At 32.8% G+C, this 51,245-nt stretch overlaps 1 protein-coding gene across 1 annotated transcript; it reads right to left on the bottom strand.

Annotated features, from left to right (window-relative positions):
* Positions 1 to 21,754: 21,754 nt before the first annotated feature.
* On the bottom strand, positions 21,755 to 28,487 carry LOC149552918 (endoribonuclease Dicer homolog 3b-like). The gene is made up of 13 exons (XM_089790255.1): positions 28,411 to 28,487; positions 27,468 to 27,543; positions 26,627 to 26,756; positions 26,038 to 26,143; positions 25,775 to 25,988; positions 25,364 to 25,524; positions 24,609 to 24,973; positions 23,769 to 23,827; positions 23,461 to 23,650; positions 23,164 to 23,377; positions 22,766 to 23,057; positions 22,460 to 22,543; positions 21,755 to 21,961 (listed from the first exon to the last, which is right to left on the bottom strand). The coding sequence occupies exons 1-13, from the start codon at positions 28,485 to 28,487 to the stop codon at positions 21,755 to 21,757; spliced, it is 2,175 nt and encodes a 724-aa protein (XP_089646381.1).
* Positions 28,488 to 51,245: the final 22,758 nt, after the last annotated feature.

Here is a 51,245-nt window from a genome sequence, read left to right as displayed (position 1 = left end):
TGTAAAACCAGGGAACCCAAAAAAAATTAACCTAAAGTATCACTTATAATCTTTGCAAACATTTTTTTTGAAAGATTAAAACAGCAAGGGATAATATAGTGGAAGAAATAACCCACATGCATACAAAAAAATAAAAAATAGATTACATCTCTTAAGGGTTACATAATGTTGAATCACATACATGAGTTTTCATTAATACAAAATGAGATACATAACCAAAATCCACATCATAATATAATCACAAGTATGAATTCAATTAAATAAGATGTCACTTGGCATAACCAAAATGCATAATCATCCAATGTACAAGTCACAGGGTATGAAAAGCTCAAATAATATACATCATGAATATAATACATTATCTCATAAGTTTTTGATTATTCAAGTACAGTACAACATAATATAGCCATTCAACAAAAACATAAGATCAAAATAAAAGGAACAACTGCACAAGTACATCCAACAATTACATCCAACTGTCTCAATGGTATAAGAAAAACTACCACCTGGCCTCGTGGAACCTAAATGGTCCACTGTCACCATGTTGAGGAGATAATCTCAAGTCCCATATGGATATAAAACCACAAAACTCAAAGCCAATATCTAGGTCAAGGAAAACTTGATAGAAAACTATCTCAAAAGGTATCAAGACACAAGTATCATCTAATCCCAGAGGCAACAAAGACACATAGGAAATCTACTATGTAAGTGGGCAAGTGTCATGGCATGAGTCAACTCTAAGGTTACACTAGTAGCCTCTAGACTCTGGCCCCCTAGTATCTTTATGTGGTAGCCTCTAGACTCTGGCCCCCTAGTATCTTTATGTGGCATCAATATCCTTTCATACAGAAAATGCATACTAGCATGGCAAGGTCACAACCAAGCATCGTCTCTACTCCCATCCTAGCCTATACTAGCACTGAAGGCATGAGCAAGGAAAACACTAACTCTTAGTAATTCATTTGAAACCCATTTAATGAAATGTTCTCACTTATTAAAACAACTTACAATGGGTTACCCAAGCAATTTCTTTAGGGCTCAGGCTTCCATTGTGAACCACTTCCCAACATACACATAGATAACCTACCCTAAGCTAATGAAAAGTACAACTCATAATATCACGATATTCATCTTAGTCCTTATACAAGCAACTAGAAAGCACCAAAAGATAACTGATCAAAAACTCAAAGGTTATAACGAGAAACTGACAATAATCACCTCAGCCATATACAAACAACTAGAAAGCACCAAAGGATAATTGATCGAAACTCAAAGGTTACACCAGAAAAATCACACCATTCACCTTAGTCCTAAACAAACAACTAGAAAGCACTAACAAAAATCTGATCAAAACTCATCATAGAAATACATAAATACATCACAATGCTTGAAAATAAAAGATCGTGATCAAATAATAAACATTGATCCATCTTTGAAAGATCAAAGCATAAACCAAAACATCTCATATAACATCATAAAATAGTAACTCTTAGGCCTTTGGTCAACATACTAAGTCAACCCCAAATCAAACACAAAGTAAAATGTACATCACAACAAGTGTAGTTTCATAATTTGTTTGATTTTGAAAACATAAGGTTTTGATTTATAAACAAGGTTCAAGTTTTCATTTCATTGAGTGTTATATGTGTGTGTGTATGTAAATGACTGAAGGCTTGTATTATAATATAATAAATAAAATAACTTATAGATTTTCTCCATTCAAATGGGCACTGGTAGGAAAGAACAGAGTTGGAAACCTCCAGTCTAGCCTAGGACCAAACTCCTATATTATAGATTTTTAAAGGATCGTACCCTAGTTTACAAAATCTCTTTTTGATATATGTGTTCAAGTCATACTCAAAAAACTTCCTTGAGAGGATGAAAAGTGGAAATCCTTATCCAGAGAACCAAATGTGTACCTAATTTGAGAGATATAGATGAAATTCTACACAAAAAAATGATAGCTAATTTCCCAAAAAGGTTAGTAGTTAGCTTCCAAATCATAGTTAACAAGCTCACAATCTAGGTAAAATAAAGGGATTCCTTATTAATAATCCATCCTCTAAATCACCATATAATGTATTTTCAAACTTGATTTCTTATGAAAATTAGTACCCATGTTTAGTGTTGCCCCTATTAAGTTAATAATAAAAGGCTAAATTAAAGTGTAATTGTATTAGATTTCTGATCTTGCAATTTTCCCATGGAATTCAAGGTAATCAGATAATTAAAAAATGATCAAATAATTAAACATCTTCTTTACAATGATACTTAACCATATTCTTTTATTTTTTCATGAAACCTAATTAGAATACCTTAATTTTTTGAAGGGGATAACATTTTGGGAATTAGCTTCCTATCCATTAGCCTAACTTTACTAGATGACAACATGTATTTACATTATTGACATTAGGTTTCCACAATCCATTGATAATATTTTGGATTTTTTTCTCGAATTTGATTGTGTAGTATTTTTTAGCATCAACGTTTTGGATCACACACAGTGATCCATCATTCTATTCTCCAACTATTCATTCTGATGATGGATCATTGTGTGTGATCCGAAATATTGATGCTAAAAAATGCTACACAATCAAATTCTAGAAAAGCTCCAGAATATGTATTTACATTGTTAGTTTTTGACAAAGAATCCTAATAGTCTAATTGCTAACTTTCTTTGATCATTCTCTTTCTTGTTTATTCAATTTAACCGGTTAATTTTTATACTTAATGCACAAATTTGAACCATGTATTCTTAGAATTTATTTTTAAAATCCTCTTTCAATCTTTTAATGATTTAGGTTAATGAAATAATGATCTAAATTTTTGTACCCTTGTTAATTTTAGTTTGGGATTGATTGTTAACTGATGAGTAATATCCTTACTAATGATACTAAATTATGTTTCCTCGATTGTACCTATTTGAGTTTCATGTTTTATAATGCTTTCTAGCCCTTCTCTATTTTAGTATGTTGTCAATGTAGAAACTTTTAAATTCACCAAAAATATACTACAAAAATTCTTCAGTAGTGAAAATAAAAATGCCAAAAGAGATTCGAGGGTAATTTTCCACACATAAAGAGAAGAATAGTGAAAATACTATGTATTTATATAAATTTACAAATTTGTTCATACAAAGAGCAAGATGCAATTGTATCTATCTAGAAAACTTAAAGATCAAAAGGAAAACCTAACAGAACCCCATATACATCTTTAAATGCCATATATTTACAAGAGAAATAAACAAAAAGGTCTTAGCCCATACTAACAAAGCATTGCCAAAAAAACCCTAAAGTCGAAACCCTGCACACAGGAACTAAACTAGTAAGCTCAATAAGACTGGCCATCTATACATCATCCTTATTAATGCAAACCATGATTATCTCCATAGCTTCCTTGTGGTTTGTCACTGGGCATCCTAGAAGAGAGATGAAAGATTTTTGTTCTTTGCTTATTTTGTACATATTGGGTAGAATGATTTCCATATTCTCCAAGATTTCTAGATCAACCTCAAGCTCTATATTTTTTTATTATATAGGTTCAGATATCTCTATAGCCATTCCATATTTGGCTCAACCACCATTCCTCTCCAACTCAGGAGAAAAGAGATATTTGCCTCCATTTTTTATCAAGCTTGGAAAAACTTGGCATTGTCCCTAATTTTCAAAATAGGGCAACTAAATATCTTATCTTGACCTGTTCTACTAGGTAGGTGGTTCATATATACCTTCTGGAGTAGAATCTTCTAATTCACAATACTCTTAACTATATGTTCTAGCCCTTTTAACCAAGTTAAATTGAAGATATCCCAACAAAGATTAATAATAAGACCATGCTCTATGTTAGCCCTAACTAGATAGGCTATGAAGGACTCAATAAAAGAATTGTTCATCCTCCAAGTATAGTCATAATTGAAGATCTAATCTCCTAAAACCCTACTGATCACTACCTTGAAATATTATCCATAGGATTCAAAATCCTATTCCACCTTTCATGCTTGACATTACCCCTAAAAGCCATCGTCTTAGGTTCTAATGTATGAAAAATGACCATAGTTATTTCCATACTAAGCCCTACACTGAATTAAACAAACAGATCTCATATGTTGCTATAGGACATAGATGCTCCTTTTATAGATGGAAAGATTACCTAGGGCTCTAGAAGCCTAATAAACTTATGATGGTTGATGTTTAATATTTCCATCATTATTCATCATTCCTTAAAAATTAACTTTATTTTCTTATTAATTATAAGGATTTTATATTTATTTTAGTGTTTAATAATGCTTTTAAATTTCTTGATTAACTAATAATATTTCTTCTCCATCTACCCCTCTATTTGCTAAGAAATCATCCTTTCAGTTTCCTTCTCGAAAAATGTGTTGAATTTTAGTCTCCTCAAAGAGATCAAAATACTTTAAAACTTCTTCTAATTTTGAGTTTAATACCCAATTTGAGGTACTCCTTTTCCTCAAAGCATTAAAAAAAATCAGAGAATCCCCTTTGATTATTAGTCTTTTAATCCCTAAATTGTTACATAATCTGAGTCCTTCTTGGAGGGCTACCAGTTCATTTAAATTATTATTCATATTTCCCATATGTTTTACTCTTTTGATAATCCATTTTCTTGAATCCTAATTTATTATACATCATATTTCTCATACACCTAGGTTGGCTCTGGAGGCTCCATCAAAGTTCAGTTTTGTCCAACTAAGGGGGCAGATTCCCATTTGCAATTGTCCCTAACCTCTTGACTCTTTTTTTTTGTAAATTAAAGGGGGGTTAATCAATTTGTTCCAATTTATTTTCATCACTCCATCCCAGTTTGTAAACTTTCCTTCTTCTATAAAAGTTTTCTTTAGGTGAGAATTCGTTACTTCTACTATGCATGCTTATATCTTATTCTTTAGCAAGAAGGTTGTAAATTCCTTTTCATAGTATATTCTTTTTCTTATTCCTTTCCATATTTCCCACATTTGGATAGAAGGGCTTATATTCCAAACTTTGTTGCAGACATTATGAAACTTGTCAATAGGCCAACCTTTTAGATTGCTTCCTAGATTGTTAGGGAATAGTGCAATCTAGGGTAGCTTTTGTCTTAACCAGTCCCAACAATACTGAGAAAAACTACATTGAAATAATAGGTGATCTATACATTAACTTTCTTTCTTACATAAAATGCATCTTGAGGGCCCCTCAAAACCTATTTTACTGAGTCTATCTACTGTGAGAATCCTATTTTAGAGGACAACCCAAAGAAAGATTCCTACTTTTGGGAGGCAGGCAGAATCCCAACAAAGCTTCAGAGGCATTTCTACCTCTTCCCATATTTTTTATTCAATGATGAGGTTGTAAAATTTTGTCACATAGTATTTTACATCTTTTGAAGCTCCCCATATGTGCTTATCTACTCTTTCCATTTGATTTACTTTCCTTTCTTTGATAATCCTTTGAAAAGCCTCCTTTTCTTTGGAGTCCAATTCAATGTTTTCTAGAGTTTTCCATTTCCATGTTGCTCTGCCATATTTCTCTATAAAATGCTTATAATTTCTAACTTTGTCCCCCCATAAATTTACCAATGTATTTTTAACATTCTCTGGGATGCCTAAGTTGTCAAGGGAAGGGTGACCATCCCATGAGTCCTCCCAAAAAAGGGCTTCTTCTCCTCTTCCCGTGTCCCAAGTTATATATTTCCTCATTAGTTCTCTGCAATTGACTATGAAATTCCAACTTATAGATCCTTCAAGTAAATTTTGCATCCTCAATAAGGAAGTAGAGTCAAATGCATTTAAGTATTTTTATATAGAATCTTAGCCCATTTTTGTTCCTTCTCATTATAAAGTCCCCAAACTAGTTTAGCTCCTAAGGCTTCATTTTGCCAGTTTAGATTTTTAATCCCTAAACCCCCTAGTTCCTTGGGTTTTCTTATATTGTCCCATTTTCTTATGTTCCTCCATGTAATTCCAAAATAAGTTTCTCAACTTTGCTTCTATTTTTTTAAATTTTTTTTAGTGGAAGATATGATAGTTGAAAAGTTGGCAGAGTTGAAAGGATAGCTTTAATCTTTGTTACTTTTCCTGTTTTTGTTAACTATTTCCCTTTCCAATGTCCTATTTTTTTATCCATTCTATCTAAGATATTATTCCCGCCTTTATTATTGCCTGAACCTTTTTCAAGTTCTATACCTAAGAATTTACATGGGAATGTTCCTTTCTTATAACCCATGATGTTCCAAATCTAATTTTCTACTTCAAGTTTAGTGTTAATAAAGAAGATGTATGATTTCTTCGCATTTAATTTTTGTCTTGATGCTTCTATGTATAACTGGATAATATTTATAAATTTTTGCGCTTTCTAAATTTTTGTACTTCCTCTAATGTGCTTTTATCAGGCAGGATTGTGTTATCTACAAGTTGTTGATGGGTGATGTTTGGAACATTCTTTGTCAAAGTAACTCCTTTAATATTGTCTTATGTTTGCACTTTTCTGATATACCATCCAAAAGCTTCTACCATGATTATAAATTGAAAAGGCAATAGTGGGTCTCCTTGCCTCATTCCTCTAGATATATCGAAAAACCCTATAGGGGTCCCATTAATTAGGAGTGAAATTTTAGGTTTAGATATACATTTAAAAATGAAGTTAATCCATTGTTGGGAGAAACCAAAGGCTTCCAGTATTTTGCATAGGAATCTCTAGTCTACCATGTCATATGATTTTTGTATATCCAACTTCATAAACATACTCACCTCTTTATTCTTGTTCGTTGAATGTATTGTTTCTTGTACAATTATTAAACCATCTAGAATGGACCTACCTGGGGCAAATCATGTTTGTTCTTATAAGATAAGTTTAGAAAGAATCAATTTAAGCTATCTAGATAAGGCTTTTGATAAAATTTTGTAAATGGTATTGCATAGGGCAATAGGTCTAAAGTCTCAAGGATATTCAGATTTAGATTTTTTTGGTATGAGAGTTAAGAAAGTGTGATTAATCTCTGATAATAAAGATCCCCCATTCCTAGATTCTTCTATAACACCCCATAAATCTATCCCAATAATATCCCAACATTTTTTTATAAAAGAAAGTTTGAAATCCATCTGGGCCTAGGGATTTGTCTAGCTTCATGCTAAACAAGGTTGATTTAACTTCTTTTATGATTATGGATTTGTTTAATCACTTGTTTTCTTCTAAAGTTACTATTTTTGAAATTGATTCTAGCATTTTTAATTTGTGTAGTTCTATTTGAGCTTCCATTATTATTCAAAATGTTTTTAAAAATAATCTATAAATATTTTTGCTATCTCTGTAGGATTTTCAACTTCAGTCCCTATTGGGTCATTAAATTTTATAATCTTATTTCTGGATCTATTAAATATAGTGCTATTATGAAAGAATTTTGTATTGTGGTCCCCTATTGTTAACTATATTTCTCTTGATTTTTGTCTCCAATGTATTTTTTAGCATCTCTTTTTCCTTTATATATTTTTTATTATCCATTCCCCTTTTTATTATTTCTTCATTAAGACTTTTTAGATTTTCTTCATTGTCTAATTTTTCTTTAAAGATATTCTTAAATTGATTTTTATTCCATTTAAGAATATTGTCTTTTAACATTTTGATTTTTTCCACAAAATAGAACATTTTAGATCCTTTAAAGTTGCCTCACTTCCAACATACTCGATCTGATCCATAAAGTTGTCATCAAGGAACCACATTTTTTCACACTTAAAGGAATTTCAATGAGGCTTGTTAGGTTTGAAATAATTTGATTCTTACTAGGTAATGGTCTAATCCTGGTATAGGCAAAATGGTTGATTCTAAATCCCTATCTATGTTTCTTAATTCTCCTTTGGGGAAGAATCTGTCCAATTTTTTTGCTATATAAGTGAAGTTTTCCCTTCTATTGTTCCAAGTGTATGTTCCATTATTAAAGGGGATATCTAATAATTTATTCATTTCTATCCAATTTTTGAAATCTTTGGAGGCTTGCGAGGTATAATACATCCCTCCATATTTTTCATCTAGACTTAAGATTACATTAAAATCTCTCCCTATTAATATATTTCTGTTATTATGGTCTCATAAATAGGCTAACTTCTTCCCATAACTATTTTTTATCTGCACGTTGAGTTGGGCCATATATATTTATTAGTATTATTTGTAGATCATTTTTTATGCTCTTAACTTTATCGATCATCCAATATTGATTAGATTTCATTAAGTCTAAATTAATCTTTCTTGGATTCCAAATTATTCCTAATCCTCCTAATGCTCTCTTGATTCTTGTAAGATTATGTTCCAACTACCTATTTTCTTACCTAGTTTTATACCTTCCTCTTTGTTTTGTTTAGTTTCTTGCATTAATATAATTTTTGATTCAAATTGTGTTAATTTTCTTTTTATTAATCATTTTTTTCTAGGAGCATCGAGACCCCTACCATTCTAAGTTTTCATTCTCATACTGTCCCAAGAAGGCTCTTCCCCTTCCCTACTTTAAGAATCTGACTAATATTTTTTTGTTCCTTTTCCTAACCATCTACTTCTCTCATCTCTTTCAGGGATTTCCTTCCTCTCTTCATCTTTTTCTTGTCACATTTAGGAGTTTTAATACCTTCTTGGTTGATGGATATGCCTAAATATTCTAGATTTTCATTTGCATTGCTGATACTTTTTGTTTGCCTTCCTTCTTATTCCTCTTCCTTTTCTCTTTCCATCTCTTTTATTATCTATTTTTCTAAATTCAGCTGCTCTTCATTTTGTATCCTTTATTTTTCATTTTGTTCATTTTCCTGATCATCTAATTCTTCTATAATTCTTTGTTTTGAATCCATCATTATGTCAAATTCTTCACATTTATGCCTTAAGTTTGTCTTATCCTCTTTATCAGTATTTTGATCATTACTTTGTTCCAGGTTCTCTGTGACTACCATGTAGTCCTCTATACTCCAAACTTTTACTTTTTTTGCTATTGTTTCTTCATTTTCTTCATTTTATTTATTTTGTGTTCTACAAGGATCACCTTAATTATTTGGGGTTTCTCAAAATTTATAGCTTTTTTTTTTGGCTCTTTTTCTGATTGTGATATTACACCATTGGCTTGAAGTTGTTGGAGGAATAGTATCATTCGATTCACCATTTTTTTCACTAGTTACTTCTATTAGTTCTTCCATTGTTGTTTTTTCTTTGGATTATTCTTATCTACTTCTATCTGCATTTTTAGGTGTTAGCCAAGAATTTTTTGCTTTCTCTATTCTCTGATTTTTCCCTTTTTCCTAATCTTCTTCACTATCAAAGTGTTCTCTCTGAGTTTGATCTTGTTCATTCTATTGGATATCCTTTTATTTATTTTGTATTCACCTATTCCCTTGTTCCTCTCTCTTTTTATAAGGAGTTATATCTTTTTATGCGTCTTCTGATGTCCACATGATTTCTATTTGATCTATGACATCATTAATTCTTAGAGTTATATCTTCATTGAGTTTTTAAATTTATCTGATGTTCTCCTCTAGACTCTGAATGCCTAGGTTCTCTTAGATTTTCAACCTTTCTTTCTAGTACATTTAGTAGTTAGATTCCTTCCCTAAATCTCCTTTGAATTGCTTGGTTGGCATCTTCTTCCTCTACTATTTTTCATTTCATTAGTATACTTCTAAGAACACTATGGATGATTTTAGGCTCTGTAATCTCCCCTTCTTCAGTCTCTTTGTTCTTTGCAATAATTATATTTTTCTATTTTATTTTGTGCTCTCTTTTTTTTTTTCTTGTTTCCTCAATTTCTCTTCTACGTTTACTTCTTCTATGGTGTGAATCTCCACATGATCTTCTTTCCTTACTTCCTCAAAATATTTGTAGGTTGATGCTTTTCTAATTTCTTTTTAAAGATAATTAACATATCTAATTTTCCTAGTATAGACCATGTATTTGATTGTATAAATTGAACGATTTGTTATTATTTTGATTTGATCTTGTTCATCACTATCTGGTTTGGGGTTAACTAATAATTTCACATTGGTTGTTTTTGAATGATGTAATTCAAATTCTTTTATTCCTCCTAGTTTCTCTCCAATCTTAATGAATATGTCTATGTCACATAGTTCTACTGGAACTTTTTTAATTATACCCACTTAGTTATATTGAGATTTTTAATTTCTATATCATTGAAATTTAGCTTCTATTTTACAAAGTTTAAACTATAACCATTTTTAATTTTTAATTCTCTTTTAAGAAAATATGTTCTAAATTTTACATCTTTGCAATTTATATAAATTAAAGAATCTAAAAGGGGGATATACTTACCTGATTCACATCCATTGATTTGAGCCATTTCATTAATTTTGGTCTTTCTGTGGGCCTATCCAGATAGCATATAGTCCACTTCTTTCACATTCAAACTATTTTTCTCTTGTATTTTTATCACTTATGATTATCGTGTTATCCATTTTTGTTTCTAATTCATGGTTTTCTTGCTATCGATTGACTATTTTGTTGTACTGAAATTCCCCAAATTGGAATCTAGGGTGAAGTGGTTTTGATGTTTTCTCCTCCCTGAGATTTGTTACTAGATGTTGGGTGCTAATTTTAGGGTTGAGATTTAATGGGACACTATTGGCTTTGGAAATGAAAGAGGGTTTGGCAAAAATAGGGATTAGACCAATTTAGGGTTAGGATTTTAGGGGCTATCCTTCCCAATTTTGCCTTCAATATTTGTATTTCTTTTGCATACCTAGTTTTTTTGAAGATGGTCTGCTTTCTCTAGTTTTCGTCCTTGTTTTCATTCAGGTTTTTGTTTGGCCTCCCTTGATCCTTTTTTGAAAATTTTGCATTGAGCTTTTCCTGCTTTCGGGGTCGAACCAGCCTCCATTCCTCCTTTTCATCCATTTTTTGCCTTTGATTAATCTACTTGTTTGGCTTGAAGATGATTTTCTTAGATATTCTTGAATCGTTTTTCCTATAGTCAACCATTATTTCTTTGATGTGCTCTTCATGCCTTTCTACTAGGATGTAAAATTTATTTTTAAACATGATTTGCTCCATTCTAGGGCATTTCTATGGTTCCATATTTGTTTTTATTTCTATCTTTCTTGTTATCTTATCTATCATGGTTGTTGATGATAGGTATTGATCACTTTTTTGTTAATCAAGATTTTCCTACTCTTCAGCAAATTCGATACTATCATGAGGTTTACCTTTTTTTATTCATTAAGTGTTATATTTACTATGATTTTCAAATTTAATATAAAATCATTTACATATTAACTTTACCCTTTCCAAAATAACATTCTCAAAATTTTAAAAGAAAACTTTATTCAAATTTTAAAAGCATATATTATTTAAGAACGTTTGATAATTAAGCATTATTATTAAAATTTTAGTAATAATTATTAAATTATTAATAATAATAATTACTAAATTATTAACAAAATAATATATATTAATTTATTAATAATAATAATCATTAATATTAAAATAATATAACAATTAATAATAATGGTGATAATAATAATAATAATATTCTAATTATAAAAAAACATAATAATAAAAATTTATGTGATTTCATATAGCAACCCCATGGGTGAAGGCCGCAAGCAGCCTCACTAATTTGGCAGTGCACTGTCTTGGCAACATGCCTACCATCATAGTCGAGGGGGGAGGTGTGAAAAATCAACTATTGGAGTCACTGATTATTAATCTCCTATCATAAATGATTATTAAACTGCTAAAAAAAAATTCCCAACTAATATCGAAAAATAACACAACTGTAATTCCACTTATAAAATACAGAAAGAAATGCGCAACACAATGAACACAATATTTTTGGACAAATTGTCCTTGGAAAAACCCCTAAGGGAAAACCAGTTCTACAGATGAGGAATTAAATTAAACTTCAGCAAATCAAGAGATACAAAATTCCTTGCCTCTCACTGGCAGAACTTCGACAACCTCCTAATTTCTCTTGCTGATATTCCCCACTGTTATTCCTGCGCTAACACTGCGCCCTTGCTAACACTGCAAGACTGTTTGCTAACACTGCAAACGTTTCTCCCAAACTTCTTCATCCAAATGACCCAATGACCCCTTTTTATACTACTCCTGTTAGTAAACCAACGATCGAGATTAAATCAAACCAACGGCTGAGATTAAGACAACTCGATAGCCAATAATAGAATTGTTTGCAAGGTGTCCAAAAGGGAATCTCTAAAATTAGTAAATAATAACCATTTACTAATTCTTGGCAAGTGGACAAACAGCTGTCCAAACCACCCATAAATACAACTGCTATTCATAGATAAGGATGAATAGCTGTCCAAGCTACCCATAAATACTACTGCTATTTTTGGGTTAGAAATAACAGCTGTCCAACTAACAATAATTAACACTTCCTCTTAGCGAGGAAGCTGTTTTGCATGACACCCATCTTATCTCTGAAGAAGATAAATTTGGCCTTTCCCAAAGCCTTCGTCAGAATGTCTGCTACCTACTCATCTGTAGGTATGTATTGTAGTCGAACAACTCCCCTTTGTACACAATCTCTGATGAAGTGATATCTGATATCTATATGTTTAGACCTATCATGAAACACTGGATTCTTAGACAACTTGATGCAACTCTAATTGTCACAATGTATCACAGTAGTCTCAACCGTCTGACCAAAAAAGGCTACTAACAACTTCCGAAGCCATATAGCTTCACATGTCGCCATGCTAGCTGCTATGTATTCTTCTTCTGCTAAACTTAGAGCTACAGACTTTTGCTTCCTGCTGAACCAAGATACAACTCCTGATCCCAAGCTGCAACAACACCCTGAAGTGCTCCTTTTGTATGTTGTACTTCCTACCCAATCTGCGTTAGTATAGCCTATCAACCTGATACCTTCACCTCAAACATATATGATCCCATACTCGACTGTACCACACAAGTAACGTAGCACATGCTTAGCCGCTATCCAATGCATTCTCTTTCGTTCAACCATGAACTGACTAAGAGAGATTACTGCAAATGCTATATCTAGTCTAGTGTTTACCAAATACATAAGCGAACCAATCAACTATCTATATAAAGTGGGATCTACATCCTTCTCCTTATTTGTATCTACCTTCCTCCAATTCATGATCATGGGTGTAGACAAGGCTTTGCAATCCTCCATTCCAAATTTCTTCAAGATTTCAATGCAATATTTCCCTTCACCAAGGAAAATCTCCCCATCTGTTTGTCACACTTCCATGCCTAGAAAGTAGTGCATAAGTCCTAAATCCTTCATCTCAAACTCTTCTGCAAGGTTCCTCTTGCAATCCACTATGAGCCCTAGTGAACCTGTAAGAAATAGGTCATCCACATAAAGAACAAGAATGAGAATCTCACCCCTAACCATCAAGTAGTAGAGGTTAGCATCTGCTTCACTCTTCACAAAGCCCATTTTCTATAAGTGTGTATCAATGCACTCATACCACGCTCTAGGAGCCTGCTTGAGTTCATACAATGCTTTCTTCAATCTGCACACGTGGGTCTCTTTGTTGTGTGCTACAAAGCCTGTTGGTTGTTCTATGTATACCTCCTCCTTCAACTCACCATTGAGGAATGCTGTCTTGACATTGATTTGATGAATTTTCCATCCCATCTGTGCTACAAGTGAGATTACAGCTCGTATAGAAGTATACCTGGCAACTGGAGCAAATGTCTCCTCATAGTCTATTCCCTCCTTTTGAGAGAACCCCTTTTCCACAAACCTAGCCTTGTATTTCTCGATGCTACCATCTGCACTGTGCTTTATCTTATAGATCCAGCGTGATCCAACTATAGCCCTATCTGTTGGTCTAGGTACTACCTCCCACACATCATTCTACTTTATTGAAGAATATTCCTCAACCATAGCATCTCGCCATACCTGATGTTCTGCAGCTTCCTGATAGCTAGAAGGCTCACTATCTACCAATTGACTAACTAATGCCACATAGTCATTGAACTTGGCTGGTTGTCTTTGCTGTCTAGTACTCTTCCTAGGAGCTCCCACAAACTCCTGAGTATCCCTTTGTGTATCTGGAACCACATGGTTCCTGCTGCCAACTGTACAGGATGAAATGTCAACCTCTAAGTCTTCTAGATGCATTTCCTATTGCACCCGTTGCTCCATACTCTGTGAATCTTCACTAACTGAGTCTACACTCATACTGGTAACTATACTTGAGCTTTGCTGCCCTTGACTTGGTCTTGGAGCTTCTATTGGCTGCTCACTCTGATCATCTGTTGGTAAATCTCTGGATCTCCTGAATGCCTTGTCCTCCATGAACTTGACATCCCGTCTGACAATAATTCTTTTAGTCTCGGGAATGAAAATCCTATATGCATTTGAGGTCTCACTATACCCAACAAAGTACCCCCTCTCTGCAGTCTGATCTACCTTTGTACATGTATCTCTAGGAATATGACAATATGCCAAACTCTTGAATATCCTGAAGTGACTAACATCTGGCTTCTTCCCTGTGAAAGCCTCCTTTGGTGTCATCTTCCCTAGCACCTTGTGTGGAACTTTATTCTGAATGTAGACTACTGTATTACATGCCTCTGCCCATAAGTAATGGGGCATGTCCTGGTCATGTAGCATAGCTCTTGCTGCCTCTGATATAGAATGATTCTTCCTCTCAGCAACTCCATTCTGCTGTGAATTGTAAGGAACAATCCATTCTCTCTTGATTCCTTCTCTGGTGCAGAACTCCTGGAAGACATTTCCTTTGTACTCGCCTACATTGTCTAACCGAAGAACCTTTATCTTCTTTCCTGTCGGGTTCTCCACAAGAGCCTTGAACTCTTGGAATTGACTTAAAAGCTCATCCTTAGTCTTCAAGAAGTATATCCAGGTCTTTCTAGAGAAATCATCAATAAAAGTAACATATTACTCATATCCTCTGAGAGATTTCGTCGACATTGGTCCACAAACATCTGAATGTACTAGATCAGAAACACCCTTAGATCTGGTGTCACTCCTTGGAAAAGATTATTTCACAAACTTCCCCAACACACATCCCTTACATACATCGTCATGCTCTGTGCTCACCTCTGGAACACCTGTCATGGTCTCACGAAGCAATCTCAGTGCTCCATGATGAATATGGCCCATCCTCCTATGCCATAGCTCTCTAAGATCTCTAGGATTACTATTGCTCATAAGTGCCTTAGGAGTATCAAACTGCAATCTATAAAGGCGACCACTCCTAACTCCAATAGTTATGGGTGATTTCCAATCCTTGTGCTTAATCAACACATTTGTCCCTCTAAAGAGTACATTATACACCCTATCCTGAAGAACAGATACAAAAATAAAATTCATACCTAAGCTGGGCACATATAACACATCATGAAGTGGAATTATCTTTCCATTCTCCCTCTGAAACTAAATAGTCCCTTTCCCAACAGGGTTGAGTTTGGACAAGTTTCCCATAGAAATCTGGATGTTGGTGTCCCCCTCCTTGTAACTGGAGAAGTACTCTCTAACTCCTATCATATGAAATGATGCCCCACTATCTATATACCAAACACACTATGAGGTTGAGCTAACCATACAAGCTATGAGTGCAAACTCATCTTCCATTCTACTAGAGAGTTCTTCTGCACTTGCTGAAGCTGCCACCTGCTTCTTACCCTTCTTCCTCTCTGGGCAATCACTAACATAGTGGCCAAACTTGTGACATCCAAAGAACTTGACCTCAGAAAGGTCCTTCTTCTTCTTTTCACTTTGTGAATTTCATCCTTTGCTAGATCCCTTCTTTGCTTTCCCTTTACCTGCTAAGGCAACGTTCTCTTGTTCCACCTCATTTTTTTGACTCTTGTTGGCCCCATTGACAAGACTTAGTCTAAACTCCTCCTAAGTGAAATCAGTCCATAGTTGATCCCAACTCGGTAAAGTATCTCGTCCACTGACAACTTGAACAAAGACACTCCATTGTTTAGTAAACCCATTTAGGGCTATTCTCACTAGCTCATCATCACTAGGGCTATCGCCAATAGCTGCTAACTCATACTTGACAAGTATGAGCCTGGTGAGGTAACTTGTGACGTCTTCTCCATGATTCATCTAGGTATTCTTTAGCTTCTCTCTGAGAATCAACTTCTTGTTGGTGGTAGCATTTTGGTACAGATTTAGAATGGCACCACACATCTTCTTTTCTGTATCTAGCTCCGAGATAGGTGGAACAATATGATCCTTGACACCATCAAGGATAATCCTCCTCGCTTTGGTATTGTCCTTCCTATATGTTGCAAGCTGTGTTGCATCCATTGGTACAAGTACACCACTGGTAGCATAATACTTGATACCATTCTCTTCCAACAATAAAGAAATTCTGGCCTTCCAGACACCAAAATGTGAGGCACCATCCAATCTATCCTGATCTCTCAAACCAGCTAAAGCCATCTCAAGGGTTTAAAGCAATAATAAATCTAAAGAGATCAAAATTTCTTTCCTAGGGAAAAACTCTTCTACCCTTAACAATGCTCTGATACCATGTGAAAAATCAACTATTGCAGTCACTATTATTAATCTCCTATCATAAACGATTATTAAACTGCTAAAAAAAAATTCCCAGCTAATATCGAAAAATAACACAATTGCAACTTCACTTATAAAATACGAAAAGAAATGCACAACACAATGAACACAATATTTTTGGACAAATTGTCCTTGGAAAAACCCCTAAGGGAAAACCAGTTCTACAGATGAGGAATTAGATTAAACTTCAGCAAATCAAGAGATACAAAATTCCTTGCCTCTCACTGGCAGAACTCTGACAACCTCCTAATTTCTCCCGCTGATATTCCCCACCGCTATTCCTGCACTAACACTGCACCCTTGCTAACACTGCAAGACTGTTTGCTAACACTGCAAATGTTTCTCCCAAACTTCTTCATCCAAATGACCCAATGACCCCTTTTTATACTACTCTTGTTGGTAAACCAACGAACGAGATTAAATCAAACCAACGGCTGAGATTAAGACAACTCGACAGCCAATAATAGAATTGGTTGCAAGGTGTCCAAAAGGGAATCTCTAAAATTAGTAAATAATAACCATTTGCTAATTCTTGGCAAGTGGAGAAACAATTGTCGAAACCACCCATAAATACAACTGCTATTCATAGATAAGGACGAACAGCTGTCCAAGCTACACATAAATACTAGTGCTATTTCCGGGTCAGAAATAACAGCTGTCCAACTAACAATAATTAATAGGAGGTCACAGCCCCCTCCTCTCTCCTTTTTTCTAAAATTTATTTTTTATTAATAAATTCACTTGAATAAAAGAAAATGTCCCCACTTCATTCAACAATAGTATTTTTACAAAACTTAGTAAAGGCATGGTATACGGATAATTTTCAGCAACCCCCCTATTTTATTATAGATATTAATTTTAATCCTGATAGGGCAACAAAATAAAAATAAGAAACTTTAATAGTTAAATTTAGTTTTATTTTCTAAACTCCATCCTAATTCATAATTTTCAAAATCAATCCAATTAAAAAAAAAGGATTTCTCAATCAAGGATTTCCAATTTGATTTCATTCATAGATATTTTTCAATAATAAAGAACATAAATTTTAACAAGGGTTTCAATCAGAATTATTTCTGAAAGCATATCTATAACAAACACAGAGAAGATAGAGAAATTTTGAAGGAAAATTACTGTGCAAATCTCAACAAGGTTCTACCTCAATCTGATGCTAACCAAATTAATGGTCAAAGCTTGCAAGAATTCACGTCTTCTTGAAAACCCCCTTTTCCTCCAAACCACCTATGTGTGTAGAAATGAGCTCTAATTTTTTAATAAAGAGCTTTCTCTCATTAGAGTTTAATTTTTACAATCACACTTTTAATAATATATATTTTAATTTAACTAATAATAATATTTAGAGTTTATTATTAAGATAAACCTCCTAAATAAATTATTATTAAATTAAATTAATATAGTTATGCCAAAATTAAAACTTTAATTAAATCTTTTAAATTTATTTCTTATATTTATTTAATTAATTAAATATAATTTAAAAAAAAAATTAATATAATTTTTTTGTTAAATTAAATCATTTAATAATCTTTTCATTTGATTTAATTATAATTGAAAATCACAAAAAACCCACAAAACTAAATAAGAAAACTCATTTTAAAGATAAAGTAGTAAATCAAAATCAGAAGAACGTCTTCATTTGGAATTCTTGTCGAGCAATCTAAATAGCTCATAGAAAAATTATTATTTTTAATTATCAAATCAGAAGAATATAAATGTATTATTTATATCTTTATTTCTCCCTATTTTTACATTACGAAAAATTTCAATATATATGATAAATTTGTGATGCTTTTAACAGTTCAACTGTTCTTAAGACATAACTACAACTAACGGCCAAGAAACTTATGCAATGAAAGTAGGAGAGAAGTAAAATAAAACTCTAAAAGATGCTCATTTTTATAAATATATATCTTTAGTTATTAGTATAGTTTGTAAAAGAAAATATAAGACTAGTATGCTTGTATCCTTAACTTCCAAGGACAGCTTTTCCCCTTATCATAGATAATTATGTCCATCACCATAGACTTTCCCATGGATTTAATCATATGTAACACAACAGCTTAATTTTTTTTGAAAAAAACATTAACTCACAAAACTACCTCCAGAGAAGCAATTATTGTTTGAGCCATCTTTACAACTGTGCCCCGTGGCGTTATCCTCTTCATCGCAGTTATGGTCCTTAGATATTAAGGAATTCGTCGATGTCTCCAATAGATGCATCTTTCTAGCTTTGGCCCTCTTCTCTGGATGATTAATTTCGGTGTCATTGTGTATAAGCACATATTCATTCCCACATCTTCCTTTCCCTCTTCCAATATATGCTTTCTCAAGGAAAGCGTGTTATCTACATCCTCACTCGGAATGCTAAAGAAGACACCTGAATTGTTCATAGAAAAATAATTCTTTATAATTGTAAACACAGAAAAATATAAATATGCAATTTATAACTTCATTTCTTCACATGTTTAATGAAAATTTCAGTACTTTTAACATATTTCGTGCATACTTCCAAGTTTTAACGATTCAGCTGGCCTATGACTAAAAATTTGAGTGAAAGAAGTAAAAAGAAAACTTCTGAAGAACAACCATTTTTATATCTACCTTTTACTTCATTACTTCAACAGTTCCTGAGCTATAACTATAGCTTATGGCCTGAAATTTATATACTAAAAGAAGAAAAAGAAAACCTTCAAAGGACAACCATTTTTATATATCCACTGTTTAGTATATTACTATTGTTTTAAAAAGATTAGAAATGGGTGCCTGTAGCCTGAAATTCCAACAATAGCTTTTCCACTTCACATAGATATAAAGTCACGTTACCATAGAAATCCCATGGATTTAATCATGTATAACAGAATATGTTAAGACTTTTTTAAAAATAAATTAAAAATACCTTCAGGGGAGCAATTCTTGTTAGAATCATCCTTTGCATCATGAATATGATCTTTAGGTATCAAGGAATTCACTGATGCCTCCAGTAGAGTTACATCTGTCTTTCTAGCTTTGGTCCTCTTCTTTGGATGATTACTTTTTATAGTCTCATGTATAGGCTCTTCTATCATACCCACACCTTCCTCTCCCTCTTCCAATTTACGCTTGTTTGTGGATTTTATATGTGGAAGTAGATCCAGGTCTTTACCTTGCATTGATTTGCTGGAACAAAATAAGATCTCCTCATGTATTTTTCCTTTGTGACACTGATCAAGTGAAACAAACATATCCACTTCTCCTAAATCTACTTGTGTACTGCTAGCAATTATCTAGCCCAACAATAAAACATTATCTCCATTAACTGAATACAACTTTTTCTTTGAAAATTTTCAGCCAGCATAAGTAAAATAAACATTATATAAGAGACAAACCATGTTTTCTTGAGCAATGAGATTAGATGCATGCAGAGCTTCATTTCCAGTCGCATCCATTGAACATCCATGAAATATTCCCATTACCTTATTTACAAAACCACCATTCCAGGATCAGGAAATCCCAATTATAATAAGGCTTGTCCATGTGATGCTATTGATCAGTGAAAATAAATTTAGATTCACCAATTAAACAACTTAATCTCTTGGTTATGATAGGCTTCTAAGACTGTATGCACTGAGGCTCCTTGCTAAACCCTCTCTGAGAAATAGAATGACAGAAAAGTTTGAAAATACCTTCAACTGTGCCAATGCATGTTTGACAGCTTTAGTTTCTGCAGACCTCTTCTTCACATTTGATCCTTCTCCAGATATAATTGATCCCTTCACCTTTATTTGTACATTGGCCAGATGAACATTCCTTGTCTTTGTGGTGGCCACATTGAATTCATAATGGTGGTAAGAGTAGAGCTCGTGCAATTCCCGTAGTGGTCGCAATTCCATGTTTTCAGGTGTAACAATGGGAGACAAAATAGGTTTTAGTTTTTTCCAGACAACATCAAGTTTTAGTCGAGTATCCACTAATATTGCACCTGAAATGCTTTCTAGTATATCTCCTAGTACCTGCATTTAAGAAATATAGTAAAATGACATAAGTTGTAATCAAAGTGAACATTTATGTTAACATGCAATAAGAGGAATGCTAATAACATGTCTATAATATATTCAGGAATTAATTACCAAACAATAAAATAAATTGAAATTTATTACACAAATACCCACTGGAAATCTTTTATTGTACACCTATCTATGTACTTTTGATGTTCAATAATAAAAAGTCAAGATGGACTTCCAGTCCAATAAATTATATTAATATGCATAGAATAAGGCTCCTCAATCATGTTATTTAACATTATAGAAAATTTTCAATAACTAAAAAAAAGTGAGCTGATTAAACAAAAATTCAAGGATGAATTCTCACAAATGTTAAACTAACTAACTTGCCTTTGGAGCATGCATTCCTCCTCCAAATGATATAAACCTGCAGGCACCACCTCTATGTTGTTTAAATTCCTCAACAAATTTAAATATTTGATTTTGTAATTCATCTGAATTATGACGAAGATAGTTGTGAATATTGTGTTTCACTGTTGCTTGAGCAAAGTTCTCGTTGTTAACAGCTACCTGCCGTAAGTCTGATAAAATTCCCTGTGATGATTCCTCATATGTTGAATACAGATGCTTAGTAATAACAAGATCCAGTACAGAGTCACCTAGGAATTCTAACCTCTGTAAAATTAACACATACTATCAACATTCAGTGCTACATTCTAGAATAAAATAATTGTGCAAGTACTATCAAATACACTATTTGGACTGTGCAAGGTAAGTTCAATATAAAATTACCTGGTAAGAATGTCGTCCTTGTTCGCTAATTGAACCATGTGTGATTGCTTCTACCAAGAGGCATCGGTTCTCAAAGCGGTAGTCTAAGATCAATTCCAGTTCATCCAGTACAGAGTACTATCAAATAATAATAACCTAGGAATGCTTAATAATAACAACATCCAGTACAGAGTACTATCAAATACACTATTTGGACTGTGCAAGGTAAGTTCAATATAAAATTACCTGGTAAGAATGTCGTCCTTGTTCGCTAATTAAAGCATGTGTGATTGCTTCTACCAAGAGGCATCGGTTCTCAAAGCGGTAGTCTAAGATCAATTCCAGTTCATCCAAACGTGCATTCAAGACACTAGGATAAGTTATAGAACATTTGCATGCAATATCTACTGACTCATCTTCAACATTAACCTCCATGTTCATCCATCTCATGAACTCAAGGGCTGCATTTGTACCCCCTCCACAACATCTGATATTGTTTTGGATTGAATCCATCGATGCCTCTTGTCACAAACTTTGCCCATTTCAAGACTGTTGGAATCTTCTGGGTTGCAAGAGCAGGGAACAATGTTTCTACAATGTAGCCCAGGGGCGACCCATTTGCACACATCAAATAGATCATCTAATATATATCCCTTTTCACAAAGCAAAAGAAAAATAAGTTATTAGATTAGACTTGAAATTGACAAATACTCAACTTATTAAATATAGACTATATCAAAATCAAAATTCTTCCACGTAAACAAGCAATAGTCTACAATCAGCATAACAGTATCAGCTGTTATTAAATCAATTGACTCAAGTAAAAGATCAAGATGGAAAAAGAAAATTGTTTAAAGACGCACATCTTTTTCCTCAAAGAAGGCGGATATCAATATATTCAGCGCATATTAAGGGTCATATTGTACTCGTCACTAATTCTTAAAACTTGAGAGAGAAAACTGTCTAAGAAACATAAAATATCAATTTATTTTAGCAGTAGGATTTCTAATCTATAGTATATTTACTAAGATATTTTTATTAACTAACTATGAATAAAGAGTTAAAAAAACAGGAGCTCATTTTACCAGCAGAATTTTTAATTTAGAAATTTTTTTTTATCAACTAACTATAAAAATATAGCATTTTAGTACCTGCAAATTACGGTTCACTGCCAAATCGTGAAGCGTTTTATTACAGACTGCCTTAGCTCTACGATATGATAACTGTCCTTCATCCTCATTTTCATATTTTATAAAAAGATGTCGACTAATGGCGTATTTTAAAAAGGAGTCACTATGAAGTGATTGCTTCCAGTATCTATGAAGAAAGAAAAATTGTTCAGTAAGAGGTTAAGAAGAATTTACTTCTGCATAGAAAAACAAAAGTGAAACAATTAATCTTAAATAAATAAATCAAACAAAATAACATCAGTTTGAAATGATTAGCAATGAAATTACCAGTTGCACGGATACAGGCGGACAGTTTGGGCGTTCTATCTTAATTGTTTTATTAAGTTGACTTGCGAGCATTAAACAATTGAGGCGGTGCATAACAGATGGAAGCAAACACAATGATCTCATAAATGAGCTTGGAACATCCAAGTTCAAACACAACTCTGGAGGAAGTTCCACAAATGGTCCTTCTTTCTCCACTGCCTTTTCTTGGTGTTTTTTAAGAAAATTACGGGGTCGCTTAGCATGCTTCACCCTAAGAAGTGGTTGATTTAAATGCTTCAGTTTCTTTCCATGTCTGCAAAATCATCATGATAAATTAATTAGAACCATTGCAATCAACTCTATGTGAATACACCTGGACGGGCATTTAAGATTAAGACTATCAAAGATGAGATACTCACTTTTTCAGAAAATATTCACTGTAGCTACCATAACATGGATTAGAAACTTTTTTGGGAGGGAAGGGACTCTCAGCAGTTTTTTGGTGAATAATTTCTACGACTTGATAAAGCATTCCATTATGAACAGTAAGCACTGCTTTATCTATCAAATGTGAAGATTCACAGATGTCACTAGCCAAAATCAAAATTTCAGAGTCCTCTCGACTGTGCAAATCTGTTAATTAAATCTGAATTAGATTATGACATTGCAAATACAGATATAGATATAGATTATGAACTCTCTAGCTCTTGTTGCACATGTTTCGATGCATTTCCAGTCAATAACAGTTGGACTAGACTGATTTGATTCTAAGGGCAGAAGTAAGTAAGTATAGGAAGTATAGGAAGTGCACCATAGGTTTTTCATTTCCATGAATTTTTCCTTATTCCTCAGATTTCCAAAAATTCCATTGAAAATTATTTCTTGAAAATCTTTTGTAGTCCTCATCTGTTTAATACACAAGTGACAGAACTATTATCAGTTTCATACAAAAAGAAGAAAATAACTTATTGGAAGCAAATTGTAATATATAAATTGGAAGATGAAGTTGTTTGTCTTTCAATACCTGAGTTAAATCCAAAGTCATTTCTCCTCTTCGTAAAAATTCTGCCTTAACAAGCTTATCTGTAGTTAAAAACATATCTATATCTATATTTGCAATGTCATCATCTAATTCAGATTTAATTAACATGGCAAAATTCAAATGTCTTATTATCATTGGATTTAGATGTAAAACGGAGTTCGTAAACTTTCAAAGTAACTTCTCTCCCCTCTTCATCCCAACTATCCGATAATGTGTCTATTTTAACAGTTGAATGTAACTCCCTCATTTTAGGTAGACCTTGCAGAAAGAAAAAAGAAATAATATCAGACAATTAAATCTTCAAATATCACAACCTACTAATCATCAAAGAAAATCCTGCATAATTTTCATTAATAAAAATTATAAAAGAACAAAAATATTATCAAAACAAAATTTTCTCCAAAGAATATTGACATTTTATTCGGTTTTATTAATATTTTTTATTTGACAATAATTTTGTTTATAAAATGTAATTAAAATAAATAATTGCGTTTATTGAAAATGCACTTTTAAGAAATAACTAATGAAATATAAATTTAATTACCTCTATTATTATTTGGCATATACAATATGACTTCAAAATTTTCAAAAAAGTTAAATATTTTCTTTAAAAAAATATAAGCAATAAAAGGAAATATAAGAGAAAACTTTCAACTATTAGAAAAAACACATTTAATTCATATATCACAATCAAATTTATCAAATATTAATTTCATTCCAATAAATAATATAGTTTTACTTCTACATAATACTAAAAGTTTAGCAAAACTATTTCTAATGTCAGGTTCTCCAATAATACAAGAGAATGAATTGTTTGCATACCTGATTTCGTAGATGTTATTCCCTCTTTGTCATTGCAATCCTCTTCGATTTCATCCCCATTTTCAATTACTCTTTCTTCAATTCTATCCTCTCTTTCACGAACTCCTCCAAGATCTTCACCAAAATCTTCAACTTCATTTAAAGTTCTAGATTTATCCTTTTCAACCACACTTTTCTCTTTAGTGTAAGGCATTCTATTTACAATGGTTGTGATTTCTGGAAGTTGTTCAACATCTACTGACAAATCCTTTTCAATTGAACTCCTCTTCGTTATAGAAGCATCATTTTTACTTGATATTATGTCCTCTATTATGGCTACACTCTTGATTATATCAAATAAGTCATCCTTCTGCTTCTCATTACCTCTGTGAAATTCAAAAATTGATAACATTTAGTGTAAAAGTATAACACTGACATTGGTTATGAATTTTCTAGATTTTATCAAATTGCAAATGCCTTATGACTTCTATGGTATTTGAAATCATCAAATGAAATTTTTGATAATTAATAGCTAGACTCACATTCTACTGAAGTTGAAAAAGCAAAGTGGTTATTTACATCATGCATCTCCTAGGGACCATGGTTTAGACTATGATGCCAAACTCAATGCTTGTTGTAATAACGTATTTTATGCTTTTTTAAACAGATAAGAATGTAATAATTTATTTATTTATTTATTTTTTATTATTTTTTCAAGGTAAAAGCCGTAAGCTTGAACATTATATTAATTACTTGAATTTATATTCGCAAATTACCTCTCAACAAATAAGATGAACTCTGAGTTTTCATGGCGAGCACGTCCACTAGATTGAATATAACTGCGCAGGCTTACGGGTAAATCAAAACGGATGACACAGTTACAATTTTTTACATCAATACCTTCTTCAATCACATCTGTTGCAACTAAAACTTGAACCTGCACATTCATATTCAAAAAACATCATAATTCAATACAGCCCATAGATTTTTGAAAAATCAATATCAATAACCTTTATAAATATATTTCTGAAAAAGATGCAACTGAAAATTTGATGTAACATTTGAACACTGTATTAAGAAAAAATTTGAACAACGTATTAAGAAAAATTTAACATCTAGGTAAGTTGGAATAGCATGGTCGTAATCAAATTAACATTTGTTTCCAGTAAATGAAAGATCCAACCAACCTTTCCAGAAGAAAATTTTTCTAAAGCTTTTTTCTGTGTCTTGCCACCAAATGTAGAGCTTACACTAGATAAGAAATCAGTCTTCAGACATTTCAAACAATCAATCTGTTGTAACAAACTTGAGATTACTGCAGCTGCAATCACTCTTTCCACAAATACTATACAGGAAACCTTTCTGGGATCTTCATCACTGTTAAAACTAGGAGTCAGTCTTCTATCAAAATGCAATAAAAAAACTACAAATAGACTATGATTTCTCGTACCTCTTCTGTATTAAAAAATGCACTAGCTGCTCCAACTTTTGAGTTAAAATGCCATGTTTAACAGCATTGTGAGTTCCTTTAGGTGCCTTGAATAATTCGTTCACATCTGAAGTCTCAAATTCAATATTTTTAATTTGATGTTTACACCGAACAAGTAACAACATTTTATACTACAAGAAAATCAACAACTGTTTTTTCAACTGTAATTTGTTTCTTTCGGATTTATGAAAATCCATGACAATTGAATTCAGAGTAAGATGGTCGGATTCAGTCAGATGTATTTTTGTTTGATGATGATTACTTTTAGCTGCATTTCTTAATAGACTCCTCAATGTCCATGTTATGAACGTTTAGAGTGGTTAGAATGCCTATTTATACAAATATTTAGCAATCTTACATCTATGTTATATAATTGGCCTGGATTGCATGATGGCACTCTGACCATCCTAGCAGTTATGTCAGTTATTCTAGGTTCTAGAAGTGCAAAGCAAAAAAATTAATAAAGATTTCTCAACTGACCATATAAGTTTCATGTGAAAATTATTGTTCATGATTTACTACCCCTTGAAAGTGTGGTGGACATGCATACCAGATGGTAATTCTTCTTCAAAGAGTCTACGAGCATCTTTTAGATAATCATCTGGAGCACATTCCTCCATTTCTACCGTTCCAGTAGCAATCTCACGTAACTTCTCTTTTTCACTGTATAACTGAACAGCCTGTATGATTGAAAAATTTCATGTTAATGTATAAAACCAGTCTCGTCTAGTCTAATAATTAGTTATGTAACAAGAAGACATGAATAAAAGTTTTGAACAAATTAATATTATCATAAAGAAACAATTAAATTCACTTAGCTATTATTAATAACCACTAGACCTGAGGCTATCCTTTATAAAGTGTGTGAAGGAAAAAGTGTAGACATATAGGATATAGCTCGAGCAACTGAAAGCAGAACAAAACATCATTCTCAAGGAGCAAAGGTCCAATATCAAGATGTTATCTCTTTTAACATACACAAAATCATGTTTCCCAAGCCCTATTTGCAAGTCTTTTTATCTCTTTTGAATCTTGATCATTTTAGTATATCGTAAAGGAGTAGAGGATCACAAAAGTGAAAAAGATTTACACCTGCACTTATGCTCAATCGATGCACTTCCTTAGACTTAATTACAGGCAGAAAAAGATTTACACTGAGCTACGACAGCCAAGTAGGTATAGATAAGCTTGATCCTTGACAACAGTTTGAGGTATGTTTTTGGATTCATCATAAGAAACTTAATTTGCACAGTTGAAATGAAATTTCATTGGATCACATAGTGGAACGGTCAATAAGATAAAGTTTAGTTGACCAAAGAACCATGAGAGAAAAAAGTGAGAGGAATATATATGATGATAGAATCTACTTTGTGGATATCAAAAGAACCCACCTTAATGTAATTAGGTCTGAACAACCTGGTGATTGATCTGTGCATGTTAGCTACATGACTGTGGAAGAGGCAAAACCTGCAGGTATAGTACACACACAGGCAGGCATTAAGCAGTGACGAAGTAATCCACGATTCAACAGATGCGCAGGTATTTGGTTAAGAGTGTGAAAGAATAATAATGATAATTTAGCAGAATTGTGGAAGACACGTGGAGAAAATCTCAGTAGTAAAGTTGCATGCAAGGTCCTCGCTCCTATATATATCCGGGCTCTGAATTCATGTAACATTCAAAGCATTTTTAGTTAGTTTACTAATGAAGCATGTGTTTGGAGACTTCATACAGGACTTAGTATTTTCATTAGACTGTGAATTCATTTATAAAATAAGTGAGGTTGCAGTTATAAGTGTTGAAATCATTTTTCAATTAGATCATCAGAACTGCATTGAGTGTGTCTGTGAATGAAAAATGCAACTCTGGTGCTCTAATGAAAACTGATGGGGGTGGATGGATTGGATCCACAATGATAATAAAACACATAATACACAGTATAGGCAATTATATACTCATTTCATTGCCTGATTCTTGATACCAAAATACATTACATTGTGCCTCTTTTATAGAGGTCTTTGATTGTTTTCGAAAACATCTAAATTAGCCGACATAGGAGAAATAAACTTTTTTAGAACTATCTACGACTTCTAAAACTTTACCTAACCCTATACGACTTCCAGAACTTTACCTAACCCTATTCGGTAATCCTCTTGGAATTTCTAGAATCCTCTACAATTCATTTGAGTTAAAATTACACATTCCAACACTTCCCCTTAATTTCAACCTCAAATTATGTTATTAAATACAAATTCCAAAATGCTTTCTTTTGTCGAATGCCAAAATGCCATTTTTCAATAATATTGCCTTTGTTAATGCATGCCTGTCACTTGCCTCATCTGCCACAAATGACGAAATGTTTTTTCCTTCTTCGATGCCATGCCGAAAACCTTTTTATGCTTTGGTGCCATGCTGAAAACCTGTTTCTTCTTTGACTTGCTCTAATCCTTTTCCAAATGCTGCTGCATTTCTTCTTACTCTTGAACATTTATACTTAAACAGACTTTTGATCACACTTGTAATCTTCTGCCAACTCGAACCGTACCTCCATCCACAATTCATTTTGATACAACCTGCCATAGAATCACTTTTGCAATTTTTATTCCAACACATCTTTTCACTATGACTCTTTAAGCCACAAATATTACATGGATGTAGATCCCAACATTTGTCTTTTGTGTGTCCTTTCCTGTTACAATGTGAACATTGCAAAATATTTATGCGTTCAACATATTCTCTTAACCTTTTATTCATCTTTCCACTGCCTGCATCATATCCAAGACCTGCATATTTTGACCTAACTGTAGTCTCAATCGGATTCCTTAATCCCTGTTCATCCTTTCCTAAACCTTTACCTTTGAAACCCATTCTTTTCATAATCTTCAAGCCAATACTATTATTATCATAACAAACATAATCTGCATGCTTCTTGTCATTTACTTTCTTACACTTTTCATCACAAACACTTTCAGTTTCAGAAAAATCACATTCACTCAAATCATTTGTGTCACAAGATACATCACATACAAATGGTTTTACACTCAAACATTCTTTCTCTTGTTTCAAAGTAGATAGATCCTTCTGTAGCATACTCTTTTCTTCTTCCAATTTTTTCACATATTCTTCTAAATCTTTGTTCATTTTCTCAACATCATTAAAAAAATTTAACTTTTCTTCTAATTCTTTATTTTTCTCTCTAATCTTATGTGTTTCATTAACCTGCCAATTATGTACTTCTTCCACAAATTTTAGCCTATCCTCTAGCTCTTCAATTGCCTCTATATGGACACTAATTTCATTTGACAATTTAGATTTTTCTTCTCCCATTTCATTTCTTACTTTTTCCAATTCCTTTTGCAAAATATCTTTTTCACACAATAATTTTGCATTTTCTTTCTTCACCATCACTAGTTCTTCTTCTAACTTGTTTGTCTTCTCTTTTTGAACTCTACCAGCTTTTCCCATCGAACTCAACAATTAAACACACTTTACTCTATTTTTTTTTTTTTGAAAATTCTAAATACTTTTTTACTTCTAGAATTAAATCTTCAAACAACTTGAAACAAACCTTTAGACAACTAAACTTCTCACTTCTTAGTTAACACCATTTTCTGACTATGATCTTCCTTTCTCTTAAAGACAAAAGTATAATTTCTCAAATGCCATTAAATAACTACAATAATTCAAACCATACCTTTTTTGCCAACTTGCCCTCTTTCCTGCTCAACACTACCTATGTGGTCTTCTTCAAAACAACTATCATTTTCATAACACAAACAATCCTCCACCATTTAGCAGCACCAACACACTTGTTCTTTTATCACAATCTAAAATTCTGTCCAACCTTCTATCTAACCTAGCTCTGATACCAATCTAATGGGGGTGGATGGATTGGATCCACAATGATAATAAAACACATAATACACAGTACAAGTACTTACAGAAATTATATACTCATTTCATTGCTTGATTCTTGATATCAAAATAGATTACATTGTGCCTCTTTTATAGAGGTCTTTGATTGTTTCCGAAAACATCTAAATTAGCCGACAGAGGAGAAATAAACTTTTCTAGAACTATCTATGACTTCTAGAACTTTACCTAACCCTATACAACTTCCAGAACTTTACCTAACTCTATTTGGTAATCCTCTTGAAATTTCTAGAATCCTCTACAATTCATCTGAGTTGAAATTACACATTCCAACAAAACCATCATTTCTCCATCTACAGAGAAGGAGGTGAGTTATGTAGAAAACAGTAGATTCAGTAGCAGGTTTATTCTCCTTCATTTTAAAATTTTATCAATAGTTTTCTTTCCTAAATATTTTTTAAAATTTTCTTTTAGAATATTTGATCAGCATCACTATCGGTTAAAGGATTAGAAGTTTTCAGAGATAAACTCATGTGAATGTTGTAGCAGTAAGAGTGCTTAAACCTTCTAAATCTAAAGAAACTTGTTTTATGATTTTTAATGAACAACCGAAAGGATCAACTAATTTTTTTATAAGTCAAAATCAAAAAATATCAAGATGAATAACACAGTCATGTAGCCACTGCACAAAAAGGCACTTGATGCAAGTGACAGCTGGATCAAACAATAGAGTTGTGCATGGAAGATACCATACTGAGGCTTGCCAAGGAATGAATGCATGATGAGGTATAATAACAGAAGGGGTTTAGTTAGAGCAACAGTAAATCCATCTCCAATTGCCCATCTTAAATACCATGAGAACTACAAACATATTTTCTTTAACATCCTCTATATGTTCAGTGTGACAAATGAAAATCTCAACAGAACATTACTAAAATAAAAATTTAATATTAAAAAAGTAAAAAACCATACCTTTAAAGCACAGAGCAAACCTAGATTCTGAAGACAATATTCAACATTTGCTCAGATGCTTTTTGTTTTGCTTTCCTCAAAAAGATGATGCTATTGTTTTGTAGGGCTTGATGTTCAATTGACAAGGAATAAAATTTAGTTATTTGCTTTGGAAGGTCTGGAGTCATCTCAAGTTCACGCTTATCTTCCACTTGAAGATTGATGCTGAGATCTTCACTTCAAACTCCAGCTCCACTGCTCCATTTCCACCATTCTATAAATAATTTTTAGAATACTTCAGTTGAGGAGTAGTTTAAACAAGAAGCATGCTGTACATATGACATGCATTAGATGATATTTTTGGATGCATTTTTGTCTAGTCTTAGTTACTTCTCCCATCCTTAATCATAGGCATGGAATAATGCTAAAACTACTATCAGAACTCCTGATCTATATTTTGATCTATGTGTTAGGGATTAGTTTTAACAATTTTTATTTGAATAAGTGTACTGGCTGAATAGCAATTTGTAGTTGGAATAATATATCAGTTTTTTTTCTCTGCAGTAAAACAGAGCCTTCCTTGTTTTGAATATTATCATTTTTTTTTATTGTGTTGTTGCTGTTGTTTGAATCCTACATTTGGTATCAGAGCTGAAGGTGTTTGGAAGACAGCAGCATGGCTCACAATTTGCAAGTCCTAGAGTTTGATGGAGTTGATTACCAATATTGGTCAATCAAGATGAAGACGTTTTTGATTGGGAAAGATTTTTGGGAGATCGTTGAATCTGGATATGAAGAGCCTGCATATTGGAATACTCTCCAACCTAATGACAGGACATTGAAGAAAGAAGCTGAGAAGAAGAATGCAATGGCATTGTTTCACATTCAGATGGCTCTTGATAAGAGCTTGTTTCCTCGAATTGCTGATGCACAGACAGCAAAAGAGGCCTGGAAGACTCTAAAATATGCTTATCATGGCAATGATCAGATCAAGGTTGTGAAGCTACAAACCTTGAAAAGAGAATATGAGAACTTGAAGATGAAGGAGACAGAGAGTGTGGGAGATTTCTGTGTGAGAGTGAAAGATGTGACTCATAAAATGGCCACTTTGGGTGAATCTATTGCTCAAGAGCAAATAATACAAAAGGTATTGAGATCTCTAACCCCAAGATGGAATATTGTAGTAATTGCCATAGAAGAAAGAAAAAATTTAGCTACCATGGAGTATGATGAATTGGTTGGATCTCTTATATCACATGAGGATAGAATAAGGGACACATCTATCAGTGTTAATGAGAAGGCTTTTGCTTCCCAATTGCAAATTTCAAAGAACGATGGTGCTAGCAGCAGTAGTAACAACAACAAAGGCTCGGGAAGGGGCCAAAATCAGAATTTTTCAAGAGGATCTAGAGGAAGAGGAGGTGCTCAAGGAGGCAGAGGTAGAGGCAGATTTGATAAAAGGAACATCCAATGCTATCATTGCAATAAGTGTGGACATTTTGAGAGAGAGTGTAGACTGAAATCAGGTAACAATAATGCAAATTATGCCCAACAAGATGAGGATCCTTCCTCGGGTAATTTATTTTTGTGTTATGGGAAAGGTGAAAGTACTGTGAATGATGTTTGGTATTTGGATTCTGGATGCTCTAACCATATATCTGGCAACAGAGAAATATTTTCAAAGCTTGATGATAGTTACAGATCCAATATTACCCTTGGTAATAACAATACTGTGGATGTTGCGGCCAAAGGAGCCATGGATGTTCAGACAAAGGAAGGTATGAAAAGTGTTCAAGATATTTATTATACTCCCAAGTTAAAGCATAATTTATTGAGTGTTGGGCAGCTATGTGAGAAGAATTATAGAGTGGTATTTGAGAACATGCACTATACTATCTATGATAAGAATAAAAAAAATAAAGTGATTATAGTTGTTCCTATGACAAAGAATAGGATGTTTCCTTTGAAGTTTGGTCAAAATGATAATCAGCTTGTCAATATGGCTTATGAGGATAAAAGTTGGTTGTGGCATCTCAGGTATGGCCATTTAAATTTCAATAGTTTGAAGAATCTAACATCAAATGCATTAGTTCTTGGATTGCCTAAGGTTGAAGAGCATAAACAGATTTGTGAAGGGTGTGCAAAAGGAAAACATTCAAGGGAATCATTTCCAAAAGGCAATGCATGGCGGGCCCAATACCCACTTCAACTTATTCATTCAGATATTTGTGGTCCAATGCAAATGCAAAGTTTGGGTAAGTCATCATATTTCATTACTTTTATTGATGATTACTCACGCATGTGTTGGGTATATTTTTTGAAGACTAAAGATGAAGCCTTTGATACATTCAAGAAGTTTAAAGCTCATGTAGAGAATGAGAAAGGGAATACAATAAGATGTTTGAGAACAGATCGAGGAGGAGAATTTTGCTCAAACAATTTTTAGAATTTTTGTGAGATGAATGGCATCAAAAGACAGCTCACAACTGCATACACACCCCAACAGAATGGAGTGGCTGAAAGGAAGAATCGTACAGTGGTAGAAATGGCAAGGAGCATGTTACAAACCACAGGTTTGAACAATTCTTATTGGGCTGATTCAGTTGCTATAGCTGTATATATTCTCAACAGGAGTCCTACAAGTGCCCTCCACAAGATGACTCCATATGAAGCATGGTATGAGAAAAAGCCTAATGTAAATCATTTTAAAGTTTTTGGTTGTTTGGCTTATGTTCACATCCCTAATCAGAATAGGCAAAAGCTAGATGCTAAAAGTGAATCATGTATTTTTGTGGGCTATAGTGAGGAAAGAAAAGCTTATAGATTATTCAATCCTATTACTAATAAGATTGTTGTTTCAAGAGATGTGATTTTTGATGAAGGGGGAGTTTATGGTCATCAAAAACAACATGTTGGAAGCCAAAATCAGTTTTGGATGATGATGATATTGCTGATAATGATAATGAGCAGCCAGCTAATGGTTCTATTTCAAGATCACCAAGCCCACCAAAAAACCCCTCACCAATACCAAGAGCAAGTACATCCTCTAGTCCTCCAAGGAAGGTAAGAAGATTGAGTGATATTTATGAGAGGTGTCAAAATCAAGCACATGAAGAAGATCCAATAGGTGAGATAGTAAATTTTGCATTACTTGCTAAAGCTGATTTTGAGCCATCATGTTTTGAAGATGCATGTGCTAATGAGGTTTGGATGCAAGAAATGAATGAAGAGATGGATTCCATTGATAGGAATGAAACATGGGAGCTTGTAGATCTTCCACATAAGAAGAAAAAGATTGGCACAAAATGGGTCTATAAGACCAAGTATAATAGTGATGGGAGTGTTGAAAGACACAAGGCAAGATTGGTTGCTAAAAGTTTCACTCAAAGGTATGGCATTGATTATGAAAAAACTTTTGCACCAGTAGCAAGACAAGAAACTATTAGGATGCTAATCTCTCTTGTAGCTCAAAAGAAATGGAGTATTCATCACATGGATGTGAAAAGTGCTTTCTTGAATGGGTACTTAGAAAAAGAGGTATATGTGGGACAGCCACAAGGTTTTGAGATTCAAGGCAAAGAAGATTATGTCTACAAGTTGAAGAAGGCTTTGTATGGCCTCAAGCAAGCACCACGTGCATGGTATGCAAGAATTGATGGATATTTTCAGCAGAATGGCTTTCAAAGAAGTAAGAGTGAACCTACCCGTTACTACAAACAAGAGGGTAATGATATTCTCATTGTGAGTTTGTATGTTGATGATTCGTTATATATGGGTAGTAGTTCAAAGATGAAAGATGAATTTAAAGTTGCTATGATGAATGAGTTTGAGATGAAAGATTTAGGTCTCATGAAGTACTTTCTTGGCGTGGAGGTTTATCAAGGTAAAGATGAAATTTTTATTTGTCAAGAAAAGTATGCAAAAGATATGTTGAAAAAATTTGATATGGCTGATTGTAAACCTCTTTCCACTCCAATTGCTCATGGAGTTACATTATGTAGAGATGATGGTGCTAAAATTGTTGATGAGACATTATACAGAAGCATTGTGGGGAGTTTGATGCTTTTAACTCACACAAGGCCTGATATTGCTTATTCAATTTCATTGGTTTCAAGGTATATGTCAAATCCATCAGAGGAACATATGAAGGCAACCAAGAGAATTTTGAGGTATGTGAAAAGCACGGTAGATTTTGGCATTCACTATTCTTCTAATAAGTTTGAGCTTGTTGGCTTTAGTGATTCAGATTGGGGAGGTTGTTTGGATGACCGAAAATCTACATCAGGTAATTGTTTTTCTTTGGGTTTCGGTTTAATTACATGGAGTTCAAAGAAGCAAAGTATGGTTGCTCTCTCTTCTACAGAAGTGGAATATGTTGCGGTCACTTCAGCTGGCACACAAGCTTTATGGCTTAGAAAGCTTCTTGAAGAAATTGGAGAGATACAGGTTCAACCTACTGTGATTTTTTGTGACAACATAAGTGTCATTAAATTGGCCAAGAATCCGGTTCATCACAGCAGGACCAAACACTTTGATCTTAAACAACATTTTATTAGAGATTTGGTACAAAATAAAGCGGTTGAGTTGAAGTACATCAGCACAAAGGAGCAAATTGCAGACATCTTCACAAAGGAAGTTACAAAAGATCAGTTTTTGGTACTCAGAGATCAGATTGTGAGTCCTCTCAGCATCAAGGGGGAGTATGAAGATTGATGCTGAGATCTTCACTTCAAACTCCAGCTCCACTGCTCCATTTCCACTATTCTATAAATAATTTTTAGAATACTTCAGTTTAGGAGTAGTTTAAACAAGAAGCATGATGTACATATGACATGCATTAGATGATATTTTTGGATGCATTTTTGTCTAGTCTTAGTTACTTCTTCTCCCATCCTTAATCATAGGCATGGAATAATGCTAAAACTACTGTCAGAACTCCTGATCTATATTTTGATCTATGTGTTAGGGATTAGTTTTAACAATTTTAATTTGAATAAATGTATTGGCTGAATAGCAATTTGTAGTTGGAATAATATATCAGTTTTTTTTCTCTGCAGTAAAACAAAGCCTTCCTTGTTTTGAATATTATCATTTTTTTTTATTGTGTTGCTGCTGTTATTTGAATCCTACACCACTGTAATGGTCTGTTTGGGCATGTTAATTAATGCGGTTACAATTAAGATCCGAGAAATGAAGAAAACACCAAGAAATGACGGAAATGTTACTAGTTTCCCACAATAGGGGTCATCAGATTTACCTCAGCATCCAGGATTTCTTCAATTTGTGTTATTTGTTTCTCACAATCACTGCTAGAAGAAAACCCTAAGGATATCAATGCAAATATAAATAGCTAATAGCATCTTCTCAACATTAAATATATTATTTACGAACTGTTGAGTATTATTTCCAAGAGATATATACTTCATAATTACAGTATATTGTATCATATTAGATTAGATTAGTAATGGAATGAATCAATATTTATGGTTAGGAAATTTCTATAGACTTAATTTTTAAAAGGATTAATCACTAGTACTACTTATTCTTGTTCTTGATGTCCATTCTTCAGTACTACTAATCTAATATCTCAGTGCAAAAGCCTCTATTCACCTACATATTAAATTATTTTCCCTATACCAAGGGAAAACCTACGATGATTCCTAAATTCATGAGATAAGACAAATCCTGCTATTTTATGGGTAAAACAAATTCTATTCAGTTTTTAAGCAACCACCCTGAGTTGATACTATTATTATTTTTACTTAACAATGTTCACTAACTCAATCAACCAAGTAAATTTCTTTTAATTTATAAGAATTTTCTCTTTCTCATTCAAACATATAGTTATGTCAAGTATTAAGATAGTTACAAACCAAAGCAATGAGACTGGGACCTGGCTCGGCTCTGACTCGGCAAGGGCAATTGGACTCGGACTCAATCATGACTCTTAGTGACTTGGAGAGCCAGGTATATTAATAGAAATGCCTTATAGAAATATAAGATATTTGACGACTTGGTGGGTTATGGTCATGGGTAACCTAACTCGCCAACCTGGGTGACTCGCAGTGAGTCTTGTTACTATTTTACAAACTAGCCATGTGGGGTGTTGCCAACTGTATAATTAGCAATTCATGCTCCTATAAAGAGAAAAATCTTAGTATTTTTAGATATACCATGATAACAACTAGACATGACAAGATCTCAAATTAGAGTAAAACTTAGTAATCAAATTAATAAAAATTAAATAACACAAATTTCAGTACACACTCGGATATTCGTTGACAATTCTTATAAGAATATTCCCTTTCACACCCTCCCTAGGATGTCTTAGGGTTAGCCAACCATTCTCATAGGCTTAAAATTTATTGAAGGATTTCAAAGAAAATGTGTACCAAGAGTCCAACATAATTAGGATCATTCAATGGTACAATATTATATCCTTAATCTAAACTCAAGTGGGATTCATAGGTCTCTAGCATTTGAACTTGGTTTCCCTGATACCTATGTAGCAACCACCCTAAGTTGCTACTTTTATTTTTACTTTCAATTTTCACTAACTCAAACAACCAAGTAACTTTTTCTTAATTCTGAAGTGGAGATTATAAATACTCCTCCATTCACCATGCTGGCAACAACGATATCACACTCCATGCTCACTCATGATAGTGTTCAGTCTCCATAACTAGAGTCATCCCTAGACCTAGATCTAAGCCTTGACGGTTCACTCCTAGTGATGTTTCCTACTTATCCTCTTGTAGGAAGTTAGAGGCTTAGTAGTTAGCAATCAAAGGGATTTTATTCTCTCCTCTAGATGATATCTTGATCTCTTTAACCTTAACTATTGATTTAAGCGATACTATGAACTTGGTCCCATTAAATAAAGGATATCAATCAACCAACTCAATTTCATTTAATTTGTAAGCATTCTCCCTTGCTCATTCAAATATATAGTAATGTCAAGTATTAAGATAGTTACGAACCAAAGTAATGAGACTCGGACCCAGCTCTCACTCGGCAAGGGCAATTAGAATTGTGACCCAGCTCAGACTCGATGGTGACTCAACAGTGACTTGGAGAGCGAGGTATATTAATAGAAATGCCTTATAGAAATATAAGATATTTGACGACTTGGTGAGTCTCGTTACTATTTTGCAAACTACCCATGGAGGGTGTTGCCAATTGTATAGTTGGCAATTCATGCTCCTATAAAGAGATAAATCTTAGTATTTTTAGATATACCATGATAACTACCAGACATGACAGGATCTCAAATTAGAGTAAAATTTGGTCATCAAATTAATAAAAATTAAATAACACAAATTTCACTACACACTCTGATATTTGTTGACAATTCTTATAAGAATATTCCCTTTCACTCTCTCCCTAGGATGTCTTAGGGTTAGCTAACCATTCTCATAGGCTTAAAATTTATTGAAGGATTTCAAAGAAAATGTGGACCAAGAGTCTGACTTAATTAGGATCATTCAATGGTACAATATTATATCCTTAATCTAAACTTACGTGGGATTCATAGGTCTCTAGTGTTTGAACTTGGTTTACCTGATGCCTATGTAGCAACCACCCTCAGTTGCAACTTTTATTTTTACTTTTGATTTTCACTAAAACAACCAAGTAACTTTTGTTTAATTCTGAAGTGGAGATTCTAAACACTCCTAGTAACCCTCCCTATGTATCCTCCCAAGATAAGTTAGAGGCTTCATATTTAGCAATCAAAGGAAGGTTACTCTCTCCTCTTGATGAGATCTTGATATCTTTAATCTTATCTATTAATTATGTGATACTAAGAACTTGGTCCCATCCAATAAAACATATCTACTACCATCCAATGTTGGTTCCATACCCATATTTATCAGTCATTAGTTTTATCAGTTAGCCATATGCACATGGGTACAAGGACTAACTCCCTCACATCACAGGTACACATTAATGTTTGCCTGATATTTTCCATAACATAGTGGTCTGGACCACTATGCTTGCCCAACATTTCAAATAACATAGAGGTCTCGAGAAGGTGTTCCTTATACAAGGACTAGGTCCTTCACACTGCAGGTACAGTACAAGCTGACTAGCTTGTTGTTCATCGAATACACAGGGAGTAGCTCCATCATATATTACTACGCAATAGTGACTAACTAATAGAGAATACACTAGACAATAATTATTGGCTCTTACAAAATCACTCTAAGAATAATGATCAGCTCATAAACAGTGCATAACTATCCACTATCCCCAGTGCATCCCCAAAAGAGAAAGGTGTTAGTGCATTGTGTACTACACCATAGGCCTCATTCCTTTCCTTGTTCTTTTGCTCCGTCATATACTTGGGAAGAGGATTTGGTGCATCCCATACTACACCAGGGGTTCGTCCTCAACCAAACAGGGTGAAGTATAGCATTTCCACATCAATCCATAGAAAAACCATACTAATTGGTTATTTTATTTATTTGTTTACTATCTCTTTTTGTAATATATATTTTATCTTCTCCTTGCACATTCACTGTGGAGACATCTGATGGGATGTGACAAGTTTGAAATGAGATAATCATTCAAGCATCATCCATAAAAACACGAAACAAGGAGGACATGAAAATCCAGAAACAAGGAGGACATGAAGTGTTGGGCCAAAGACACAACAACTTCCATATCATCATCAGTCAAGAATATGAATAATGATAAAAAATTGTAGGTTTTTAAGACGAGGCACAGACAATAACTATTAGATCACAAAAAAATTAATAGGTCCAGGTACATACAATTTAAAAGAATATATGATGCATAAGCATACCAGCTAGAAAGTTGAGATCTCAGGAAAAATATCTCTTAAATTTGATGATAGTCCTTTATTTTTATTTTCCTATATCAGATAGTGTACTCACCCTGTTTTGTGACCAACGATGCACTCATTCAAAATATTTTGGGCTTTTGTTGAGACGTTTTCTGATAAACCTTCAATACAAACATATAAATTGTTAATTAGTTTCATATTTTAACAAAATTTTAGAAACAAATTCAATCACTTACCCTCATAATTTTAGCATATGGATGATGTTTGCTTGCATGATGGCACTCATCGAAGATCATGAGGTTGACTTTCTCTAGGGTTATTGAATTATTATCCAAGCCATCAAGTAAAATCCGAGGAGTCATCACAAGCACCTGCAATTTGATCCCCGCACCATTCAGAACTAAAATAGAAAAGCAATTTGAATCCAATGGTATGTTATATTCAAGTTTCATTTAGTTACCTCATTCAATGTTGCTTCTTTCCAGTCTTTTACTGCTTTCCCTCCAATATAACATGCCACTTGCAAGTTTGTATGTCTTGTTATATATTCAAATTGCTGGAATTTTCAAAGTTGAAGAATAGAGGTTATGATTATGTTCTCAATCAGGCACTTGAAATCGTATCTCTCATGTTATTTTAGATTGACAGAATAGTGTACTCGATATTACCTGTTTGACTAATGCAACTGCAGGTGCTAAGAATATTATCAGGCATTCCTTGTGCTCCTTTTGCAGGTTTTGAGCGATATATTTCATAAGGAGAACTGCAATATGTGTTTTTCCGCAGCCTGTTTCTAGTAGAACAATTGTGTTCCTCTCAATAGCTGTGGCAAGAATCTTCAATTGATAGCTGTAAACATCATATTTCCATAGTTACATTCAATGAAATCACGCAAGTACGTCTCCATGTGTAAGATTTCTGAAAAACATTTTAGATGTTGAACTTTCCCAAAGACACATAAAAACACTCTACAGATAATAGACCAGTTTATGCTTAGTACACTATTTTGCATCAACACAGACAAGACTAAATGTCATAGCTTTCTTGACATACAATTCTAATATTTTCAGCCTTCTACACATCAGCATTAGGAATATCGATTTTTATACAGTTCTCTATTTTGGTTTAAAAGAAGAAAAATATACACTAGTATTTATTCAATATGAACCTAATTTCCAATTCTTAGATAGTGAAATGCATGCAAAGAGAGCAACAAACATGTCTTCTTCCAAAATGTGTAATCTGACCAATCTGTTGGCAATTTTGAAAAGCATACTGAGGGTGTAGGCTCCAAGCTGCTAACACGGATGGGCTATGATAGAGTATAAGGGAAGGAGAATCAATGGCCAATCAAAGCATCACAGTTTGAGTTGAGAAAATATCTCAATAAGAGTGCCCTGAAATCAAGAACATGGAGATTGGTGAATGTTTGAAGGAGTCTACACCATGCACAGACCAAGAATGGTTCAAGAAAGGTAAAATATACTCTATTCCTGTTTTTATGAATCATCATTTTGCAGGTTGTCTCTGCTAGATTAACACACGCAAAATGTAGTAGAGGAGAGTGAGATTCTGCCTCAAGATGGCAAAGTAGAGCCTTCAGAGACATTCATAAGGACATCACAGAATGGCATAAAAAGCCTAACTAATTCATTAATGTTTCAAATGCAAGAAGGATATTTTACAAAAAAACACAAGTATCTTGTTCCTTGTACCAGTCAGAGGTGAAATAGCTTCTGATATTGTGCAATACAAAACCACTAAGGAATATATGTTCCATAGCAAGGATGACAAAAGAACCATATACTCTCCAAGACAATAGGAAGGGGAGGGTCAGAACACACTCATAGGAGATATGAATCCGAAATATATGCAAAGTTCACATTTATTGCTATCGTTACAAGATATTCTTGTGTTGTAAACATGTATATATTTCCATGACAATGGTGTTTTCGTAGCATGTATTTTTTCCACATGTTGTACAGTAATGGGCAACCGAGGGAGATACCGTGCTTATCATGGATGGCCATGGGAACAAAATCCAACTTCAATTGGTTATGCAAAGTAGGAGAAGAAAAACAATCATTACTTGTGCATAACAAGAAGGGTGGAAGAAGTGGAGCACTCCAAAATAGGAAGTTTCAGATCGCATCATAACATTGATTACATGGTCACTATAATTGTATTTTGCACAAAATCTCATAAGGTATAGCATGTTCATGGTTGTAGTATGAGAATCCACATAATCTCAGCTGTTGTAGTATTCCTTGTAGCACTTTAAGTTGACAAGAAATATTATAACAATGTACAGCCAAAAGCGTTATGCATCAGAAAGTTATAACATGAACAGAACATTGTAGCGATTCTTGCACTGTAGTTTCTAGCCCATGGCAATAATTTAATATATTTCATGCATCACAAAAACGTATAGAATTTCAGCTAACAAAATAAAGTTGTAGTAGCAATGACCACCATTATGATGATCATGCAAAGGACACTAAAGAAACATCTATTATTTTCACATTTGTAGGTTTCAAGCATGACAAAGCACCACTACCTTCAATCTCAAAGCATTTTAATGTTGGTCATTGCAGAAGAGGATGAACAAGGAGATATGAGGGAGTCTTGCTACACAAATGGGGTATACTCAGCAAACATACAAACTTTTCTAAGAAAATTATCATGCCATTTTTATTATCAACTAGCTTGGAAGACCCGGTAGCTAGCAAGTAATTGTATTCCCCAAAATTTACAGCCTTCCTTGACTATCTATTTCATGAGAGAGAGTAGGAAGTCAAGATAAATTTGGATAAAGCCTGAAGACATCCAATACAACTTAGCAACTGAATGTCTCCAAAAAAGTAAAGAGAATATCGTTTCCTCTTTCTTTTACCAAAAGCACAAGGAATATGATATACCAGATTAGCACAAATGTGTCAAGTGGCTAGCCCTTGATGAGACCTAACAGCTGACAAGTGGATTGCATTCCCTGAAACATGAAATTCTATAGCGAAACCAGATGCAATTTGTATACCAAAAAACTTGAATATCAAAGCAGATCCTTCTGTTCTTCTAATCTGTGTTGCTGTTAGCAGTCGGGAACAATTCAAAATTTCTCTGTAACGACTAGCTGCATGTTGACCCACTGTTTGGGAGACACTGTCAATTGCAAGTTGAATTACCCTTTAGCTTTTTTAAACATTGCCAAGTACCAGTATCTTGTAAGATATATGTGACGCGTGAGCCATTTGTATTGAGAGTAATTGATAAATTTCAAGAATGTTTAGGGACCAATTTTTCTATGACCTCACATATGCCATAAGTGAACCTTGAATTTTCAGGAATGGCGTTCAATATAATTTCAAACACAGCTATCAACTCTTTCGTTCTAAATTCTTTGGTTTCTATTTACACAAAACTTAAAGAGAGCTAATATGCCTGCCAAGCCACTATCAAATATCCATAAAACTTAAAGGGTGCTAATATGCTTGCCAAGCCACTATCAATTACCCATAAAACCCATAAAGGAACAAATCTTTAAGCAAGAATACGAAACAACTTAACGATTATGAATGTACTCAACTAAATAGACCAGAGTAATACCCGCCTGAGTTGCATTGGATATAAGAAACCCAAGGCCTGGCTGAGAAGAATGAGTCTCCAACTAGACTTTCATGCCAATTTTCTCAAATTTGTTCTTGTTTAAGTTTACTTATTTCTCTGTATTCTTCTGAAATTTTTAAGGGCTACATCCTCCCTCCATTGCAACATAGCATTTTCTTCTTCTGCAATCATGGCGTCCCGCAGGTAAGGGCCTAACAACCCTTGTATTAATTTTTTGGCCGCCATGCAACATTTTTAAAGAATGTCTTCCTGGTTTCTGGATCGTATTGTGTTTTATTTTCTACATCAACTTTTCATATCACTCTTTTACCTATCATTATGTTTTCTCTCTTTCATTCTAATGATGGATCACATTCTGTGATTGGAAAGTTATGTGAAAAATAAAACACAATCTATTCCAAAATCAAATTTGACGACAACAATATTATTATTTATCATATAAAACGTAGTTTTTAGGTCTAAGATAATATATTTTAAAAAATAATATAAATCAAGATCAATGGACCCTAAGAACTTTTGCATCAGAATAGAAATGTAAGGGGAAACAATTGCTTAATCTAAATCATTTTTTAAAAGATTGTGTAGAAAACATACTTGGATAATTATTATCTTTTTTCTTACTTATTGTCCTGGTTTGTAGATTGAAGAATGTCAATTTTATCTGCATCACCCTTTAGAATCATACCTAAAATATATTTGAAAGTGACATTAATTTAATTATAAATTTTCAGAATTTAATATCATGAGTTCTACAGATTATTATGCTTAGAAATTTTGTGATGGGATTAGTGAATGTTTATTAAATAGATAATATTTAGTTTGGCGCCTTGTCAGAAATATGGATCAACTATTAAGATACAAAGCGATATTAGATTTATGTAACTATTTTCAAACATATTTGCTATATTAGGTTTATAATCTATCATAAGTTATCATAGGTTTTTGGATTCGATTGTGAATGTGTTTTTTAACATCAACCTTTCCAATCACACTTATGGATCCATCATGGGGATGAAAATGAAAGATAGCAAGATCATAGGTTTATCGATTCGATTGTGAATTTTTTCTTTTAACATCAACCCTTCCAATCACACACAGGGATCCATCATCAGGGTGAAAATGAAAGATCGCAAGATAATATGTATCATCCCAATGAAAATTAAAGATAGCAAGATAGGTTATACATCTTTTGCTATCTTTCATCCCTAATGTTCATACTTCAAAACACATACGCAATCAAATCCAAAAACCTATAATAATTTATATAACTATTTTCACACATATTTATTATATTAAAAACAGGAAAAACAAAAACAATGTTATTATTCTAAATCAAAAAAAATGATCCTTGTTACTAAGAATGACAGGAAATATTCATACTTAGAAACACATACACAATGGGGAAACCTAAATCAATATATATAGCTATTTTCACACATATTTATTTTTTAAAAATAGTAAAACCCAAAAGAACATCATTATTCTAAATCACAAAGAGTGCTCTTCATTACTATTGTAAAACAACTTCTTACCGAACTTTCAATGAAAATTTACCTGATCTTCATTGATAGAAAAGATATATATGAAAATTCAAATTGTCATTATTGATTGTAGGTAAATCATGTCTATTAAAAAAATAATTGCTTGCCATACCTCCTTGAAACAATTCTGTCCTCGCTCGCAGCTTCCATGTTAGATAATTGATCTTCATTTACAACAAATCTGAATTTTCCTTCCGATGTGATGTTGTGCGAAAAACTATATAAGGAGTAGTGACAAATGAAATTGTAAAACTTCTACTTTGTTTTTATAGAGTGTGCAACTTTGACTTGGTGCAAATTCTAAATTGAATGGGTGCGATATTTTTTGGGCAAAGTGCAAAACGTTTTTCAATGTATGTGCGCGTATTCTTAAAAGTTATTTTCATTAATTATTTTATTTATCATTTTTATGTATTCATATGAATTTTTGTTATAGTTATGTTTTTGTTATGTGGTAAATAGTTTTCAATAATATTTGTTCTATTAAAGTCTTGGGTTTTCTCCTTAAAGTCTTGGATTCAATTTGAGGATGGATGAAAACGATGGACATGTATTGCATCTTATTTCGTCCTATTCGTTGGGTTGGGTTGGGTTGGGTTGGGTGGTGGGGATATACTCTAAGGTTAAAAATATAAAAATATTTGTTCTAAAATTTATTTATAATATATTGAATAAATAATTTAAAAATTTATTTTCATTGGTTGGTTTATTAATTTTTTAATTGCAAATGGGGAAGAATCTTCAACTCCTAACCAAAATGGCATGAATCCAGTGTTGAAAATATCAAACGGGGAGCCCTTAGGGACCAAAACAATATTTTAAAAAAAAAATGTTATGCACTATTTTTTGGTTGGTTAGGTATTTAATTTTTTATAACATTTTTCATAAGTTATTTTCTAATTTTTTCAATGTTTCTTTATTTAACTATTTTATTTCACTAATATTTTTATTGGTTGTCTATTCAATAATTTTATTTTACATTATTTGTTAATAGGCCAAGACTATTCACAAGTGTTCACAGTATAGTTAGATCTCTGAAGTGGTAAATAGTAATTGATTTACAATTTAGAATATTATTTTACTAGTTGTAATTAAAACCATTTTAAATGTTTATATTTATTTATATATTATATAAATTATTTATCTTAATTATGATTGGTTGATTTGGTTTGGTGTTATAGGATTTCTTTTGGAGGCTTCCTCATAATGATTTTATCCTTGACAAGTTTGTTGAGGAAGTGATGTATTTGAGTTTGTTGAATGTGAATACAAATATATTTTAGTAGATTATTATATTCAACAATAATTGTTTGTATTTAAAAAATTTATAGAAGACTTTTGTATATCAAAATAACGAAATTATAAATATTTTTAATAAGTTCATTTTTAATAATTTCTTTATATTTTAAAAAAGAGTATTGATCTTATTAACAATAGATAAAATTATGCATTTCAATTTATGGCTCTGAGTGGGAAGAAGAATGGAGGTGGGTTTTGAAACTATGAATTTTCTACGGAGGACCATTCTGATGGTATTGGGAAGGTGTTTGTGCAGTTGTTCTTTGTTCTACCCCTTCCTTGCCACATTTAATGGATTACATTTGGGTTTGTGGATATGAGGTCCTCTTGGCCTCTATGGATTCTTAAGGTGGTTCATTGATCTTTTGTCTACTTGGAGTTCTTGATTTCTTGTTTAGATGCTCAATCTTCTATCTTGATGGATTTTTTTCATCTGTATACCCTTCGTAATGGGTCCCCCTTCTCTTTAGTTGTGTGCTCTCTTTTGGGAAGGATTATTTTGGACCCATTTGAAGAAATCTTCCTTGAGCCGAGACTTGTGTTTGGTAAGGTGTGGACCAAGATTTGTGCCTTCTATCAAAGATTTTATTAGCAATGAGGCTTTGTTTGGTATTTTGGAGTACTTTTTGGTGTTAATCACCTTCAAACTTGCTTTGAACACTGTGCCTTTGGCACGTTTCGTCGCTGAAATTGGACAAGAATTAGCTTTCTTAATTCTAGAAAGTTTCACATCTAGTGTTTGGGTGTACAAAATTGGAACTAGAATTTAGATAAATTAGAATTTGCAATCCCCCTTTAACCCCCAAAACCATAATTCCATCTTCTATCTAAATAGGTAGAATTGGTCAAATTCCCATTCTAATTCTAATTTGACAAAAATGAGGATTAGATAATCAATTGAAATATAAAAAAATCATGTCTACATATTTAACATTGACACATTATTTATATTATTTAATTATCTACTATTTTGTCTCTCTTTTTGTAGTGCCTACCCTCGTTCACATCTTTTTTGGACATATTATTGCTATTATTATCAGACTATGATAGACTAGCTTTATGTTAATGGATTAGTGGTATTGTTTTGACACTATTAGACATTATGTTATGGATTCAGTTGTTATATGATGAGATCATTTAGACTTTACATTTCATGTATGTATGATGATCATTATATTGTTTTCAGTTATTGTTGATGATTAGTTAGATGGTTTATTATCTCATGTGTTTTATTATAGATACTTACCCCATACTTGCATGTGTATGGTGTGCGTGTTTTCTTATTGTATGGAATTTTTGATGTGGTTAAGGAAGGGAGTCATAGTCACCTGCTTAGTCGGGATCTACATGATGCACCACTTCCTGCCATTGCATGTTTAGCTTAGCATATATATATATATATATATATATATATATATATATTGTATGTACATGCATGGTTTTTCTCCAGGTTGCAGGTACCGGGTATCGACTTCCCTGAATTGCCAGGATGAGCGTACCCTATTATACTATCTCAATGATAAGAGAGGGGAGATAAATTCTCAAGTCCAAATCCCAAACCCTAAAACCATTTATCCTAGTGAGTTAGGAAAAGTATAAGAATTGAGTACCCACTGAATGTGTTAGATGACATATTTTGTGATTTTTAATCCTTTAGAATGATTTTCTATGAATTGTCCTATGATGGGTTTTCATATTTTATCTTGAAGGTCTATGGTGAATTTTCTATAAATTAAGTCTCAACAAATAGATTTAATTAATAAATTAATTATTTGAGAAAATTAAATATCATGATCTTTGATATTTTGATTATAATTAATTAAAGGAGAATTAATTGAGAGAAAAGAATTAAATAAAAGAAAATTAGAAATTAAAAATAAATAATAATTATAAAATACTAATAAATTAATAAACAAATAATAATAATAAGAGTTATAGAAATTAAAATAAAAGTTATAAAATTAAGATGGGAGTTATAAATATTTAAATGGAAATTATTTAAAAAGTAAATTGGAGTTATAAGCTTGCTTGAGAATTAACGCATTTCTCTATTTCTTAGGTGTCAACAACACGGGGGTTAGTGCATCAATTAAGCACATGGTGTCTACAACCCTATGGCTCATCAAAAAGGTTGGAAAAGACCCATGCTTAGTTGGTGACACCTTCCAGTTGTTTCTAGAAGCATTCTAGAGGTTTCCTGAGAGCTCTTTATATTCAAGCATCCTTAGAAGCTTAGATATAGCGTGGATATCGTGAAGAACAATTGGAGTATTAGAGGACTTGAGCATTCTGAAGAAGGGAGCTTGCTTTGCGGGTTTTCTAAGGAAGAGTGAATTAGCATCAGAATCCAGGTAGATTCTTGTGATTTTACTTATGCTATTTCCGCATCTTGTTATCCCTGTCTTCTTCGTGTCTTCCATATGTCTTCTGAGGAATTACATATTTCTATTGTATGCATTCTCAATTTGAGTAGTTATTTTGTCTGAGAATTCTATATGCATAGATCTGAAAAGGAAAAACGGAACTAGGGTTTTAAATTCATGGCCAAATCCATTAGATTAATATTTGGATAAATTTGTGATTTAGAGACTTATAGAAAAAATTTTGAGAATTGAAATTTATATATATTTATATTTCCAAATCTGAATACATATATATGTATATATGTCTAAACCCTATATATATACACACACACACACATATATATATATAGATACATATATATATATATAGATACATATATATATATATATATATATATATATATGTATGTATATGTATCTATATATATATATATATATATATATATGTATGTATATGTATCTATATATGTATATATATATATATATATATATATATATATATATATATATATATATATAGATACATATACATACATATATATATATATATATATATATATATATATATATACATACATATATATATATATATATATATATATATATATATATATATATATATATATATATATGTATATATATATATATATGTATGTATATATATATATATATGTATGTATATATATATATATATATATATGTATGTATATATATATATAGATACATATACATACATATACATATACATATATATACATATACATATACATATATATATATATATATATATATAAAATTAAAAATTCAAATATCATTTACAGTGAGCGAATGATGCATCGCTATGGGGGAATGCGTTTTAATGAAGCGCAAATATAATTATAAACTTTGGGTGGGGGGGGGGGGGGGGACATGTTTTCCCACCCCCGTCGATGGAAATTTCCATAGTAAATCGACGACACCGCAGTGTACCTGTGATCGCAGCGTACCTTGCGATTTTCAGGTATTACGTATATATATGTTTTGTATAAAGTTTTTAACATTGTTTTATGATATAAATGAAATCGTATTTCATTTCGATTTTCATATGATATTTGGATTCAATTGAAATTAATGTTATTCGATTTTCTTTATAAATTGCGATAAAAATAAATATTTATATATTATATATGTATGTATTTAATTATAAATATATGTATATGTATATATGTAATATGTAAATATGTTATTTATAAATTTAAATTGTTTGATAAAAGATTTAAGGATTCATTTTTATAATGATGAATTATTTTATAATATTATAATTTGACTATTAAGATTGAATTAATAGTTTTAAATTATAAAATATATTAAGTATATGAAATTTAATTGGAAGTTGGTGGGGAACGATTTTAATAAAATATTATAATTAAAAATTGGAGTTTAGAGGAAAACTTCTAATCCATTAAAAAAATAGTACATGGGAAAAACGTACAAAATGTTCCTTTAAATTCTTTCTCTAAACTTGGAAACGTAAATTGAGACTTTTGCATTTGAATTCAAATTTGAAAACTTAGCAAAACCAAAACTTGTGTTTACATTGTGTATTCCTTATGCTAATGTTTTGGGTTTTGGGTTGACTAGTGTTGACCAATTATAGGACGTCTACCAGAGGCTTGGTGGTTATGTGATTGTGATGTCATGATGATGTTTTATTCTCGATCTTTATAAACCCAACCCTGATTATGTGATGTAATGCTCTATGTATTGGTTGTGATTACTGATTGTTAAAGTTGAGATTCTTATGTTTGAGACCCTTGACTTAACCATTGTTTTTGGTCATCGATCAGTTATCCTTGGTTATATTCTAGTCTCCATGATGGGACTGATATGTGGATTTATTCTTAATGATGTCATGTTGTGACATGTTTGACTCAACCATTTTGGAGTCTTCGATCAGTATGATTTTGAGATATTCTTGGTTGCTTGTTGAGAACCAAGGGATATGGTGATTTATTTTGAGATATATTTTGGTTATTGAGAACCAATGGAAACTTTGATTATCAGTGATACTTCAGTTGCCACTAGAGAGTTGTTGTGGTCATGATTTTCTATGGATGATGCTCATGGAGATTTGATGCTTTTATGCATATTTGATGATTTTATCATGAATATTTGATGATTCTTATTGTGGATATTTGATGATTTTATTATGGATCTTCTTTGGTGATCTTGATGATTTATGATACCATGAGCATTAGGGTAGGATATCTGCATGTAGTGTCGGGAAGTGGCTTGCAATGGGGGCCGATGCCCTAAGAGGCTACCAGGGTAACTCATTGTAAGTTGTATTAATAAGTGATAACATTCACACTTAATACTAACTGAATGAACCTAAAAAGATAAGAGTTTTGGTTCTCGCCCATGCCTTGAGTGCTTGTATAGGCTAGGATGGGAGTAGTGAGAACGCATGGTTGCAACCTTGCATTCCATAGTATGCCTTGTCAGTATGAAAGGATACTAGTGGCCGCATGAGATCTGTATGGAACTGTGGAGTTTAGCTAACTGCCAGGGTAACTTGTATGAGATAAATGTGATGACACTTTCTCGCTTGCATAGTAGGTTCCTACATGTCATTGTGTGCCTCTGGGAAGTAGATGTCAGTTGTTTTGTGATTGGAACCTTTGAGTTAGTATACTTTTAGGATTCCTGGACTTTAGAGATTTGTGCTATGTG

The sequence above is a fragment of the Cupressus sempervirens genome, chromosome 6, assembly GCF_028749045.1.
Source record: "Cupressus sempervirens isolate cs-2001-9-10 chromosome 6, ASM2874904v1, whole genome shotgun sequence".
NCBI lineage: Eukaryota > Viridiplantae > Streptophyta > Pinopsida > Cupressales > Cupressaceae > Cupressus > Cupressus sempervirens.
The sequence above is the reverse complement of the archived record's forward strand: the minus strand, read 5'-3'. Positions and strand labels throughout refer to the sequence as shown.

Bases quoted from the DNA above. Each gene is read 5' to 3' on its own strand.
- LOC149552918 (XM_089790255.1), bottom strand. From the start codon at position 28,487: ATGGCACCAAAGCATAAAAAGGTTTTCGGCATGGCATCGAAGAAGGAA. The intron at 26,757-27,467 runs GTGGGTTCTTTT...TCAATCATACAG, and splicing joins TCAGACCTAATTACATTAAG to GCTGTTCAGTTATACAGTGA. The intron at 23,828-24,608 runs GTATGCAAACAA...TTTTAACTACAG, and splicing joins AATAACATCTACGAAATCAG to ATAAGCTTGTTAAGGCAGAA.